The sequence below is a fragment of the Eschscholzia californica genome, unplaced genomic scaffold, assembly GCF_041429995.1.
Source record: "Eschscholzia californica isolate CP2 unplaced genomic scaffold, dmEscCali1.0.p SCAF_5, whole genome shotgun sequence".
Lineage (NCBI taxonomy): Eukaryota > Viridiplantae > Streptophyta > Magnoliopsida > Ranunculales > Papaveraceae > Eschscholzia > Eschscholzia californica.
In genome coordinates this window covers 42,903,585-42,975,326 of record NW_028238472.1, presented here as the reverse complement: position 1 = coordinate 42,975,326, position 71,742 = coordinate 42,903,585, and the positions used below count along the sequence as shown (strand labels likewise).

Sequence of the window (71,742 nt, the reverse complement as noted above, 5' to 3'; positions counted from 1 at the left end):
TGAAGATATGGCTCGGACTTTGGTCTACAAGCTAGTGCCACACCCAACCCAGGCCGGCGGGACTTCGTCGTCCATCTAGTTGAAAATCTTTGATATGTTCGACATTCTTAATGTGTAACCTGTCTTAACTGAGTCACCTTAAGCCGGGAATCAGATGATTTGCCTCGACGATAGTTTGAGTCTAGTCACACACTTCATTCACTAACACGACTGAACTTGATGATCGTAGTTTGTTTCTTACTAAACATTGAATTCACTAAACGACTGAATATGTTGATCTAATGTAAATGACCCTTCATACTATTTCATACTTTAAACATTTGTCCCTTAATGTGTTTTCTTTTTCTAAACTAGTGTGTTTAGTTTGCGATCCTTAAATTAGTCTATATTTTAGTGTTGGTTCCGTGGAGTAGTTTGTTTTTAGGACTCTTACGCGTAGTTGTATATCCCAATTTAAGTAGAGGTCAATAAATTAACCGTACTTGACTTACAACATATGCCAGACTCCACATGTTTCAATTTTTTGTACACTATCTACATTGTCATTCTTGATCTTGATTTAGGTAGAGGTTTATATAACCATCAAGACAAGTTCTCTACTAATACTACAAACTTTAAAAGTTTCCAGATTTATCAAAATGGCATCAAAGAAGAAGATGTTAAGATATAGCGCTGACTTCCCAATTTGCTTGAATAGTTTCGATAACAAATCCGAAGATGAAGATGAAAATAGAGAGACAAAGTCAAAGCAAATAGAAAAAAGAGATTGAAATATGAAATTCTTCCACAAAGCAAAACACGTTTCAGGAAGATTGTATATTTCAATGGTTGAGTGCAAAACTCTCCAAACATCGCCTGAATTGCCGAGCTGGTGTATAGTTCGCTTGAATCAAATTGTAATATACTTTGACTTACGACATTACTCAAAAGATCTTATTCTAATACTAACAAAATCTGTAATCCACTTAATTTTAAAATGAAAATAATTTTCAAGATTAATAGATCCTTTTTTGGATCTAGGGGAGGATGAATATTCTTTCCTCTCCAACTCCTTTTTAACCTAATTTTTGCTTAATCAATCTCTGTGCTAAATTACCTGCTCATTATAACCTAAACACACTCATACGACTAACACTCATACTACTACTAATTGAATAAAAATAACGGCTGTTACCCACGAAAAGTTGCACTATATATTGTGTTCGATTGTGATATGATTCTTACTTCTTAAGGATGTTTGGGTGCTTTTTCCAGAACTCGTTCCCAGTGACATCGCAGTGATCTATAATCGCCTTTTCGTGGAATCCATTGACAAACTCTTTGCCTTCCTTGTACTCCATTACGTCTTCCACCTGGAGCTAATAAATAGAATAATTACAACCAGAGAATGGAAACCATAAACGTTTTGGAACCCACAAGCAAGTTATGTCGTTGGGACTTCGGACTGGCTTGGTCGGGCCCGAGTCAACCAAGTGACTCAAGAGGCACGAGGCAAAATATTTGACTAACCAAGTGAAAGATAGCTTGGTTGGTTTTGGAGTGGTTCCTTTTTGTCTCACTTGTGATGTCTTACTCATATGAATGGCTGATTTGGGTTGATTTTAGGTCTATTTCAGTCAGACGAGTCAGATTCAGAGAACGAGAAAAAACAAACACCACCTTAATGTCTTGACCTGGCTACTGGAGGCTTTGCCTGGTTGTCAACTCCACGACGCCAGGATAAGTGAAATCATGAAATGGAGAAATGAGAAGAAAAGTTAACCTTTTCACTGAAAACACAGGACCCTTTGCGAAACATGGCAGGTAGCGTATTGTAGTTGATATTGAACTCCTTGAAAAGCAGTTCATTTTTGTCCTTTTCTAGAGTGCCCTGCAAAAAGTAGACTTAAATAAGAATTAAGGTGTACAATATTCTACGAGGAGAGCAATTTTGAACAACAAATAAAATTACAAGCAGTAAACTAAAATGCCTAATATTCTCTATGGAGTAATCCAAGAGATAAACAGAAATGAGAAAATATGTTTACAAGTGAAATTCGTTTTCTTTGGGGTATGAATTAAACCGTAATATGAGTGAAGATGAGTCCTAATTTATCGGATTGCCCAAGCATGTGGACTTGGAGGTTTTCTCTTTACTTTTTGTTAAAGGCACAAAACCAAGAGTTGCAGTCATATCGTTTGTCAAATTGATCGATGAGAAACATAGTTATTTGGGGCTTTATTTGAATTATTGGATTCAGTTCAATCGTTAGGAGATCTTGTTTCTAGGATGATTCTGACTAGTTTACATCATGTTCAATAGTTAGATTCTTCTAACCAAAACGATCTAAAATAGGACTTTCATGCATTGGGGACAGTGGGCATCACAAAGAAGCAACTGTCTCGTCATCCTGATATCCTCGTAAATCCATCAGTCTTCGCTTTTCATAATCTTATTTCAGTAAAAGTTACATGAGTATATGAATATTGCAAAATTCAAACTGAGATGATCATAGTATTGAACCTTCAATTTGTTTTCTGCTTCCTCTTTTGTCTTTCCAAGCTTGATAAGCATCCAGTAGCACGTGTTGTATTGATTGCTCATATGACCTGAAAAGTGAAAAGAATGCAATGACAGGTTATTAGGCTGTTGAGAGTTGAAAAAACAGGACCTCCTCAGATAAATATCACATATATGCCACACGGTATAATGAGTTCAGCCAAGTGATTCAATTGCTCACAATCTTCTTGTCTCCATGCCAAATAATCTCGAATCATCTTAGTTGAGGGAAAACAAAAAGTGCATTCATCAAAAGAAGGTAGTGTTCGTAACTCTTTCTCTGAAAAAAAATCTCCCCATTTCTTGGCATATGTAGATTGGAAGAACGAAACAGGTGTGGACCCTGTTTGGCTGCAAAATAAATTCAGGAGTAAGAAAATACCATGTAAAGTTTGAAAAACATCTAAATAACAATGCATGGGGGGCTTGCGCGAATATGAAAGGAAATACTTCAATGCAGTAAACTTGAAGCATATAATAGTTTGCTCTAAAAGAATTTGTAGATTGTTAGCAATTTCTCTTTTAAGTGCTTAAAATAATAAGATCATAGATTTAATGGATTTCTAGGGCAGGATACTGCCACCTTGCCTCACGCCATGTATTTTTGCGTCGCGAAGAGGAGTCTAGTTGCACCTGTCGAGCATTTACTAATCTAAGATCTGGTTTACGACACGGGAACCCATTTTACCCTACCCGGAACTTTGTACTCGTTGTATATTGATTCAGATTTTGACCCAAATCACTACTTATGCTGTCGATGTTACCCTAATTGATGTTTATGGACAGTATTTGGTAAAGAGAATGTACTGTCGTTTTTTAGAGGAAGCAGCAGGTTAAGGTAGCAAGTGGTTTCCAAAATTCCTCTTCAGAGAAGCTCGTAACTGGTATCTTTGTTTTCATACATGATATATCATCTTGCCATTTCCGACTTCAGGTAAGCCACACATCCGAACCACATACTATTCTGTGTCAACAGTGTGTGTGGTTATTTCAAAGTTTCCTCTGGTCTTTTGTGCTTGACCCCAACAAAAGTAACAAAATCCTTCTTGTCACTGAATCCAGACTAGTCCACCTAAAAGTTCAAGGCATCAATATGCTTAAGTAAGTAAAAGAGGAAAGAGATTAGAAAGGAACCTAACACGCTTTTGATAGAACTGAGATGTCTTTTTGAATATGAAGCTGCACATTGTATCATAAAAATATTGTAAGAAGCTTCAGAGCTAAAAAAACATTACAAAAAGGGTTGAGCATATCAAATCATGTAAATAGAACAATACCTGTACTCGTCACTGAACCCATAGGAGAGGACAATATCTGGAAACTCCTCTAACATGGCTGCCGCACAAGAATTCATTAGAGTCAAGGCTTGCTCATCATTTGGTTTGTCAAATTCATGCTCTTCAGAAAACCTAACCAACCCCATATTAAGCAAAATTTTGAGCAATGAAAATAGTGGATTATACCAAAATTACGAAGTCACTTTTCTGTTGCTTTATTATTTCCTTTACCCCTTGCAACTTACAAGTACCAGAGTTCGACCAACCAAATGATTATTTGGGACATGAAAATGACTAAATGACTCTTCTTGACCTTTCAAAAATGCACAATATAATGATTAAAAATTATTCACATTCATGGTAGAGCTCCATTAAAACAGTGGTTACCCCTAGAGCAATGAACCCATCAATAAATGTTAAATCCTCACAGAACCCACAAAAAACCTACCATAGAAAACCATTCCACCATCTGAAGGGCCACAAATCTTAACGTCCCAAGAAAAACTAGGATATCATAATCATAGCAGATGACCCAGGCATTTGTACTCTACTTTCACATAACGTGCTCGAAGGTAGAAGTCAAGCAAAAAAAGAAGAGGATCCTATTGTTTTTAAAGGTCAGCATACTCTAAGGGATATGACTCTAAGACTCTTTGTCTCAAACCCGAGGCCTAGAGGGTGGAAACCAACTTGGTGACCACTCCAACCAAGGATTGTTGGCAGGTATAAGATCATATCAAATAGAGGTTTAAGTATCACAAATCCATCTATTAGCAGAACAACTTACTTGTGAAAATGGCGGCCGTCTATTCGAATAACAACCCATGTTGATGGCATTAACTTCTGTTCCATCTCGTACAAATACAGATACTGATATTTTCTGTTTCTCGTGAGGCCCATAAACTTGTGTTTTTGGTCCAATGGATTATTCAAGTCAGAAGCACATTGTATGTTGTGTCTCACCAGTGATGATTCTTGTCCATCAAGGATGGTGGGGTGCTGTTTCCAGAACTCTTCCCCGATAATATCACAGTGGTCAATAGTCACCTCGCTGACTCTCCTAATAGGTTCTCCACCTCCATTGCAGTTCAAAGTCTCTTTAACCTTAATGTTAAAAAAGGAATTTATTATATTGAAAGAACATAAATAAGAATTGTTGCTCCTACAAAGTATAAACACATCAAAAAGAATTTCTAAGAAAAGCGGGTTATATAACCATGTTTAGAGCTGCTAAGATACCCTATAGAAGAGCTTGAACTACTCCACTGAAATTACCAACCTCATAATAAAATATCTGTAAGAACTGTTGGGATTAAAACCCAGATTTTTATTGAGTGGGCAGGGGTTGTTTTTGCCAGGTTATATGCAACAAAGAGTTCGATTGAGTGAACTCTGTCAATGAGAAAATAAATATCTGCATGTCGTCTAAATTATATTAGCAGATAGATTAAATAAACAGCCACTAGAATTGAGTAGTTCCTGGCTCAACACCAGAAATTGGCATTCACAAAGGATCGGTAATTCACTACACTATATAAATGGATATCTATGTCTAGAAAATTTTCTGGAAGTGATAGGATATTAACCTTGTTCCTGAAAACACAGGATCCTTTGCGAAACATAGCTGGTAGCACGTTGTAGTTGATACCGAACTCTTTTAGAAGCAGTTCATTTTTCTCTTCTGTTTGAGTACCCTATAAAGACGCATACATAAGTTTGTGTCAATATACATCTCATGGAACTGCTGAGAACTTGAAGAGCATGCAGAAGAGAACAAGTAGAAATAATTATACAATGTTCAGAAAAGAATGTAAATTTGGGACACCGTGAATGAATGTAACATAAATATGGATGTTGTATTTTTGCCAGGAACTCCAAAGTACAAGTTTAAGACGAAGTCCAGTGTGGTTAAAGGTGGCTTAAGCACTTAAGTGACATATGCTCAATGTGCAAGGCATAGGCCAAAGCGCAAACAAAGTGAATGAAGGGGCAAAAATTGTAATAACCAAGAAATGCATGATATGCAGATAGGAAATTTTAAATAACAAAGAATCTTTAGAAGAATATATAACCCCAGATCTCTGATACTTCCTGTTCTAGTGAGTTTTACCCTTCCTTTTTATATACTTATATTTATTAATATACTGAATCTATTTAGATATAGCATTTTAACCTTCAATCTCTTTTGAGCTTCTTGTTCAGATTTTCCGGACTTAACCAGCATCCAGAAACAGGTATTGTATTGATTGTTTATGTGGCCTGCATACAGAAAAATGCAATTGATAAGTAATAGCGCATAGAGATAATCAGATAAATATCCCTAGTGAGATGATTAAGTTAATATGGCACATAAAGAGGGTATCGAACCAAGGATTCAATTACTCACAATCTACTTGCCTCCAAGCCAAGTAATCTCGAATAACCTTAGATGATGGATAGAACACCGCACGTCCATCAAAACAAGGTATAGACCTCAACTCCTTCTCAAGGAAAAAGTATCCCCATTTCGTAACATATACAAATGAAAAGAATGAAACGATGTCGTACGCAATTTGGCTGCAAAATAAATAAAAGAAAAGGTAAACATAAATAAGAAAGAATATAGTCGGAAGAAACAGTTCTGTCCATTTAAAAAAGACTTGCGTCGAAGGTAAAAGAGAAGATGTTGAAAAGAAACCTCACACCTGATACATAATTCAGATGTCTTCTTCAGAACAAAGCTGGAAATGTGCCAAAAAAGCAATGTAAGAAGATTCAAAAGTAACCATAAAATCAATGTCGCATTCACATACTACAACTCTTGCCAGTAGAAGTTTACCTATATTCATCACTGGCTCCGTATGAGAAGACAATATCTGGAAATTTCTCTAAAGCGGCAGCAGCTGAAGCATTCATCAGATTCAAAGCTCGCTCGTCATTTGGTTTCTCAAATTCATACTCTTTAGAGAATCTAGACAAATACAATGAAAGCAACATCTTAAAGTTTGCTGTGCAACTTTGAGGGGCGATAGAGTAACAAAACTGTTAGCGTCTCTTGAAAGTTAGAGAGATCACTTTTCTTCAGTTTATTTGTTCCTGTTTCCTAGAGATAACTTAGTATTTAGTGGCAATGTATTCTCAATAAAAGGAGCTAGACTTTCTAATATGCGATTTTCCCCGAACCCCATGAATAACTCATTACTAAGAGTTCTTGTTTCCCGTCAGCTTAGTTACTCTACACAGACAAGTAAACGAACTGTATAAAGTTTAAACTGGAATAAGTTCATTAATGGCATACTTGTGAAAATGGCGGCCGTCTATTCGAACAACAATCCATGGGGACTTGTCCTCAATTACGAAAGGCTTCACAAACTGCATCTCAAATGACTCGAATTCGCCTTTTCCTGTCTTAATATCGCAATGGTGCACGGTCACCTTGTTTCGCAACCTTTTAACAGGTTCTCCATCTTTGTACTTCACAATCTCTTCTTCCTGAAAGTTAAATACATAATGTTAGAACCACTTTCAGCTTCACAAGAAAGATAAGTTTCAATGCTAACACAACATGATATCCCTGCATTTTTTTTATGGGTTTTATGTCACTGATTTTGGAGAAGACAACCAGCAATTTTTTACAGTAATTGATTAACAGTAAACCAAATGGTGAGTTTACGAATGTGAGGTGATGGAATGATATTTCTAAAGTAGAACCAGGAACACACGAACGCAAATTGGCTCACTAAGTTGCTCGCTGCACTGCCACGAAAACATATAGAGTACTTAACAAGGAACACCAGAGAAGTAAGCACCGTTATGGCCTCATATGTTTAGTTATAATCGATTATTGTTTTGCTCAGAATCACCTGTGTTTTTTGTATCATCACGCTATTATTCTTTTCTTGTTTTGAGGGAATGAAAGACTAAAGAATTTATTAGAAAATCCTACAGGCACAGAATAGTATTATCCTTGTAGACCTCCATCATACACTGAAGCATGTCTAGTCATGACCAAATTGGTATAGTAGGATCTTACTTATCTTAGTACCTCATTTTCAAAAACAGGAGAATCTGGAATGCAAACCCAACAAGGTCTCCAGAGCAAGAGGTCCAAAGATATACTGTCATTTTACTGACTACAATGACGACTTCTAGCCTGTTCTCTGTTTCTTCAATAAATATTTAAGTGATGAGGTACATTGGAAAAACTAATCCAACATGGAATTATAAAGAATTTAAGAGAAGCAAAAGATACTAAATATTCTTGATCTTAATTCGTATAATTGCTACACATAAATGCACTGAGGTTCAATAGTAGAAAGATGCTCTAAAGTGAGAAGAAATTTAACCTTTTCTCTGTAAACACAGAATCCTTTCTGAAGCATGGCTGATGGCGTGTAAGAGTCGACATCTCCTCTGAAGATGAGTTCACTTTTCTCTTCTACTTGGTTAACCTACCAAATGAAAACAAATTTAGCTTAGTTAAAAATGACACGTTTTACTGCTGACTGAAGGGCATGATGTCTTTGAAGTAATGATTGAAATCTGAAGCTGTAAATCCGAAATCCTAAATAAGTTTATCTCAAGTGGTGTCAGGTGTGGAAAGGTTGAAGTAGTATAATCCAAATAAAAGATTTCAAGATTGATTGAAACCATATATTCCCTTGGTACTTTCACGACACTTCAATCAACCTTCAGTAACATATCTATAACCATCCTGTCTTCGAACTCTACATACGGTTGAGTATATGAGTACCTTAACGCCAAATGCTAACACACAGAAAAATTATGTTATACTACAATGTTTTCAAATCGTAAATCATATGTCAAAGCATTTTATGTATTCCAAAATTCAAGCGTGAATCGTAAAATTCAGTTCCTTCTAGCATAGAAGATAAATTATAAAATACACATATTACATTAGGCTACTTATTTTCATTTTCTTAATGGTAATTCTGCTGAACATGTTGGATGATTTACTTTGGGTGGAAATATCAAGTTCAAAGCCTGCATCGGTTTTAAAAGGCAAACCCTCTATGCCTCTCTTATCCCTAGTAATCTCTTCATAAAAACCAATTCTCTCTTACTCTTCATCTCTATTTCTCTCTGATTTTTTACAGTTATCAACACATAGTTAAATCCTAAGGTTTGGCAAAACTCGTACAATTTACAATTGTTTTTGTACGATTTACTAAGTTCACAATTTTGCAAGCGATTCAGACCGATTTCCTTACAATCTGATTCAATTCATGCGATTTTAATTGTGAATCTAACGATTTTGACATTCACTGAGTTTTAGATCGATCCAAAGGGCTAATTAATGATTTTCTTTCAACTACCACAGTTGCATTCTTTCAATGTAAATGGATATAGTTCTAATCGCATATAAAATAAAATATAAACAGTTTGGAGCACGTTTAACTTTTACTAGACAATTTGCGGTCCTACCGTGGGCAAAAATTGGAGGGGTGGAGCAAAAGGGACAAAACTGACCTAACAATAGACCAAGTGTTAGAACTGACACCATCTACTCAACTAAGAAAACATGAATTATAATACAACAGTAAGAATAGATAAAACATAATTCTAACCTTCAATTTGTCTCCTGCTTCTCTTTTAGGCTTTCTAGACTTGACCAACATCCATAAAATATTACTTTGATTGTTGATATAACCTATAAACAAAAACAAGACTAGCGAGTTATAGCCCTTGAGATATTTAAATACTTCACAAATGAAGATCAAAGCCCTATGCAACTCAGATTAGTCAGTTTCAATTGGAACTGATTACATTACTCACAGTCTACTTGCCTCCACGCCAAATAATCTCGAATTATCTTATTTGACGGAAATAGAATGGTTCGCACAGCAAAAGATGGTATAGACCTTAACTCTTTGTCGGGGAAAAAGTCTCTCCATTTCATTGCATAGGTAGATGAGAAAAACGAAAGCACGATGGAACCAATTTTGCTGCAAAAGTAAATTTATGAAAAAATTGAACAGCAGTAAGAGAATCTATCTGGATAAAAAGCGCGCGTATATTAAGGTAACGAAATAAAGATTGTAAGAAACCTGACACGCCTTTCATAGAATTGAGTTGTTTTTCTGAAAATGAAGCTAGAAAGAACATCCCAAATTTCAATATAAGATACTCGAATAGTTTTATCAAGAGGGCAAGAGTACGTGGACACATAAAAAACATATTAAGGGAGTTACACCTGTATTCATCACTGCCCCCGTATGAGAAGACTATATCTGGGAAGTGTTTTAGCATGGTCAATGCACAAGCTGTTGTCAAACTCGAAGCTTTCTCAATATTTGGTTTGTCAAATTCATGTTCTTCCAAAAACCTACAGAGAACCCATAAGAGAACTTTAACATCAGCTATGCATATTCGCAGGCCCAATTCGTTTTATACAGTCGAAACAATCATATTGCTTTATTTTGCTAATTCCACTATAAGTTATGGTTGTACAAGTGTACAACGTATAACTACATCGAGTAAGATGATAACTAAAATGTGAATTGGAGCCTAAGCATTAAAAATCGGCGCCTAGGGGAGCCTAGGCGCCGATTTCATCCAAATTGCCGATCCACTAGGCGCTACGCCCCGACTAAGTCGGTTCGGGTTCCACAACTCTAATTTTTTTTTCTCAAAATCAACTTTATCTTAGATCTAGGGTTTCTTACCTCTCACACTCAACCATACTTCCCTCTTTACTCCTTTTTCACTTACTTTCTTCAAGAATTGAAGGTTTCAACCTCCATTACCACTTGAAATTTTTTCTCACTTAACTCGTTCTCTCTCTCTCTCTATTCTAGTGGTTAATAACATATTTTTTTATGTCTCGCTCTTATGGTTTGATTTCTTTGTTATTCTTCTCCATCACTTTTTTTCCTTCAAATTCCTGACTTTAAGGCTTAAAAACTCAAATTTCTTTTTTTTGGATAAATTTGATTTTATTAAATCAAGTACGTCAATAATTACTAATATATACCATTATAAATTATATATATAAATCGATGACATCATGTCTGGTAGCTAGTCCCCAGTTGGCCACCTAGGTCTTTTTTCGTGATTTTTCGAGCATTGATTGGAGCATCTCCATTTCTTGTCAAATACTTCGTGCAAGTGAATACCGCAAACGAGGAAGTACTACTCAGCTGGGATGTCAAGATATGACACTTGGACAGATGTTGATTACAACAGTTGTGTTATTGTTTAAGTCATTTGTACATGTTAGCCTCGAGCTAAAGTATAGATTAGTCAGCATGTCCTACAGACCATCTAAGCAACTTAATGCAATCAAGTCCATATAAAGTAATAAAACCCACTTCTCTAACATTTTTTTTTAAAATACCCACTTCTCTAACATAAACCATCAAATGTAAGATTTATCTACTAAAATGTCATCCATGTACCAAGAATACGAGACTATGAGCCCACACTCACACAAGAGTACACAACGATGGAAATGAAAATTACAACATGACCAGGTATTGTATGTAGTCTCGTATATGATTATATTATGACATCCCAACTCCTTGATTTATCTGTAAAACATGGAAACCGGTATTGCTTCTGGTACTCATAGAAATAAGCTAATACAAAGATACAACCACACCCATTTTTTTGCTAATCCTTATGGACCTTACCTTGGTCATGAGGTAATCCTTTATTTGTTACTCGAATCATACAAAATAAACCTAGAGTTATACTTATGTTCATACGATGATTTTGTGCAAGTAGACACAAAATATACAAACATATCTTCCATTATGTCCATTTAGTAAGCAGAAGAAATACTGAAAAAGAGTATTCATGCTCCATAACGATTAATTCATATTAAATAGCTAAATTACAAAACATATCCATATCAAAGGCGAGTCCCACTCAGTTCTGCATTGCCACACCTCGCCTAACCCACCAATTTTACACTATTAAAACCTAACATGTTCTCCCTCTGGACAACCTCTGTTTAGGCACTATCTATCAATTTAGGTGTTCTTATACATCACCCGTATAATCAACATATCAAACCATAACTATTGATAGTATCTTAATATAATAATCAAGTAGCTCACCGACAAAACATATAAAAACAAGTATAATCAATAGCTAATATCAAACAGGAAGCAGTCCATTCATAAGCAGGTTGGCGGCAGAACTTACTGATGAAAATGGAGGATGTCAATACGAATTACAATCCATGTGGATGGCATAAACTTCACGTACTTCTCAACCTCCCTTACATACTCATATTTGCTGTTCGCCATTTTGATTCAAACTTCACTGACGTGGGAGCAGATTAGCTTCTACAAAAATTATGGTTATAGATTACAAAAATCAGCATTAGCTAATAATCAAATTTTTCAAAATGTTACACAGAACCAGTACTGTTGTTTGTTTCCATTAATTTTGAGTGCATGATTTTGCTAAATCTAAAAGAAGTGTCCGCAATCACCAATCGTGGTAACAAGGGAAATTCACCTCTAAATGAAACAACACCTTAAAAACCTGTCGCTTCGAGCGCCTAGGCGACGCCTTCGACAACATAGTTGTCATGTATGTTTTATCGGCTGGTACAACAATATCTTCTATATATGTAGACCTAAGCAATTTGACTACTAAAACTATATGGATGGATGAGAGCAATAAGTGGTTGGTCTAAGTCTAACCCAAATGAAGAAGAATGTTTGATTTTTTTTTTCTGTTTTGAAATTAAAGTTGAGAATTATTAGAAGGAAACGAATCAACGTCTCGTATCACCATCCCTTGATTGATCAATACTAATAATACACCAACAGACATATCATCAGAAAGACCAATTTGAGAGGAAACCATGAAAGAAAACTACAACTGTTAGTCCATCACAGCAAAATAAGTAAAATATTTTTCCAACGATATCTTTGGTTGATAGAGTTTTCATGATTTTTTTTCGTATTTATAAACTAACAATCATACTATGTCAATTAATGCCTTCTTTTTCAATGAATGAGAAATAAATGAAGAAGTTTTAGACGATGGAGCTCAATCGACACTATTCATCCAAAAGTGATACAATCATTTCAAACAGAATCTATAACACTTGTTGGAGAAGAAGAGAATACCTGTTGAATAAACCCACCGAGCTGCTTGGTTCGAACTTGTTACAGAAACTGAGAACCCTAAGTTGGATTCGTACTTTGGATGAAAACCCTAAGTTCGAACTCGATGAAAACCCTAAGTTGATTTAGGAATGATTGCTCCTACCAAGCAATTAGAGGGATTTGTAGATAGAGAGAACCTGCTGCAAAAATGGAGTTGTTCTTCTGCTCTTGGTGAAGAAGTCGTATGAAGAAGTCCAAACCCTGAGGCTAGGGCTGGAAAACGGCCCGAGAGCCCGCAGCCCGGACGTTCAAACCCGTACCTAATGTAATTTATGGGCGCCCCCGGATCAGGCAAGCCCGGCCGGTTATATCGGGCATTCATAGGCGGGGGACGGGCAGACTCTCGCACCTGTCACCCGGTCCGATATACCCGAACATCACCCGCCCGAGTAGAAACCCGTCAAAGTTCAAAAAATATTTTAGGGTTTCCTGTTTGCATCATTTTCATCTATCTCTTTCTTCTTAAGCCATGAGTTGCGATTGATCTCTTCAATCGATGGATCTCTTTATCCGGAAGAGCTTTATTTGTTTTACATCATCTTCTTCCTCTGTCAATTCAAGTTTCCAACTGAAGATAATCTTTATCATTTTATTTCTCTTAATTTTTGTATTTTTCAGTGATAGTTTAAATCATGTTTATTCCAAACGATTTGACTTGGTTACAAAGATTAAGGTGTCCTTTAACCATTTTTTTTGTTTTTCTAGGTATTCATCTTAACCCTAATTATGAAGGCTTAGGTTTTCTCTTTTAACCCTAAATCATAAAATTTTGATATGATTTTGTGTTGATTAGTTTTATCATTGTGAGATTTTGATATGGTTTTGTGTTGATTTGTTTTTATATATGATTTGATATGATTTTGTATTGGTTTGTCTGATCATTGTGAAATTTTGTTGGTTTTGTGTTGATTTGTTTTGGTATGGTTGTGTTGATGAGTATTGGTTAAATGAAGAATGAGATTTCCATGGATGGTTGGTGGTGAGATTTCGATGAGAATGTAGGAGCTGCCCGGCACCCGAAGCCCACGAAGCCCGAATAGACTTGTGTTTATAGGTCGGGGGGTGGGGGGGCCAGTGTGCACCACTTTCTTGTAATAAACCCGACCCGATGAATCCGATGTGTGTTGGTGTACTCTTAGTTTGAGAGCTCGGCCGGCTCGACCCGCGAGACCGAACGTTTGTGCCCGATTATCACCTCTACCTGCGGCCATGTTTGGCGCGCGGGAATGGCGTGTGAACAGCGTGATTTTTGGAAATCATAATCTTGGCTATTAGTTGGCTCGCGAGAATGAAGTGGGTTCGTGATTTTCATTTCTGGGAACGCTTTGTTTCAATATTTATGGACCAAATTATCCTTAATAAAATATTAGATTGTATAGTATTAGAATCGTCCTCCACGTAATATCGCAACTAAAAAAATTAAAAATTTAGGGTTAGCCATCACCATACTTTTTCGCTCAAACGTAACTCTCTTTCCTTCGCTCTAGTTTTTTTCTTCTCTCTAGTTTTTTTTATTTATCTCCAGTTTTCTATTTCTCTTATTCTCTTATCATTCTGATCGGTTTCATAACGTTTAAAACAAAAAAATTAGTCGAGACCTTCATTTATTTTTAAATAAATTTTTAAATCCTACATAAATTGGTGTATCACGTTATTTTCTCATATCCACTAATCCACATATTTGAATAGATAGCTCTGATTAAAATATAGAACAAAGTTGATGTTTTATTTAGAGAGCAAAATTCTAAGGCCCAAAATTCGGGTGAAAATACCAAACCAAGTCCAATCCGGAATAATAACTCAAAAAAAAACCAAAAGATGAAAATACCATGTTACCCTCTTTACACAAATGACATCCATTTATATCACTCAAACAAATCTCAGTCACTTTTTTCTTTCCCTCTTTTCACAAAAAACGAGACAAGCCAACCACCCACCCATCAAATCGTAAAAAGCTGACCCGGTTATTAAGACAAAAATTAGACTTTCTCTCTCTTAATGTTCACAAAAAGCTGGCCCGGTTATTAAGGAAAAAGTCATAGAAAATCAGAACTTTTTTCTACATTAATGAAAATTTGTTTGCACATTCTGAATTGCTCTAAATTAGGTTATATATGTTGTGAACATTTTTCAAAATGTTTAGACTAATCTCGTTGGATGCATTTTTGTGAATGGTATTAATTCTTGTAGAGATGTTGTCAAACATTTTGAGACATTTACAGTTATGTTGAAAACATTTTAAGTTCTTTTTTAAACTTTTGTGGTTTTGTTCAGGACGTTCTGAAGAATGTCAACTACAATGTTGGACATGTTCATAACATTTTAGGATTAAGATAACAAAAATCATTTTTAGTTCTTCAAAATATATGAGATGAAGAGACAATAAACAGTTTGTCTCAAGAACTAAACAAAATATGAAGAAACAATCAATAATGTTATGTACATTCTTAAGGTGCGTTTTTACATTGTTGACACTCTTTTGGATAAGTTAGTCATGTAATGATCCATTCACTAAACAACATGAATTAGAATGTTTGGAACAATATACAATATTCATAGACAAAAGAAGAGTTTCTAAGACAAATAAGCAACATTTTAATTAATGTTGGAGACATATGGAAGAATGACAACTACAATTGGGCTCGACATGATTCACAAACTAGCTTCTTATCATTATTTTGAGAAGTAGCAGGTGCTCTATCCGGTTCCATAGATGAAAATTCTGCAAGTGGAATGAACAAATGATTATATGCAGTAGGAATATAGGAAAATGCTCGAGACATTAAAACGAATGTTATCAACATTTCTAAAAATGTTTAGAAGTAGTGGAAATTGCCAAAGACATTCTCATTCAGAATGAATCCCGAATATGAAGAGCAAAAGTATACATTTAACAATTGATAAGTATGCTTCTAACAAAAGAGAAAGTGTTCTCATTATTGAAGAAGCGTCGGTATTTTGAACAAATGCTTCTTGCATTTTATATAATGTTTCAGCAACTAATTAAAATGTTTACACAACAATAGAGTATTCGGAACAAAACGAGTAGTTCTAGGAATAATTTTCAAAATATGTACGGAGAATACAAAATGTTGCAGAAACAAAGGATTTTGTTTAAAACAATTCAAGTAATGTTCACGTAAACATGATTGTGTATGTATAACACCAAAAAACTATAGCATTGTTAAATGGAAAATCTGGAATGTAAATGTGTGAACATTTTTTAAAATGTCGTTTGCATTATTATTTAGGAGTTTCTATATTTTAAGTATCTTTAATATTTAGGAATCCTAGTTTGAGTCTATCTAGGAAAGTCTATTATCCTATAAAAGGAGGTCTAGTGTATTTTGATATTCATGTTGAAGAGAAAATCCCCTTGAGTTTAATAAAGTTTTCAGTTTTAGAGTGATTTAATCTTTCTGTCATCGTTCTTCGCTTTACTTTTATTGTTTACTTTTAATTCCGCTGCGACTACATCAGTCTCATCCCGTATTCTTGCAACAGCAAAAGTATTGGACGTTATAACATCGTCACAAAATAGATATAAAGTTCTTGTCGAATTCGAATGCACAACAACAAAAAGATCCATTCGTATTCCAATTTCCAGCATAATCACATACTCCAATACACATAAAACTCTTTCACTGAAATGCGCTTGAAAAACTCAAGAAATTAACTAATCGTGAAGCAATTGAATCTCTACCAGACATTTTATCAAAAACCTTCCTTGCACTATCAACAACACCACAAGCACAATATAGATGAATCAAAGTATTACCAACATGGATATCAGATTCAAACCCAGTTTTAAAACATTTGTATAGATACGTTTACTTCCTCATTTCCATAAAACCGAGAACTATTTTAACATTTTCATCACATATAAGACATTTAGGGCAAAATCATACCTATTTCAACATGTTCATAACACTTAAAACATATATCAAACCTATTACACAATAATTAGGACAAATTCGATCAATTTCATCATAAAAAACATTTAGAGCACAAATTAGGGCAAAATCAGAACTATTTCAGAAATTTACAGAACAAGACAATCAAACATTGAAACTTTCAAATGACATAAGACATAGAATTCACCTCGGTTTGTAGAGAGATAAAGAAAGTCGACCGAAGCCTCCTATCGAGAAGAGAAGATGAAACCCTAGGTGATTTCCCGCCAAAATCTTTCTCTGGACGACTTGATTGTTGGACTGTAAGATAGAACCCTAGCTTTGGGCGAGAAAGGGGAAGTGAGATCGAGTTTGTCGAGAAAGAAAGCTGGGTTGTCTCAAGGTTTTATCGAAGTCCTTGTCGGTAATTACATAAAATATGAGGGACTACTTTCAGATTCTATCTAAGATCAAGTAAAATAGACCCACCTCGTCATCAGCTATGCCCGGCTGGCGAGCCAACTCACCCGGCCAGGATTCGACGGGGAAATCAGTCGGGGGTAGCATCATTGTTGTTAACTTTATATGGTCTAGAGACTCACCAGAAATTAATTTTTCTATTCCATCAATGTGGCACACCCTAAAGCTTTTAAGGTTATGAGCATAAGTAAGCCATGTAATGGTTGCCAATAAGTGGACAAACAAATTTCTTATATGGACATAAATTGCTTTGGGTGCAAATATAATCTTTTAAGTTAAGGGGACAACTCTAGATCTCTTTCTCTCTCTAAATTTCTTATGCTTCAACATTGCCGTGAGAGAATGGGGAGCTTTCACCCTATGCAAAATCACTCATTCCATCAACATCTAACTACTAGACTACCCATTTTCTTGTCCTTCCCACTCATATGAAACATTATACGGAGTAAATTATAGGTTTATGGGGTTTTAGGGTTTGGGTACTTTGGTGTTTTTCTTCCCAATAAATGTGGTATCTAGGGTTTGCAACTGAGATCAAACATATTAAGTCTGGGTAGTTTCTCTCTCTAGACTATATCATAATTTATTCTTTCAATGGTTTTATTAATCAAGAAACCAATAAATAAGTAGAAAACTTAGATGAATGATAAGTTGTAATTTTTATTTAAGATTTTTAAATTTTTTTATTCATCAAATCATAGGAATAAACAATTAAGATACTTAGAGTTTGTGCGGTTGGACAGTCTTGATTCATCAAGAGAAACACCATCAATTGGAGAATGTGGTGGTTGTTGGTGAGAGATGTGGTGATGGTTGGTGGGAGAAGGAGGTGAAGAGTTTATGTGGAGAATTTTACAGAGAATAAATTGTCCCCCATTAAAAATAATAAGTTATATTTACACCCCAAATAGTTGTCCAAATAAGAAGTTTAGTTGTCCGTCTATTGGCTACCCATGTAATGTTCTTTATTGATTGGCACTTATAAATTCTCACATGTTGAAGGTTTGAAAGAAACAACTGCTCTTTAAGTTGATCAGCCGGCAAAACCAGTTGCTTATTATCCCACACAATCTCTAACTTTGGTAACCTAATCAGATTTAGACACTCCAAGGTCTCCATCCCGCAAGGGCTTATTCTCAACTCTTCTAACTTTTCACAATCTTGAATTTCAAGTGTTCTTAAATTCTTCAAGTTAGAAAGACTTAAAGATGATGACGATTTTGACAGTGAGACAGAGTTCATACCTTCACAATGTATGATAGATAGCCTTCTTGTGCTGAGTTGAAATTTGGAGGTGCTTACCAACTTTTGAAGAGCTACAAGATTGCCTATTCTGATCCCAAGATCATCCAAGTGTTTCAAGCTTTCCAATTCTGTTAGACTTGGACATCCCTCCATTTCCCAGTCCTTGAAACCGGAATCATATAGGTCCAACACTCGCAATTGCGTAAGACATGGTATCACACCACTAGGCACTTTAGTAGTGATTCCTCCGAGACGTAAGAACATCAACTTCACCAAAAACTTTAACTCATTTGGAAAAAAATCCAACCTTGTACCTCTTAAATTGAAGTATCGTAATTCAGATAATTGAGCAATATTTGCTTGAAGCATAGAACATCCAAATATGCTTAGAACTCTAAGTTTAGGAATATTTTCACAAGTCAGACTACCACATACTGCATTTCGTGGATTCCCCTTTAAAAGAATCAAGGTTGACAAATTAAGGCAATTTGAAAGATTTATACTCTGACAAGAATCATTCATCACTGATATCTTTTCAGCCTTCTCCCACTCACCGTGTTTAGGTTCTAAACCTACCTCAACCAAATATTTTCCCTTGTTTCTTCCATAGTCAGAGACTATCCAAATCGCCAAATCTCGAACTACATCATGCATTTTAACAAACTTGATATCAATGAGGACATCATCTTCCTCTAGTAAACACACACTCTTCAGATATCCCATGATGTCATGACCTTGGTCGCGAGCTTCGTCTATGTTCTCAAAATCGTCTATGAATTCTTCAGCTATCCAATAGTCGATAAGTTCTTCTCTATTAATACAATGATCTTCAGGGAACAATGAACAATATAGGAAGCAAGATTTGATTTTTTCGCTCCGTAAATTGTCATAGCTAAACTTTAAAATTGGTAAAACTTCATCATCCATACCTGGAAACTCTGAGGCTGACTTACGTAATACTTTTATCGCGTGCCTCCATTCATGTACCGTTTTCTTGCTAGCCATAGTTCGACCAATAGTGTTGAGTGCTAGAGGTAGACCAAGACATTCCTTTGCAACGTCTTTCGCAAGTGTAGGTATTTGTGGGTGACCATTTATCACTTCTTTTCCTACTTTCTCTTGGAACAAACTCCAAGAGTCGCTCCAATTTAAGCAATTTACTTTGATATTTTCATCGGCTTCCATTTGCCCGCAGACAACGGCAGATCTAGTAGTGAAAACGACAATAGACTTGTTAGTTACATGAGTGGTCAAGTCACAAGAAGGAACTCCTATACTTTGTAAATCAACGCGTTGCCAAATATCGTCCAAAAGCAACACAAAGTTGTTCTTTGTCAACACCCTGAATATTTCTCTTGCTGTTATATTCAAATCTGGTTCTCCTGGCAGAGTCAACCGAAGTGAATCTGTAATTTGTTTCTGAACGTTTTTTAAGTTCATATCTTTAGAAACCACAACCCAAATCACCAAATCAAAGTTATGGCTCCTTTTGGGGAACTCATTGTTAAGTTTCTTCAAGAGTGTAGTCTTTCCAACTCCACCCATCCCATATATACCCAATATTCTAACTTTATCATCTTCATTAACAAACTTCCACAACTCTTCAAGCTTTAGTTCCATACCAACAACCATAGCTGCTGTTGGCACCTCTTGAATCTGTTTTTGTGGACATCTGTCAGCAACAACACTGAATTCTCCTTCACTAATCAATTCCTTAACTGTTGATAGCTTTTCAATCACTAAGTTTCTTAGCTTGTAATCAGTCCAAAAATTATTTGACCGACGAGGACAAAGACAACAACAACAACAACCAGTGAGTAAACTACCACCAGAACTGATCAGTCGAGTATTAACTATTTGTTGTAATATTTCATCAACTTCTTGCTCTATAGCTTCGACCATTCTGAGCCAATTCTTAACTTCATCAGTGCGTTCTTTTGGTTCAACTGGGTCCGATTCGGCGAGATGAATCCTCTTCATGATGTCGCTTCTTTTACTCTTCAATTTGTTGAGTGAAGTTGTCAAAGAAACGATATTTGTTTTGAGGTTGCAGAAGCTGGTAATATGAGAAGAGCAACAAACCCATAGACGAGATATGAGGTCGATGACAGGAGTCACAATATCCATTTGATCGAGGTTTGTGTTTCAAATAATGGTAGATATAGCTTGGTTTGTAAATTTGGTGATGGAGAAGAACTAGATAGTCTGGTTTGTAAATTTGGTGATGGTAGAAATGCTACCAAATACTATATTATATAAATATCAAGTTGCAGTTTAATATTGTTGGTCATAATAGGTTAATTCATACCTTTGTGCGGAAGCGGTTGATCGTCCAATTGCCGCTAATCTGCCCACGATCGTCGCCGACTTGCTACAATCTATGTGTCCGAATCACTACTAGAGCAATCGGAATATCCACCCCTTAAATCCTTGTCTATCGATGGTTAGACCATGTAATACTAGAGTATGTTGAATGAGATTATTTGTGTAGTTTTTGTGTGTCTCTCAAGAACACAAATGAGACCTATTTATATAGTTTCTCATAGCTACAATTAATCACAAAGATTAATAGCCAATAATTAATCTATTGTAACCGCTATACTAAATAGCGAGTTAATTACGACCGTTTCATTCCCATGAATGTGGCCGTTACAAAACGGTTTCATTCTCATGAATGTGACCGTTACAACATGATTAATAACTCCCACTCGGCCACACAGGCCATACACATTAACTCGATCACAAAGAACGTACTCATCCATGGTCATACAGACCGTACTCATTCAATCTATACAAGAACGTATCACATATTTCATACAGGAAATAAGACGTGCGACCACAAAGTAACAAGCAATGTTACGTTAAGCAACCATCTAACTAACATAACACTTTCATGCTTTTTGATACCCCGAATTATCCGACCATCACCGATTGCATACACAGTCCCTATACGCAATATTGTTTCATTTAGTTATACACATAGTATAACCCCTGGCCAGGTCATGGTGGTGATATAGGAATCATTCTCCCTTAGACACTCATGTTAATCCATCTTAGCTTGACTGCTTTCCTAACATGTGCCGTTGGATCGACACTTCGTAACCCTTTGGAAACATGTTAAAGTAGCATCATCGAACCTTAACTTCAAAACATAGTTCTAAGTCAACGGGCATCGTCCAATATAGGTTTCACACAGTGACAAAGTAGGGATTCTTTTGTTACTCCCTATTGGTCGTCATAAAGCACATACAGTATGATATGTATGCCATAACATAGCTCCCACTTAGATGGGCATGTCACTCTTCTATGTTATGCGAATATTAAGTCTAGATACTACACAAGTGTCTAACCTGAGCCACTCGATCTACATAAACAATGTACGATCTGACACTCAATTATTCGGCTTTAAGGTTTAATGTGAAAGCGGGAAATTTCACATTCGACTCCCACTGAGTCTCATCTTAGACATACTAAGGCGACTATCAATTCTACAACACATGTATGATGGTAGTCCATATTGCACACACACAATGCCAATACGACTAAGTCTCATCCTGCACACTACACAAGTGTCAGGGCGATCACCTGTGTGAATAGGTCGATCATAAAACCTGGTGACATTTTCAAGTGCCTAATTAAACAATTGAACATTTCCAAGAAACAAACAAATTTATTTCATTGATGCTCAATACATGTCCATTACAAATATATTCCCTTAATAAACAACGACTACAACCTACGCAATCCTAAGTTCTTCACATGGGCTACAAAAACACTCTTAGGAATTGGCTTAGTCAAGGGATCCGCAACCATCATGCTAGTGGGTATATAATTAATGACAACATCTTTTTTTCTGATAGCCTCTCTAACAAAATGAAAGCGTCTCCTAATATGTTTGGATTTTTTATGAAACTTTGGATCTTTAGCGAACTGTATAGCAGCAGTATTATCACAGTGCATGTCTACAGGTTCATCAACCTTAGGAGTGACGTTGAGATCATGTAGAAAACTCTTCAACCAAATAGCTTCTTGCACAGCTAAGCAACATGCAACGTATTCTGCTTCCATTGTAGATAAAGCAACACAATCTTGCTTCTTACTACACCAGGATATAGCACCTCCACCAAGGATAAAAGCATACCCGGAAGTCGATTTAGACTCATCCAAATCGCCGCTGAAATCCGCATCTGAGTATCCTTGTAACCTCATATTTCCACCTTGGAAACATAAAACAAGATCACTTGTACCACGAAGATAACGCAAGATTCTCTTGACTGCTTGCCAATGAGCAGGTCCTGGGTTACTTTGGTAACGACTTACCAAGCCAACCGCAAAACAAATATCTGGCCTTGTACATAACATGGCATACATTAAGCTCCCTATTGCACTAGCATAAGGAACTTTGCTCATTTCTTTTCTTTCTACATCTGTTTTCGGACACTGATCAAGACTCAAAATTAGACCCTTCTCGACAGGAGTATCAACAGGTTTGGAGTTATGCATTCGAAATCGTTCCAAGACATTCCCAATGTAAGACTTTTGAGATAACCCAAGAAGTCTCTTAGAACGGTTTCTTATAATTTCCACGCCAAGGACATACCTTGCTTCACCCAAGTCCTTCATCTCAAAGACAGAGGACAACCACTCTTTAGTGGTGTTGATCATCTCCATGTTATTTCCAGCCAACAGTATGTCATCAACATACAAAGAAAGAAAAGTGATTCCTTCTGATGTTTTCTGAACATACACACAATGATCTTCATTAATCATCGTGAAACCAAAAGAAGTAATGGCTTCATGGAATCTGAAGTACCATTGCCTGGATGACTGCTTAAGACCATATATAGATCGTTTAAGTCGACACACTTTGTCTTCCTGACCTTTCGAGACAAACCCAATAGGTTGATCCATATATATTTCTTCCTCAAGTGTACCATTAAGGAAAGCAGTTTTTACGTCCATTTGGACCAACTCTAAGTCCAAATGAGCAACCAAAGCTAGAAGCAGACGAATAGAGGCAAATCTCACCACAGGAGAAAATGTCTCATCAAAGTCTATACCAGCAATCTGGGTAAAACCTTTCGCCACTAATCGAGCCTTAAACTTATCAACTGACCCATCAGCTTTTCTCTTGATCTTGTAAATCCACTTGCTTCCAATAGATTTACGATGAGTAGGGAGTTGAACTAGTTCCCAGACATGGTTCTTTTCCATCGAGGTCATTTCTTCTCTCATGGCATCCATCCATTCTTTATGATTTGGCGAATCTAAAGCCTCAGTAAAAGAAGTGGGCTCCTCAACATCCAAAGGAGTGCAAACGAATGCTCCCTCTTCGATCTGAAAATATCGACGAGGTACTTTTCCACGCTCACTTCTTCGTACTATAGGATCTTGACTGACTATCTGACTGCTGGACTAATCTCTCCCACTATCACTAAGATTAGTAGATTCAGAAACTTGAGGACACACCTCTTGTTCTACCTGAGATACGGGGACTACCTCGATCTCTGGTTGATCACCTAAAGCAGACAGACGTCCCTCATCCGAAATTATAGGACTACTCCTAATATTTCGGTCATTTGGTGGAACATCACTATCCTTGGTGCCTTGGTTAGAACCTAATTTCTCCCACTCACCAAGAGATAGTTCCAAGTCATTTTGTAACTCATACAACTCAAGATCCTTTTTAATTTCACCAATACTTGGGAACTCATCCTCAAGAAAATCAACGTTGCGGGTGTCAACTTCTGTCAAGCCACTGTTTGGTTGTTCACCGAACATTACATAACCTTTGGAATGCTCAGGATACCTTATGAACAGCATCTTAGTCGCTCTTGGACCAAGTTTACCAAACTTGTGGTTTTGGTTGTGCACATAGCCAGCCGAACCCCAAGGTCGTAAATGATCCAAGGAAGGCACTCTTCCATTCCATAACTCATATGGAGTGGTAGACACACTCTTACTTGGCACACGGTTAAGAATATAAGTTGATGTAAGCAAAGCATCTCCCCAAAACCTGATAGGAAGATTGGCTTGCGCCATCATTGACCTAACCATATCCAGTAACGTACGATTTCTCCTCTCCGCTACACCGTTTTGTTGCGGAGTATAAGGAATCGTGAGTTGTCTTTGAATACCTTTTTCCTCACAAAACCCTTTAAACATATCAGAAAGGTATTCACGACCACGATCAGTTCGAAGTGTCTTTACTTTTCGATCTAATTTGGTCTCTACTTCCGCTACAAAACGCTTAAACATATTAAGGGCTTCGTGGCGATGCGATAATAGGTACACATACCCATATCGTGAGTAGTCATCTATAAAAGTGAGAAAATAAACAGCGCCATGACGTGCCTTAACATTAACAGGCCCACAAATATCAGAATGAATTAATTCAAGAGGAACCGACACCCTCATTGCCTTGCCAAAAGGTTTCTTAGTAGCTTTACCAGCTAAGCAAGGCTCACACCTAAGTAGCTCAACCTTAGTGAGCTGATCTAAGAGACCACCTTTTGCAAGTCTACTCATCCTATCTTGCCCAATATGACCAAGTCTAGCATGCCATTTAACAGATTCAGAATGAATATCAAAGTTAGAAGCAACCGCAAGCATAAAATTATTATCAGAATCATAATCCAAATCAAGTACAAAGAAACTTTCTTTCATGCACCCACGGCCGAACAAATCGCCATGATACATAATATCCAAAATGTTTAGTTGAAAATAAAAGGAAAAACCAAGTTTTAACAAAGCAACAACAGAAACTAAGCAACATTGCACCCCAGGTGCGTAGAGAGTATCATGAAGAAGTAACGTTTTGCCTCCTCGTAACTTGAGCTTGTATGTACCAATACCAAGAACATCTTCTTTGGTTCCGTTGCCCAACATAACAGTCTGTGAACCCACGGGCACACGGTGGTATTCCACAAACCCAGCTCGATCATGAACTACATGCTTGCTGACTCCCGTATCTACAATCCAATTAGGAAGGTGATTAGCAACTAATGCGTGGGAACAAACATAAGTTTCATGAGTAACAATATGGTAAGGTACCTTTTTCGGCTCCGAGCAGTCTCGAGCGAAATGACCTTTATTTCCACAGTTGAAGCACTTCACAAGTGCAATTTTAACCTCTTTACGGCCTTTTGCCTTTGGTTGCTTAGCCACACCACCTTCAGGTCCATGGTTTTGAGAAAAACGAGCCTTCTTAGATCGCTTAGATCGATGTTTCGCCTTTTTCGACTCGCGTCCATGAGCTACAAAAGCAACATGTGAAGGCGCAATTGCCTTCTGACGCTCCACCTCCATCTCAAGGTGTCTAGCAATCTCAGAAAATGTCTTGACATGCTCACTATGAGCCATGAGGAGTTTAAAATTAGCCCAGCTAACAGGTTCATCAGGAAGTGAACGGATCACATTGAGAACCTGCTCCTCATCGTCAACTTCTCGCCCAGCAGCTTTCAGGTCACGAATCATAGCACTCATGATTCGAAGATGTTCAGCCACACTATGAATTGTATCCATAGTGTATCTCATCCATTTCAAAGTCAAGGCACGAAGCCTGGTAGCAGATGTTTGACCGAACTTGACCTTAAGCTTATCCCACATGTCCTTAGCCGTGAGACAATTCTCAAATTCCCCAATCAGATCGTTGTGCATGCAGTACAACATAGTATAGCGCGCCGAACGATCCTTTTTTTGGACCATTCTTGGTATGCTGTTAATTCTTGGTTATACCGATCACTTTCGGTATCCTTAGGTTCAACCATAACAATGGATAAGTTGTCTAGAACCTCGCGTTCATTAAGGAGATATTGAATCTTCCTATGCCAGATGTCATAGTTAGTACCATCTAGTTTTTCATTCGTGGACAAGTCTCCAATCATACTCTTAGTTGTCATCTACAATTATGCACAATGTAATGGATATAAATTAGGCACTATTTTTATTTCTAACTAAATTATCGAGATTTCATCATTTGTATCAATCACTCGAAAATTTCGCTAAGCTCATTATCATCATTCATGATATAAACTAGAAATTCCATAATTTAATTACTTCATAGAACACATCTATGGGACCCTTTGATTTCACAAATCATATTCGTAAAAAATTAATTTATAAATTATATATAGGTCACACAGACATATATAAATCATATAGACATGAACTCTCATAGTTATATCATGATTAAATATGCTACACATGCATATTAAACAAATACACACATGTATTAACTCATTTGAAATAATAACATCCCATCCAATCCAAAACAAATTCGGAAACGAGTTACAACAGGATCACATAGATCTTGGTCGTTTGTTATTATTTGGGTTGGGTTACTCTTTAAAAAAAATTGCCTATAGTAACCTAATCCCAGTAGCCAAAATTTAATTTGGTTACCCAAATTGAATTATTTGATATGTCAACCAAAAAACAAATGTGTCCATACACAATAATAGGTCCTAACAGTAGAGACCCTTAATTTCATATCTTCTGTATTCATGTATGGGGATGGAAATAAGAGAGACATAGTTGATTATGGACTCTACGAATAATTTTTTTCTTTGAGTCCCAATCAAATCATATTATTATCTGGCTAATGACAATACCCGATAGATTTAATCATAAGTTTACATTCACATTTCAAGTGATTTCCAATTTCAATTTTTCTTTATATAAATAAAATGAAATTGTAATTGGAAACTCCATTATCGACAAACAAGAGGCAGGAGCGAACAATTTCGGCTCTGATACCACTGTTGGTCATAATAGGTTAATTCATACCTTTGTGCGGAAGCGGTTGATCGTCCAATTGCCGCTAATCTGCCCACGATCGTCGCCGACTTGCTACAATCTATGTGTCCGAATCACTACTAGAGCAATCGGAATATCCACCCCTTAAATCCTTGTCTATCGATGGTTAGACCATGTAATACTAGAGTATGTTGAATGAGATTATTTGTGTAGTTTTTGTGTGTCTCTCAAGAACACAAATGAGACCTATTTATATAGTTTCTCATAGCTACAATTAATCACAAAGATTAATAGCCAATAATTAATCTATTGTAACCGCTATACTAAATAGCGAGTTAATTACGACCGTTTCATTCCCATGAATGTGGCCGTTACAAAACGGTTTCATTCTCATGAATGTGACCGTTACAACATGATTAATAAATATTACAAATGCCAAACGAAATATTACAAGTGTCCTTCTGATGAATTTCAAAAAAAAAAAAAAGTGTCCTTCTGATGAAACTAAACAACGAATCTGAAACAAAAAAGTTTAGTATTATATTGAAACCATTGCGATATTATATTGCAAGTGATGATATGATAAAGTTGCGACCAATAAAACAAATTTAATCTGCAACAATTTTTTTTTTTTTTTTTTTTTTAATATGAAAAGATGACCTCTATGATTTATAAAGATGGATAAAAAATGAGGGCAGTTGATTGACGTTGACGAGACACAGGCTAACAAAGTATATCAGTTTTTCAACGCCCAATTAGATTTTTTTTTTGAGAATTCGACTACGATCTACGTTAGTCGTTACAAGGCATTGATGTATCATGAAGATGTAATAAGCACGATAACCGCCTAATTTTAAACCAAGAATGAAAGAGGCCTAAAGCCTAACAACAAAGAGGCCTAAACAGTAAACCCCGACAAATTTTTACATTATTTATAACCTAAATTACATAGGATAAATCTTAATGGCAACTGCTTCCACCGAGACTCGATCCCACGACCTCATGAGCTTAAAAGAGGTGCCCAATTAGGTTATTGTTAGTAGATGTCCTTAATTCAAAAAAGGGAGATTTTGACAATCACCCCCACTTTAATATCGATATTAGGACTACACCCCCCGTTTTTCTAAAACTTTGATATATACCCCACGTGGACGGAAAACGTTACATCTAGTTATGTGCGAATCACACACGTGAATCAGGACAAAAATGTCCTTATCTATGATTTTGACATTGACCCCCACTTTTGTATAGATATTAGGACTACACCTCCGTTTTTTAAAACTTACGATTTGTACTCCCACGTGGACAGAAAACGTTAACTTCTAGGTAAATGTCAGTTGTGGGAATCACACATGTGAATCGGGACAAAAATGCCTTTATTTACATTTTAATTTCCATCTCAATTATTTTTTTTTCTTTCATTAATCAATTTTATCAACCACATACAACTATTCCCTTCATCGACTGTCACCACTCACCACCATCATGATCATTATCGTCTTCATCATCTCCGACCTACGCAACCATCGCCATTCTCTTAATCTGCACAAACTGTTTGAACTAAGTTTTTTGATAATGAATCTTATAATCTTCATCATCTCCAAATCCATCATTATCAGCACTACCCAAACAGTGATTTTGCGAAATTTTGTGAAAAAAGGTATCAAGAACTTATACATCCTAAAATGGAATAGTCTCATTTCAAAAACACGGACCTACGTATCAAAAACTTATACATCTCAAAATGGAGTCATCTATTTTCAAAAACATGGACCAGAGTGATCTTGTCTTGAAATCATGGGGATTTTCGGCTATTGCCACCACCACCATCATCATCATCATCACCACCTTCTAGTCAATTTTGAAATTTGGTTTCTTCTATGAGCTGACCTCTAACTCAATTAGCTCTAATTAACCAAAAAGACATACAACTTTGATCAATGACTAAAACCCTTAAGGTTGATGATGGTTGTGATGGTGGTTTATGAAGATAAAGCCTGTGCTGGAGGGCGTGTAGGGGTGGTGGGAGTCGATGAAAGGGAATGGTTGTCTGTGGTTGATGAAGTTGATTAATAGAATAATAAGAAGAAGGTATTGAGAAGAAAATTAAAATGTAAATAGGAGTATTTTGTCCTGATTCACATGTGTGATTCGTACAACTGAAATTAAACTAGGAACTAACCTTTTTCCGTCCACGTGGGTGTATATATAAATCAAATGTTCTAAAAATGGGGGTGTAGTCTTAATATCGATATAAAAGTGGGTTCAAAGTCGAAATCATACATAAGGGCGTTTTTGTCATGATTCACATGTGTGATGCACACAACTGACATTTAACTAGAAGTTAACGTTTTCCGTCGTTGGGTTGTAAATCAATAGTTTAAAAAAAACGGAGGTGTAGTCTTAATATTGATATAAAAGTTGGAGTCAATGTCACAATCACCATTCAAAAACAAATTTGTGCTCTAAACTCATCACTTGGGAACTTTCCTATGCCCATTTCACAAGAAATTTCGATTTTTTTTTCAGAAACCGTTTTTTTCTAGAAACTGTTTTTTTTTCCTCCATAAATCCTTTTTTTTTTTAAAACAGTTACTTCCAGAAACCGTTTTAGTGAAAAAACGATTTTCTGTGACAAAATGTTTTTCGTGGAAAAATTATTTTCATGATCATGATGAAAACTGTTCTCGTGACAAAATAAATGGTTTCGGAAAAAGAAACAATTTTTGTGGAAAGAAATGGTTTGCGTGAAAAAGCGCTTTTCTTTTTCATGAAAAAAAAATTATCGTGAGGAACCGAAAACTGTTCTCGTGAAAAATATGGTTTCAGGAAAAGAAACAATTTTCGTGGAAAAAAGATGTCCGTGAAAAAAATGATTTTCGTGAGAAAAACAGTTCTCGTAAGTGGAAAAAGGGTTCTGGAAAAGAAATAAAGTTCGAGAAAACGATTTTCGGCTAGAAAAAATGTTTCCGAACAAACGAATTTTGAGAAAAAAACAAAAGTGTCGAAAAGACGTTTTTATCAAAAAGGTAATAATTTTAAGTATGCGTTTAAAAAGAACTTGAGTTATTTGATGCAGGTTGTTGCAGAAGCGTAAAAGTAGTGGAATCCACCATTAAAACTATGATCAACTAATTAAATAAACCGATAAAATAATAATAAACGACGAAACGATAAACTTAATAATAAACTTGATTGGTTATTCGTCAAAGATCTAAATAACAAAGACAGAATAGACTTCCTTTTAAAGGAACTTAGACGCTTCTAGATAGACTCAAACTAGAATTCCTAAATATCAGAGATACTCAAACAGAGAAACTTCTAAACCTAAACTTAGTAGGAAATACTAAAACATAGAAACTCTCAAATCTAACCCTAATGGACTTGGCCGTGGGGCCCAATGGCTTGATCGTGAGGCCCATGATGATGGTCTTCATCATTATTAATCTTAAGATTCTTACTAGTTACCAAGCAAACCAAAGAAAATCATTTGGACTCATAAATTCGTGGAATCATAATCTGAAAGACTATTGAATCCACAGATTCATGATTCCTTCGTTCAAACAGAGTATAAATTATTTTCCTACATTATGTTCTTCTAAGGATGTTTCTTTCCACAGGAGTTAATATCTTCCTCATATCTCATTCAGATTCCTTTCCAATATACTTAATTAAATACCTTGGGAGATTCACATGTGAATAACAAGTTAGCAGACAAAGTTGCCTGCATTGAAGCCAGAAGTGAAGCCCAAAAAATATGAAAATGTAGGGAGAAGTTTCTACTAAGTAACCAAAAAATTCTAAAACTTTGCAACAGAACCCCAAAACTTTCCAAGCAGTAAAGTTTTACCCTCTAAAAACCCTAAAAACTTTTTAATGAAATATGTATCCTTGTCAGAGTTCATATGGTCTTGAGAGAAGTAAGAAAACTAGAATTGAAATAAGTGGCACCAAAAGAAGGTGAATTGATGGAGTTACTAGTGAAGAGTGAGATCCATATGTGGTGCCTGCAGTTGTTGGGCCTAATCCTGGTGTGTATCCTCCAATTCCACCACCATAAATCGGTATACCTGTCGATGGAGGCGTCATCGGTGTGTTTGAGTTGTTTATAATTGTGGATGATGGTGTCCCCGGTGTAAGCGTTCCTCCACCACCTCCTCCAATTCCTCCTCCAGCTCCACCACCACCACCTCCAATGTTTCCTCCTGCTCCTCCAATGCCACCTCCCATGGCGCCTCCTGCACCTCCCCCAATGGCACCTCCTGCAGTGCTGCCGTACAAATTGGATAACGAAAAAGATTCAACATCAGTATAAGAGTTGTAACCACGTATGAGATAATAAAATGTAGTGCTAAAGAATTAGTAGAGCCTATCTTATTATAAATCTACTTTTATACTATACTTGTAGTTATTTTTGTCGAACTTGCTTAACGAACTCAAGTTTATCTTCTATCCTTAATTTTATTCAATTAAATTTAAGGGTTATTTCCCTAATGGCCCCCTACTTTGTGACCAGCTTCCCGCCTGGCCCCCTACTTTATGAAAAATACCCATATGGCCCCCTTCCGTTATAACACCGTCACTCTCTCTCCTCCATCATGTTTTCTCTCTCTCCCAACTCACGCCACCTCATCACCATCTCCGGCAGAGGTCGCCGGCCGGCCTCCGGCCGGCGACCTTCAAACTAAAAAAAAAAAAAGTTTTTTTTTTCTCTCTTCCTCTCTCTCTCTCTAAAATTACTCCGGCGAAGGGAGACCTTCGCCGGAGTGGTCTGTTCTTCAAGAACAGATCTCGGTCTGTTCATTGAAGAACAGATCTCGGTCTGTTCATTGAAGAACAGATCTCGGTCTGTTCATTGAAGAACAGATCTCGGTCTGTTCATTGAAGAACAGATCTCGGTCTGTTCATTGAAGAACAGATCTCGGTCTGTTCATTGAAGAACAGACCGAGATCTGTTCTTCAAGAACAGACCACTCCGGCGAAGGTCTCCCTTCGCCGGAGTAATTTTAGAGAGAGAGAGAGAGGAAGAGAGAAAAAAAAAAAAAAAATTTTTTTTTTTTTTTAGTTTGAAGGTCGCCGGCCGGAAATTTGGCCGGCCGGCGACCTCTGTCGGAGATGGTGATGAGGTGGCGTAACAGATGATGTGGCGTGAGTTGGGAGAGAGAGAAAACATGATGGAGGAGAGAGAGTGACGGTGTTATAACGGAAGGGGGCCATATGGGTATTTTTCATAAAGTAGGGGGCCAGGCGGGAAGCTGGTCACAAAGTAGGGGGCCATTAGGGAAATAACCCTAAATTTAAAGTTTATGAGCTCAAAAGTATAATATAATCCCGAAACTCAATTGATATAAGATCTATCCGAGTCTTTCCCCGTTAAATAACAGCTTTATGATTTATTTAAACTCTATGATATATAGAACTCCAAATATAATTTATAATATTACGCTGAATAATTTAATATTCATGTTAAATTAGTTCACAACACCAAATTTTGTGGATCACGAGCCAAGCGATCCGACTCTTAGCATTTTAAACCCTAGAACTTTTGCATTATGTCTTTCTAAACTTTTTACAAGGTTAAATTTAGAATGACTTAATCACTTTTTGTATCTAAACCCATTTTTAGCCAAACCCATTTTTAGCCAACAAAACATCTCTTTAGTTTTTGGAGACAATTTTAAAGATAAAAACAAATCAATATTACTTGCACTTCAAGTAACATAATGCATTCTCCCTCAGTTACTATTTCCTAGATGCCTAGGTTGTCTGACTCCTAAATACCTAGGTTCCCATTCCTAGAGATTTGCATTCTGAGCAAATCTCAAGGAATACCTTTTAGTGGAATAGACCTAGGGGTTCAAAGTACTACATTTTGTCAGTGTTGACTCTTGGGATGACAAAATAGTACATATGAAATGAAAATAGAGAAGAAACAAAACAAGAAAATGTAAATTGCAGGTTTACTCTTTTACATGCAATTAGACACTTGGAATCAAAACAAAAGGAAACAAACAAAAAACCCATACACAAACAAGACTCAAAGCTAGAGAGAGAAAACAAGTTAATCTCTTGTTCTTCTATTTTAAGAAAAATAATACTATATTTAACAATTCAAAATTTATTATTCCAAAATGGGTGAAAATTTAAATTTAAAGATCAAAAAGAGGATTTCTACATGCATAGACTACATGAGAGGTTGACGGGCCGGGTTGATAATCCATCAACCCTCCCTCTTATATGATGGGTATTGTAATAGGATAATGCTAAGTTTTTTGTCGAAATGATGTAACAAGTTTCTTTTGAAATTTTGAAGGAATATGATCATTCAACTTTTAACAGTCTAAATTTGGTCAAAGTTTCAAAACATACTTGCCACGGTCATTCTGGCGGTGTATATATGTACATACTTGGTTCCACAAGTATCAAGAAAGTTCACAATTTATGCAAAAATCTATTTAGTTTATGGCATAATTTTGTTTTCTTTTCCAACTCAAAAGTGTATAGGATGGGGTGATGAGAGAGAAAAAGGATAGGAATATACTCAAATCAAATACTTATTAGATGTATTCATTATAGTTCAACAAAAAAAGAGATGTATTCATTATGTTCAATTCAAATTCTGCACTCTGACAAAAAGAACTGAAAAAAGTACTAATTCAGAACAAGTTATGATCTTAAGACTTTTCCTATAAACATGAGAAATAATTTCTTTTACCTAAAGACAATAGATATTGTTTGCTGCCAAGGGGTATTATTGATTGGACTTGACCAAACTAGCTAGTTTTCAAGCATGCCCATATCTTCAAAAATTTCAACTTATTCTGCTATATTGATTTCTTTAACCATAAAAATTTCATCAACTTTGGCAAATTTAAATTACTACTAATCAAACCCAATAACTCAAATAATTCAAAAAAATTATAAAACACAAGAAACAGAGATAAAAGTGGGATCATACCTTGTTGATGATGGATACACACAAGATCCATAACCTATGTGTATAACAAAAACCAAAAATCAGAATGGAAAAATAGATAATACTCAAGAGATAATTGAATAGAAATAAGGAATTAAGTTTTGAAATCCAAAACAAAATATTTTCATTTATGTCCGGAGCCGAAATTTAATTAAGTTTCTTTTAACAATGTCTTATCAAGAAAATAAATTTGGAAATACTTTTCTTGAAATGACAGAAATAGAGAGATCTACAGAGAAAGAGAGTGTAACTGGGATCAGTCATGGCAATGGTAGCAGTGCCAGAAAATTCACAAGAACCAGGAGCTAAAGATCTTTTTTGATAGTAACTATTAAAAGCATAAGAAGCATGAGCTTGAAGTGTATTAGGGAGAAAACAAAAACCCATAGATTGAATAGGTTCACAATCTGCCCCAGCTGCACATGCATAATCTAATGCTGTTTGTAATGCTTGTTCACTTGCATTACTTCTTGCTACACACCAATTTCCTCCTTCAACTAATCCTTCCATACCCATCATCACTACTGTCATTACTACACATACTCTTATCATCATATTTCTCCATCTTATGTTTAGTTTTGTTCTTCTTAATGCCATAGCCAAGAAAGAGCTTCTTCTACTATCAAGTTTAGTAAAGCTAGAGAGAGAGAGAGAGAGTGAGTGAGAGAGAGAGAGAGAGAGAGAGAGAGAGTAGAAAGGAATAAAGAGAGGAGTGTTGTTTGTTCTCTTTCCTTTTCTTTTCTCTTCTTTTCGAATTTGTTTTCTTTTTGCACTTTTTCATTACTCTGATTTTGCTCCTACTTGTGTTTAGTCTTTGTCCCTGTATCCAGGTTTGTTTGTGTTTGCCCCTAAAACCAGATTTGATACCATCTGAAAGGAAGGGAGAGTGGAATAGGGACGTTGGTGGACGCAACAGTATGTGTAAGAAAAGAGAATTGTATTGATTTGACTTGATATTCCTAACTATTACATAAGATCTTTATAAAGAATTGTACAAGAGAGAAGTTTTAACAATTGCACAATGTGAGACTATATAACTATTCTAATGTTCCCCCTCAAACGAACGACTTTTGCTAGTAAAAAATTCACGAGTTTGCTAAAAACAAATTGTAGATTCTGACTTGTTATTGATATAGAGACATCATTGTGAGGTTGCTATGTTGTTGTTGATGTTGTTGCTATGTTTTTGTTGATGTTGTTGTTTGTTTGTTAATACCATTGCCTAGGTTTATTGTTGTTGTTGTTGTTTGTTGTTGTCTTTTCTTTATTTGAAGGAAAGTCGACACCATTGCCTAGGTATGTTGTTGTTGTTGTTGTTGTTGTTGTTCTTTGTTATCTTTTCCTTATTTGAAGAAAAGTTGGCACCATTGCCTAGGTATGTTCTCTATTGAAAGAGAATTGTGTTCTCTGTTTAAAGAGAAGTTGTGTTCTCTGTTTAAAGAGAAATTGTGTTCTTTATTTAAAGAGAAATTTGACAATTATAAACCATTGTCAAAGTTTTGTTTGGAGTTCTGATGCAGGGGCACCCGGCGTGGACGCTTTTGCCGTGGCCTAACAGCCACGTAGGCCGTCCGGCCATGAGGAGTAGTTTTTAGGAAGTCCCAATTTTAGTATGATTCTTAGAGAATCCAGGTTTAGGAAATTATGTTATTTAGTATTTCCAATAATTGGAAAGGTCCAGATTTGAGTCTAGCTATTTAGGAAGTTGCAGTCTTTTAATTATTTAGGAAAGTCTAATTCAAGTCTATCTAGGAAAGTCCAAAATCCTATAAAAGCATATCTAGTTTGTCCATTATCCTCAGTTTGAAGAGAAAACCCCTTTGAAGTTTAATAAAGTTTAGTATTTTCGAGTTATTTCATCTTTATTTTATCATTCTTGTTAAGTTTATTCGTCTTCTTTAATTCCGCTGCGTTTCTACATCATGTGGTATTCAGAGCCACTAAAGTTTTTGGCTAATGATTCTGGAATTTTTTTTCTAGCCCAGTTAAATCAGTATCAATCGTATTCTATTCGTCAAGAAGATTATATTCAACCAAATTATACTCATCAAGAGATAACGAATTGATGCTCATGTTCATCATGTTTATATGCGAATAAAGACTCGTATAATTATCATTGGAATCCAGGAGAGACCGTACGAGAAACCCCACCATCACCACCTCCGTACTCTAATTACACACCACAATCTTATCCTTATCAATACCAACCGTCACCACCACCACCAACAATACCTCCATCTTATTATTATCAGACACCATACTCATCACCACCACCTCAGTACTCTTATTATACACCACAACAGTATTCACCACCTCTTAGACAACCGTATTCACCGCCACCACAACCAATTTCTTCCGAAACGGTTCAATCGCTAATATCTAATTTAGCTAAGATTCAACATATGTGTGATGACCTCACAAAAATAATATGTCAACCATCTTCCTCGCCTACGTTGTCATACCATCAAAAAAAAGAAAAAGAAGAGTATGAAGACGTTGAAGAAGATGCTCATGACAACGTTAAAGTTGCAGCAGAAGAAGAACAAGATGAAAAAGAAGCGTATGAAGAAGTTGTGATTAGTGATTCGATCGATACGACTACTAGGACGGACGATATGAATCGATGTGCTAGTGTATTAACTGAAGTAGAGGAAAAGGAGGAGTTCAACGGTATTAATGTTGATAAATCGGATTCCGACAACTTCAAAGACGAACACGATAAAAATTACGTAAAGACGGAGGAAGAAAAAGTAAGTAATCAAGACCCTAACTTCTTTAATACTACTGTTGGTGTAAGGATTCAAAGAGTTGTTGCTGAGGAAGTTGCTGCTTTCTTTGATGCTGATGAAGATGACGTATTGATGACGAATGAAGTAAATACTACAGATGACTCTTCCACTAATGAAGTAAATTCTAGTGTTGTTTCCTCTAAAAATTATTCAATGAGCAGGTTGCTAGCTTCTTCTAACACAGGAGCTCAACGAATTGGTGTAAATTATGGTATGCTAGGTGATAATCTTCCATCCCATGACAAAGTAGTATCTCTAATCAAATCAGGAAACATTCAACGAACTCATATATTTGATCCAAATTCGGATGCCTTCACATCTTTGAAAAGTTCTGGAATCGAAGTCATCGTCAGAACATTTAATAACGATCTTCCACAACTTGCACGGGACGAATCATTCGCCAAATCATGGGTTGCAACTCACATTGTTCCCTATGCGAATACCGTTTCATTCAGATGCATATCACATGGTAACGAAGTGATTCCTTCTGAGTTAGCCGACCACATTCCTAAGGCTATTATCAACCTCGATGCGGCTGCCACAAATTTGGGGCTTAAAATTCCAGTGAGCACCTCCATTTCCATGGCAGGTTTAGAGAAATCATGTCCACCTTCTGCTGGTCAATTTACTAAGGAGATTGCTAACAATTTGAGTCCAATAGTAACGTTTTTGTCAACCTCAAAATACCCATTATTAGTCAATGTTTACCCTTCCTTTGCCTATGCTAGTAACCCCAAACAAATAAGTTTACACCATGCATTCTTTGGGTCTGGTAGAGTTGTTAATGATGGTAGATTAAGGTATACAAACTTGTTTGATGCCATGGTTGAAGCAGTGCATGGGCCTGTTGGTTTATTTGACATAGATGGACAGAAGAAGAGCGATCATATTAAAGACGAAGTTCCCAATAAATACAAAACTCTTTCACGGTCGGAGAAAGCAAAAGAGAGTTATTTGGCGAACGCTATCTAGCGAGGGATTATAAAAAACTATGTTAGTGGAATCCTTGGTGAATGCAAAATCGAAACTAGGCTCCCATACACGGATTTGTCAACTTTGGTTCGTCGACAGTGTGATGCATTAACCCAGAGATTTCATAGGCTGCCATATTGCGATAGATTTATATTCTATAACGTTCATGAAGATGAACGGGGGAAGGTAGATTTTGGGTGTCATATCAACACTATACGTTTCAACCCCGAAAACTTCATTGACATTGGTTACGTTTATACTTTGGCTCTTCATGACGAATTTTGGGAAGATGGCGAGGCGAATGTTCTTGATTCCCTAAAGTTATTTTTGCGAGAGTCCAGGGCATATGAGATTGGGAATGAAGTTGACAATTTCTTGCAAATTCGTATCCTTCACTGCCAATGCATCCTTCATTCAAAGTGGAAGTTACGAATCGCCTTGGTGGTATTCATGGTATGCGGGTACATCAAATTAATTTCTTCGTCAAAACGGTTCGGGACGAACCTCGTGGGAGAAGGGGAAGCTGATGCAGGGGCACCCGGCGTGGACGCTTTTGCCGTGGCTTAACAGCCACGTAGGCCGTCCGACCATGAGGAGTAGTTTTTAGGAAGTCCCAATTTTAGTATGATTCTTAGAGAATCCAGGTTTAGGAAATTATGTTATTTAGTATTTCCAATAATTGGAAAGGTCCAGATTTGAGTCTAGCTATTTAGGAAGTTGCAGTCTTTTAATTATTTAGGCTAGTCTAATTCAAGTCTATCTAGGAAAGTCCAAAATCCTATAAAAGCATATCTAGTTTGTCCATTATCCTCAGATTGAAGAGAAAACCCCTTTGAAGTTTAATAAAGTTTAGTATTTTCGGGTTATTTCATCTTTATTTTATCATTCTTGTTAAGTTTATTCGTCTTCTTTAATTCCGCTGCGTTTCTACATCAAGTTCTTCCTCCATGATTTTTAATAGCTCTCACACATGATTATTACTCCATCATCAATGCTATAAAATGCAAAGCCTTGATCGTATTGATTTTATCCTTTTTCAAGCAATAGCAATCACCATTCTTGATCTTTCCCACTTCAATTCTTCTTTATATTATTTTCTCTTATATCATCTTCATTTGATCTTATGGAAACTAAAGAACAATATTTTGATAGTTCTCAACTTGGATATAAGAAGTATGAGCAAATCAACTAAGAGAATGAACCTCTTTTGTCATTAACGAACCCGCAAATATGTTTATAGAAAACATCAAAAGAAAACCCTCTTTGGGAATAAACATAATTTCTTTGACACATTCTATCGAGCACTTGGTGTGCATCATTTAGCAAATCAAATCTTGGAAAACTATAAATCTAGTTTCAAGATAAACATGGGGTATATAACTACTCTAACAAAAAAAAACCATGAATTCTTTCCCCCTCTCTAATAGCTTCCAATTTCTCTTGATTTGGACATCTCAAATAGAGTTTCATTTAAATGACCATTGATGCACACCACATAGGATTTATATGGTGGAGAGCTTGAGGCGTTTGAAATGCTTGAGATCATTTAAGAGCTTATCTTTTGATTTCTTCAACAAATTACTCTTGTTTTGATCTTTCTTCTTCTTGTTAATCTACATCATTATCAAATACTATTGAGAAAAGTATTAAATAATGACTAGATTTGAATAATAGAATAGAACTACTCTTATTGAAAAAAATAAATAAAAATATAAGCTAAATCTCTGTGAAAGTCCGGCGGACGGTAGTCATTAGTGGGACTACCGCCAGCTTAGCGGAAGACTATGATTGACTAATTATTCCCAAGAAAGAAAACCTAAACTCTTATACCATGTAAGAAAAGAGAATTGTATTGATTTCACTCGATATTCCTAGTTATTACATAAGATCTTTATAAAGAATTGTACAAGAGAGAAGTTTTAACAATTGCACAATATGATACTACATAATGATACTATATAACTGTTCCAATAGTATGGGCTTCAATGTGAGAAATGATGGTATGCTCGAACGGAATCCTAGCCAAATATTTTGAAGGACTATACTTGAAGTTCCACTCAAAGCCACTTCGGAATGCACTACACATAAGACGCTATATTCGGTTGGCGCGCCACCTCACCCACAGCTGAAAAGAACAATGTTTGTGGAAAAAAAAATTGTTCCCGAGATAAAAGAAAAAGTTTTTGGGAAAAACAGTTTTAGAGGAAAGAAACAGTTTCAGAGGGAAAAAAATCGTTTCTTGAAAAAAGTTTTTCAAAAACAAAGACAGACGATTTTTCAGAAAAAAGGTTTTAGAAGAAAATTTTAAAGATGTCTTTAAAAATAAGTTATTTAACTGTAAATCTTAAAATTCTTACTAGTTACCAAACAAACCAAAAAAAATAATTTGGACTCATGAATCTGTGGAATCATGAGTGTGAAAACTCATGAATCCACGGATTCATAATTCCATTATCCAAACACACCATTAATGTAATCTGTGTCTTTAGATTTAATTTGGCGTTTCAGACTAATGATTCCACTGATTCATTATTCCATTAACTAAGCATACCATTAATGTAAATAGTGTCGTTCAATTTAAGCTGACGGCTAAGATTAGATTAAGGCAAGACAACCTCTTTCAACAACCCTTAACCTCTCCTTTAACAAACCCTGCCCACAAGAACAGAGAGAACCAGAGACAGTGGAGAGAGATGTACGTTATATTGATTTACTTAACGTAGAACAGTAGAAAGGATTTTCCTTGAAAATATATTAAAGTTGTAATGAAAACAACAAAAAAAAAACAAATTGAAAACTTAAGGTTAAAAAAGTTAACATTATCGAACGGTCATCCAATTTCGGACAAGGGATACGGTCCGCATTGATGAGAAGGTCTGTGCTCTGTGGTAGACTTTAGATCCTTAACAATTGACTTCAGATACAAGAAAACAAATTCATCAGTACTTATGCATTGGCATAAGTCGTCCATTTTCATCAACTTGAGCATGCAAGTATTTAGAATGGCTCAACCATGGGGTCTGGACCCACGACACTATTAATACTACTAGGTAAGACCGAGTGAGTATACGGAACTTTTAAAATCCATCCCCCAATTTTATAGGTATTTTGATAATTTAGGAAAGCTATTGTGCCTTGAGAAGGAAGTTTGTTTTTAAGCAACTTCCTATAGAATTTATTCTCTCTATATATACCACACATAGTTCTCTATTTCTTGTTAATTAATAAGAAGAAGAACACAAAAAGGGTAGCAAATATGTCAAAATTACACGACGATATCGTAGCGGATATTCTCTTATGGGTTCCTGCAAAATCAATCGCACGACTCAAGTACGTATGCAAATCTTGGTACAAGTTGTTGACTCATACTTGTTTCGTTCAGAGTCATATTGAACACCCAAGTCGAAGAAACAAGTTTCATCTCATGTTTAAGACTAATTACCCCGGACACCTCTACTCTCCAAACAATAATAATACAACATTATCGGCATCAATGCCATTACCATCAGATATTGATGTTGTTGAGATCGATTACCCATTAAAATCTAATACTCTTGATATTCTTGGATCTTGTAATGGTTTGATTTGTTTCCAATCTTCTGGGAATATAATCTGCATTTGGAATCCATCTACGGGAGAATTCATAAAAGTACCTCCGCCCCCGACTCCACAATTGGAACAGGAAGATCCTGTGTTTGCATTTTCATATGGGTTTGGTTATGATAGTAAGATTGAAGATTACAAATTTGTAAGAATTGTGTATTACCAAGATCAAACTATTCGATCCAAAGTTCAAGTCTATACTTTAGGGTTAAATTCATGGAAAAGCATCGAAACCCTTCCTTATTTTTGGTCTCTACATTCCGCCATATTTGTTAATGGAGCTCTTCACTGGACATGCTTAGTATATGGACAAGAAGATGAAGGCTACAGAGACGTTATTGTTTCTTTCGACCTTGGTGACGAGACATTCTATGAACTCTCATTCCCCAACTATGGACATAAGACGGGATTTACTTTGGGTGCATTGGAAGGGGATCTTTGCCTACTTTTTTATGATGATGCGATGGTTGAGATATGGGCGATGAAAGAGCACGGAGTAAGCGAGTCTTGGAGTAGACTTTCAACCATTTCTACACGACATGTTTTTGATGTTGGATACTCAGTGGCACCGATAGAGTATCTTCCGAACGGTGAAATCCTATTTTGGCCTGATTTGTTAGTGAAAGGAGATAAATCGAATACTTTATTTTCATATCACATGAACAAAGAAAAAGCAAATATTATAAAAATCCATGGCAACTTCAAAAGATTAAGACCAGCAATAATATATGTGGAAAGCCCAATTTCACTTAAATTGAAAACTTATTAGGTCAAGAAAACCAAGTGGAAGGAATAGAGCAAAAGATAAAGGAACGAAGAAGGCAAAGGAGTAAGTAAAATAAATTGAAAGGAGGAAACCTCCTTGGATATTAGATAAAGTTTTCTATTAAGTAATTTCTCTCCGTTCTTTTTACTTAAAATTGAATAAGAATCAAGACTGATAGATGGCTAAGACATTCACCTTTTTTATGTTTATGCTCTTTAGTGTCAAACTGGTTTGACATTAATTTTTTTAGTTTATGCTCGTAAGTGTCAAACTGGTTTGACAAAAAGTATCCAAATATCTTCCACGATATAAAATACTAAAACAGTTAGAAAATACTAAAGATTAGTAAGAGAAAAAAAGTGCTCAAATTTCAGATAAATTGAAGAAAAAACAAAGATAACCCAAGGGAGATTTTCATGAGATATTTCAAATATCTTGGATATCTTAAAATCTAGTTATTTCAGTAGTATAATATTTTTTTTAGTAAAGAATTGTTAGTTTTGACAATTTTTTATCTTAGGAAACCTTCTGGGTTTTAGATTCTAGTATTTTATTTGGGCATTTAGAAGTTGTTATTAAAACTTGATTAGGTTTAAGAAACTGGTTGTTATTTGAGTTTGATTAGGTTAAGTAAACCCTAAGGTTGTGTTTGATAGGCACTTTTTCCGGAGAAAGTAGAATTTTTTTCACAAAATATCATATTTTCCTTGTGTTTGGTAGTCAATTTAGAGAAAGGGAAATTTAGTGTCACGTGACTTTTTTTTCTAAAATTTCCCCAAAAGAGGTGGAATTATTTACCCTTCTCCAACGGAAGAAAAACTTTCTCCTTCGAGCAACAACCTCTCTACTCTTTTTCTCTCTAGATAAGGTAGAGAGAGAGAGAGAGAAACAACAACCGAAGAGCTGCTTCAAATTTCGCACTTGAAGCCTCATCTTCATTTCTTTTTTAAAACAAAGAGATTAAAGACAATTTTTTGCATCATCTAAATCTGATTTAGTTTCAATTTTACTCTTTTATCTGATCCATCAAGAAATGGAACTCTCTTGGCTTGAAGGAGGCAAAAGATTAATTCAAAAAAGTAGTTGAACTTCGTTTAGATCAAAAAAATGCTTTTCGGGAAGAGATTTACCGTCTAAAAGAAGAAATAAATTAATTGATCAAGTTGAGTCTGTTGGCTTTGAACTAGATTCCTTCGAGTTGTATGTGAAGAACTTGAAAAATGAACCCTCGATATTGAGAGAGACCAGAATGAGAGAGATGAAATATATTCTCTTCCACAAAAACTCGAACACATGGAGAAGCTTTTACAAACTAAGTGGACTTCATGGTTTTCATCCCATTTCCTAATCTTTTCAGCAAGAAATAAAACCTTTTTAATCAATTTTGAAAGAGAAGACAGAAGATGTTAGAGCTATACAGTAGGTTCTCACTAAATTGACTAGTTCATTTGCCCCAGATATTGTTGTCCTCAATTGTAGCCATCACTTTCTTAGGATTGATATCTTCCACTATTGGTCCAATGTCAAGAGGAAAAGTAACCAGGTATGGAGAATTTGAATGCTATTGTTGTTAAATTTGTATGCTATTGTTGTTGAAACTTGTTGACATTAAAACCCAAATATGATGATTTTTGCGTTAAACTAGCTGGATTTTTTTTCGTTACTAAACCGAATATTACAAAACGAAAAAAATTAGGAAGCAATATATAATTTTTCTTCATCAACCAAAAATGGAGAGTTTGAAAATTCCAAATTGTTTCTCTTAGCGAACCAAACATTAGAAATGTGGAAAATATTTTTGGAGAAAATGTTTCATTGTGAAAATAATTCTCGAAGAAAATTTTACTCTATTATTTTTCCATTTCCCGACTTGCTATCAAACACAACCTAAGTCTATATAAGGGGGACCTATGTGTTGTTTTATTCATCGAGTTTAGTATTTCTCAAATAGCCCCCAACTTTATGACCAGCTTCCTGCTAGCCCCCTAATTTATTGAAAATACCCAGACGACACCCTTTTTCAGTTACCATTATATGTCCGTTAACTACTCATCACCTCTCTTTGCCACCTCCTCGTCTCGCCACCTCATCATCTTCACCGGTGAAGGTCGTCGGCCGACCAATTTTCCGACTGGCGACCTTCAAACATAAACAAAAACAAAAAAAATTCTCTCTCCTCATCTTCTTCCTCTCTCTAAAAAGTTAGGGTTTTGATGTTGATCGCCTGATAGTGTGAAACACCAAACCCATTTTTCATAGTTCCCTGATCAATACTGTGATGAACCAGCTGAATCAGACGCATAAGATGCGCAGATGTTGACCCTCTCTGTTGTTGCAGCTGAAATTAATGGATTTTCAGTTGAAAAGTTTGATTATGAGAAACTAACCTAGGATCAACCATACGAAACCCTAAATTGTTACGTTTCCCTTTATCAAGATTGCTAGAATCATGCGAGTCAGGAGTAGCTGTTTCAAAATTCTGATTTGATGACCCACCAGTACTCACAATTAGTCGCCCCCAAATCAGTCGAAGCATTTTCAACAACAGCCATGATGAAATCTCTTTTCCTTTCTCTAGAAATGAAGGGTTTTCTTTCTCTCTCTCTTCTCTCTTCTCTCCTCACTATAAAATTGATGAAGTAGAATCAACATCCAAACGATAAAGGATAATGTGCTTCATGTGCTAATTCAGAAGTTTAAAGTGTAATCGAAAATTTGAAGCTAAAATACCTCAGGAGCAACATATTTGGGTGTTCCACATGTTGTGTCAAGTAACCCACTTCCTGAAACGAAATGCTTTCATTTGAATGTTTCTCGAAGTTTAAATAAGAAATAGTTCTCCAATAAATTCTTGAAAGGTATGTATCAGATTAAGGCCAAGGACTCCAGGATGAGCAGGTTATGGGTATCACGTCAAATCTCTTTTATTTTCCATGATAGAAAGAAAGAAATATAGGCTTTCAATATCTGTTCGAGATGGGGGATTTCAAAAGAGAGAGAACAGGAGAGAGAAAAAAAGTTTTTTTTTCATTTTGAAGGTTGCCGGCCGAAAAGTTGGTCGGCCGACAACCTTCACCGGTGAAAACGATGAGGTGGCGAGAGGACGAGGTGGCATAGAGAGGTGATGAGATGAGACGAGAGAGGTGATGACTAGTTAACGGACATATAACGGTAATTGAAAAAGGGAGTCATCTGGGTATTTTCGATAAAGTAGGGGGCTAGGAAGGAAGCTGGTCATAAAGTTGGGGTCTATTTGGAAAATAACCCTTGTTTTATTCATCAAGTTTAATCAATAAAGTTTAGTATTTTAGTTTAAATCTTCTTAGTTTTGGTTCTACAAGTCTTTAGACGAAGATTTAAGACTTTTTCTGAGTTTCATTAGACGAAGATCTAATTCTTTTCGGAAGTTCCCCTGCGCCAGTTGGCATCAAGAGCGAGATTTCTCCTGGCTTAATGGCAGAAGATGAGGCTAGAAACACAACCCTCGATGGTGAACGAGGTAACAATGTTATATGGGCAAAAATTGACGGTTTGAGTCATCAACTAGTTCAAGTGGTGGAGATGATCAACAACCTGGATGTCAATACAAACCCTAAGAAACCTATTAACAGAGAACGTGTTGACGGATTCGCCCACAATCAAGTTGTTAATGGAAACGAAGGCAGAACACAGCCACTTCAACAATATGTTGTCAACCAAGAAAACGCAGTAACTATTATCCTAATCACATATACTGGCGTAGAGATTATGATGAATACAAAATCAAGACAGATATACCACTCTTCAATGGTTATTTTGAAGGAGTTGAAGGAGATGTCCTTCGACCAAGGTGACAATGCGAACAATTTGTCGGATAGGATAATTGATGTGGAAGATCATCAAGTCCGATTGATTTAGGGATCGTAGAGTTGTAGGGATTTATACCCTTATACTAGTGTTTATAGCGGAAATAAGACATCTAATGTCTACACTAGTATCCCCAGGATCACATGCAAAACTAGTAATTAATCTAATGGAGATAGTAGATTACCTTAATCGCTTTTCCCTCGAACTAGTTGAATTGATTGAAGAAGACCAAGAGCTTCAAGTGTAGCTCCTCTACTTGGGACACGAGCAACCAATTTGATCTCCCACCTTGTTGTATAGCTAGCACACCAATGGTGGTTGGAAAGAAGAACACCTTCTTCTTTGACTAGATTGATAGTTATGGGAATTAGCTCACTTTCTCCTCTCTACTTGATGTGGTAGAGTAAGAAAGCTTAGAGAGAAATTCCACACCTTATTCTCTGCCCTAAGAGTGTTTATATAGAACCCTAATAAGAATCCACCTCCTTTTAGGTTTCCCAAAACACCCTTTAGAATAAGATTTAGGGAAATAGTCGAAAATAGCAACTATTGGTATTTTCTCAATTCTCTAAGGAGATGACGTCCAAACCCAGCCAAAATTGGCAGACTTAATGTTCATAACATAAGGAAACGTCCCTCCAAAAATCAGCCCAATCCGAGCCCTAAAAGTGCCCGAATCGGCCTAGGCCCAAAAACCCTGTTTTTGGCCTTTTTGTACTATCTTTGCCTAATTCCTTTTTAGGCCTATGAGATATGTTTATGGGACACTCCCATGATTATATCTCACTCCCACTAGTCATATCCTAGATCAATTTGTCACTCTTATGTGTAACCCGTTGTAGGATCCGATCGAAGTTAGCCGCGAATTACTTCGTAATTCGACGATCGTAGTTGGTCTCTAGCTACAACTCTACGATCCCTAAATCAATCGGACTTGATGATCTTCCACATCAATTATCCTATCCGACAAATTGTTCGCATTGTCACCTTGGTCGAAGGACATCTCCTTCAACTCCTTCAAGAGTTGTAGCTAGAGACCAACTACGATCGTCGAATTACGAAGTAATTCGCGGCTAACTTCGATCGGATCCTACAACGGGTTACACATAAGAGTGACAAATTGATCTAGGATATGACTACTGGGAGTGAGATATAATCATGGGAGTGTCCCATAAACATATCTCATAGGCCTAAAAAGGAATTAGGCAAAGATAGTACAAAAAGGCCAAAAACAGGGTTTTTGGGCCTTAGCCGATTCGGGCACTTCTAGGGCTCGGATTGGGCTGATTTTTGGAGGGACGTTTCCTTATGTTATGAACATTAAATATGCCAATTTTGGCTGGGTTTGGACGTCATCTCCTTAGGGAATTGAGAAAATATCAATAGTTGCTATTTTCGACTATTTCCCTAAATCTTATTCTAAAGGGTGTTTTGGGAAACCTAAAAGGAGGTGGATTCTTATTAGGGTTCTATATAAACACTCTTAGGGCAGAGAATAAGGTGTGGAATTTCTCTCTAAGCTTTCTTACTCTACCACACCAATAGAGAGGAGAAAGTGAGCTAATTCCCATTAACTATATATCTAGTCAAAGAAGAAGGTGTTCGCATTAACTATATATCTAGTCAAAGAAGAAGGTGTTCGCATTAACTATATATCTAGTCAAAGAAGAAGGTGTTCTTCTTTCCAACCACCATTGGTGTGCTAGCTATACAACAATGTGAGAGATCAAATTGATTGCTCGTGTCCCAAGTAGAGGAGCTACACTTGAAGCTCTTGGTCTTCTTCAATCAATTCAACTAGTTCGAGGGAAAAGCGATTAAGGTAATCTACTATCTCCATTAGATTAATTACTAGTTTTGCATGTGATCCTGGGGATACTAGTGTAGACATTAGATGTCTTATTTCCGCTATAAACACTAGTATAAGGGTATAAATCCTAACAGTGGCGTCAGAGCCTCTTGCAATGAACTAGTTTTTGCTAAGAATCGAACTAGTTCATATTAGATATGATTAATAAGTTTGATAAATTGAATTTATAAAAGTATTTTAAAAGTGTTTTAAAATTATTTAAACTCACAATTTGATATTATTGAATGGGACTCAATAAATTTCAAATTGAGAATCAAATTGATGATTAAAAGTCTTTTAAAAGTCTCAATTTGATTGAATTTCAAACTAATCCATGCTTGATTAAATTGATAGTTATGTTTAAAAAGATTTTAAACATAAAATTTGATTAATTTTGAATTGGATTCAAAGATTTTTCAAAATTGATTTCAAAATTGTTCTTTGAAAAATTTCAAAAACCTAGACTTTGATCCAAAATTGGTTTGATTGAGAGTTGTTTTTAAGTTTTGGAAACTTTTGAAAAACAAAAATTTGGAATTTTAGAAGTGTTCTAAAAGAAGTGTTTTGAGTTTTAGGAAACTCTCAAAACAAAATTTGGAAATTTTAAAAGTTTCTACAAGTTTTGTAAAATTTTAGAAGTGTTCTAAAAGATTTCAAAATTTAGAAAGTGTTATAAAATTGGAAGTTAGCAAATAAGATTTGCACAACAAAAAAAAAAAAATTTGGAAACTAGGGTTTTAGAAACCCTAGTGTCCGGCCAGGAAGCTTCCTGGCCGGACAGAAGCTGCTGGTCGCGTCCACTGGACGCGTCCAGAGCAGCTGCTGAGACACGTCCAGGAGACGCGTCCAGCAGCTGCAACCAGATTGCCACTGGTCGCGTCTAGGACGCGTCCAGAGCAGTTGGGACGCGTCTTGGAGACGCGTCCAGGTCGAGTCTAGGACTCGACCACCAGCTGTAATGGAAGCATCTGAACGCGTCTTGGAGATGCGTCCAGAGCAGCTCGGAAGCGTCTAGGACGCGACCAGAAGCTGCACTGGTAGCTTCCTGGACGCGTCTGAGACGCGTCCAGAGCTCTCGACCAGACGCGTCTTGGAGACGCGTCTGGGAGGTTCTGGGTGTCTCGGACTAGTCCGAGACACCTAGTCCTGGTCCGGTCCAGCACCAGACACGTCTAGGACGCGTCTGGTACATGGACTAGCATCCTGGCTCCGGCCAGGACGAGACCAGGCCTTGAAAGGCCTCGGCCAGGACATGCCGGCCCCATGGGCCGTGCTATGTCCGGACCCTGTCCGAGCCCTTTTGTGGGCTTGGGCCGGGACTTGTCTAGGACTTGTCCCGGGCTTTTCCGAGGCTTTTCGGACCACAAAAAGGGACCATCATTCGAGTGGGAGTTTTTGCCAAAATTTCTTCCGATTCCAACCAAATAATTCCAAAATCAATCCGGGCCATCCAAGGGCCCAAAACGGATTTCTTTTTAAATTGATTTATGAAATCATTAAGAATCGAACCAATATTTTTTTTCCGAAATTGACCCGGGCTTTCTCGAGCCCAAAACGGAGTTTTTCTTAAAAGTTGATTTTAGAAATCATAAAAGATAAAACCTGAACGCACCATTAGTTGAATTCTTCGAATTTAGACTTAAGGTCCGTAATGTGACGTGTGATGTCAACAAAAGTATCTCCCAAGATAATCATGCATATATAATTCTTAGCCTTGATATATTATATGATTGCATGTGATGAGAATGCGGGAAACTAGTATGACCATAGATTTATTTCTTTATTCTTGTTTTAAGCACGGATGGGTGGATGCTTTGTAATTAATTTTAATTTCAAGTTTATACGATCTGCGAATCGTTAGAGTCTTGTAATTAGAGTTTAAGGGTCTATAAGTCCATTGAAGAAACTCGAGGATGAAATTCAAAGTCGAGTGGGAGAAATCAATGGAGGTTCAAAGATGGCGATCTAAGACGAACCAAAAGGCGAAACAAGAAGAAAACCAAAGGAGATTAGATCTTCTAGGTTAGGGGCCATACTAGGATCCATATCTGCCTGATTTACTTTCTCGCGCGCATTTACTTACTTTTTACGCTTTATGTCGTGGGTGTTAGTTAGGCTAAATAGTTCACTATAACAAACGCCAGACTAGCGTAAAAGTCCCCAAAACGTAATCTTGAGTAATCGCCTATCCAGATTAAGACACTCGTTGCGCCCTTGTTCGAGGAAGGTGGGTCGGCCTTCGCAGAGTACCTCCTCTACCTTGGGACAATGCGGGTAGGTCTATAGAAGAGGCCTACACGTCTAAATGGTTCTACTCAACGAGATCAGCAAGAGAGTCTTGGATACTCGAGGCAAAAGGATAGATTAGTCATTCATTAATGAAATCTATCAACCAAGAGTCATAAGGTATGATCAGTGAAGTAGTTCACTCACCCGGAACGACGGAGTCAAAGGGTAGGGCCTTCGTCCGCTTTACTCCGAAGAACTGGGGTCTTGGAATCACTTATTCAATCGGGGACGATTTTTATTGAATAATGTGGGAAAACTAAGTTTTTCAAAAACGATAACGAGTTTTAAAACTTTGCCATTTCTTTATGTAGTTTTAAGATGACACAAACGATTTCAACATTGAATCACACCTAAGGGAGGTGCTGATCCACTTCCTAGAATGGAAGAATGAATCCGAGAATAGTTCTCAGATTCAAAAGGAAGGTCACTAGAATACCCAATCCAAATGTTGACTCATACAAGAGAAGGTCAAAAGCCATTTGCAAGCAATCGTATAACATTCTCTTTGGAAGAGTAATGAATGCTAGCATAACCATTAAGACAAACTAAGGAAGAAATTCCTACAGAAGTCATAAATGGAGAGGTACGAGACCTCCAAGGCAATCTGAAAGTCATCCTAAGGGAAGACAACAGAATACATCTATCACCCAATTCAATATCGATTGAACAAAGATTGATAAGACCTTAGATGAGTCACTCAGGTTGTTACGGACAAACTGAGCAGAACATATGGGAATATCCAGTCTAAGAAAGGTTCTTGAGATTTGGTACAAAGAATCTAAGAAAGAGATATTGAGATTCAAAAGGGCAAAAGGATCAGTCAAGTGAGACAAACATTTGATCAAAGAAAAGCAGTTGCCGAGTACATGATCAAGAGTATTCCTCATTACTGTGAATGTTTCTAAAACAATGGCTATACCATTTAAAAGGAAACTACCTTTAGCACCTGGAGGACAAAAGGAATGGAATTATGAATTCCGGTTCCGTATCCTTGCTAACAAAGTTAAAAACAAGTATCGTAAAATTCCTTCATCAGGTATTTAAGACCAGATGAGCGGCTCAGTGGGAGCTTAAGGGAATTACATACTTGACTAAAAGAAGTAAAGATCCAAGAGGGAGCAGAAGCAGTAATGCTAGGGATGCTGAAAGGGATCAAAGTCTTCTTTTAGACACTGATCTAGCTTAGAACTTAATAGTGATTATTTTGTTCTTCTAGAAACATATGATGTTTTAAACCAGTGGTAAAATTAACTGAAGGTTAACATTGATAATGGCTAAAATCAAGAGATTCAAACTCATTAAACTTCAGCATTGTCAATTAGGTCTTAAGGACTGAATTGACAAAGTCACCCTTTTCAAAAGGCATAGAGACTGGTAATCTATTAGGACTCATACAGTGTTATGCAGACCTATAAGTTTACTTGCAGAAGCTAACGAGAGAAACTTCAAATACGTACTCTGACAACTTCATGAAGTATGGAAACGTACAAATCATAAAGTATAAGTCGGAATGTTTGAAAGGTTCAAACAAAGTACAAACCGAAGTAAAAGAATCATTTTGACAAGAGAGTTTAAGTCATCCGATTAGATTGGAGTGATAAAAACTTGAGTCAAATACTAAATAACCATCAAAGGAGTTGAGAAAACGTTTCCCAACTCGCTCCATGGAACACATCTGAGGGATGGTGGATTCAGTGGGAGTAATCGAACATTGCTATGCATAATTCGATCAAAGATGGGTTTAAGCCAGTCTTCCGAATATTTTGGGACATATTCTATAAACGATTGTTTTCACACTTACCAAAGTCCGTCTAACAGCTAAGCTTGTAAAAGCATTACAAAATTAGCTAAAGTCTGACGCAATTTCTTTAGAAGAAATTTGGGCTTTTTCCACAAGCAATCAAGAGAACAAAGTGTTTGTTGCTCATGATAGTATTCTCCTAATAATTAGCACACCTAGTAGTCTGGGAGAAAAGCACTAATTATTACAAGAATAAGTGGGAGAAAAGTACAAGTCGATTTAATTCGATCATGAGAAAAATCATGGAGGGTCATGAAGAACAATCATGAAACTTGTACAAGACGATTAAATTCGACCAAGAGCAACAAACCGCGGCTCCTCGGAAAAGGAAAGGTTAAAGATATAATCTAATAAACCCACCGCACAAAAGCGAATGTCATTCGCCGGAGAACTCTCAAAACAAGTGAAAGTGTCTCTAAAGGAATATCTCAAAGTAGTTGAGAAAATTCCAAATTGTTGTTCAAAAGCCCTGAAAGGTCAAATCTCAAAGACTCAGAAAATAAAGGTTATTTCTGAAGAGATCAAAGACCTGCGCAGAAACGGAAACTGACTCTAGATTTTGGCTAGAAGCCAAAATCATCGTGGAATCCATATCTCGTCAAGACATGAAGCTTGATAATTTAAGTCAACAGAAGACATAAATTGGTTTTCCAAAATAGAAAACTGAGAAGGATGGAAACATTCATGTTTCCCGAAACTAGACAAGAAGAATAAGATTCTTCCAATCAAGTTATGTCCATAAGCATGCTTCAGAAATCCACCGACGGATTAAAAGCACGCAAGAGTTAGAATCTTCGATTCAAAAGGCAATCAGAGAAATTTGATTCCTGGAGAATGAAGAAAAATCTTGAATCGCGAGTTTCAAGAAGGTAAGTGGGAGAAACAAACCTTCCGGGTCCGTATGCTGAGTACATACAAAAGATTGAGTACGACATAAGATGTTGTGTAACAGTGAACACACTGACTCAATAAAAGGACCGCACACAAGGATGAAATGCCATTTTGGGCATCTAAAGATCTATAAGCATTGATCAAAAGGATGATAGGATTAGAGAGACTCAGTACGCTGAGATGTTTGAGATCCGAAACAGAAAATCTAAGACTCGGAAAGTCTAAAAGATTTTCGACCCAAAAACTCATGATAGAGGGCGTTGCAAAACTCGGAGTCTGAAAAGACACCGATGAGCTAGCACGCATGAGAGAGACATTTATGTTCGAAAACATAAAGTCAATCATGTTGGACATGAATAGCATTTAGATATCCAAATTCGGATTAGAAAACCGAAGACACTACTTTGAATATCCTAGAAGGCTTAAGGATAAAGTAGTACAAAAGTTGAACATGTCATCGTAGCAAACTTCCAGACATGGAAGGAAAGTAGGCTAAAAGTGTTTTAAGCCGGGAACTGTTGCAAATACTACATAAAGAATTAAAAGCCTTAACTCTAGTAAAAGTTACTAGATATTATCAAGGTTGAAGTTAGCAAACTTCAAATTAATTGATAATAAGCAAAGTTTAAAACCGACTACCACGGTAGTCAAACTAAACTGTCACCTAAGACATAGTATGAGATTCATACACAGTCTAAGGCATGAGGTATAAATTTAAACCTCGACAAGTAAAATTGAGTGGGTAAAAGGAGTTTTACGGAAGAAGCTCAGATTTACAACTCTCGTTATCAGAAATAATAGAGTTATTTCACCAGTCGTCTAAATTTGGTTTAGTATTTAAACGACAGTCCATCGATAATAAAACGTTCCGAATAGGTTTGTCAGATACGTGATCTGATGAATGAAACCCTATTAAGTGAACTTGGAATATTTATTATCAAAAACCCTGGTCCAGGTCATTGCATGGACAACAATGACTCATGAAGACTAGCACGGGAGTCGATGGGATAGCGCAGTTTCATGGGCTATAGGAATAGTATATTCTATTCGACTACGTGGGTGTGTAAAAGGTTTATACACTGGATAACCCTCAAATGAGAAGTACATCACTCGTGATGAACGTCAATACTTCTCATAAAGACAATTGGAGAGATTCCTCAAAACATGAGTGCTCCACTCATCTTATGAAAGGAATGTCCGACTTTGGTTCCGTCAAACGCCGCGCCGTAAAAGGAGGTTATAAAGACGGATACTGGGAAGGACAGGATAGACATGAAGTTAAGTGGGAGCGCAAGAATGGATTGTGTCACCCTAATCACATTAGGTACAAAGTGTCTCAAGGCCACTTGATGAGTAGCAACTGAAAATGCGTGGCCGCGCTCAAACGGATTAAAAGTTAATCGTTTGTCTTTTACAGTTGTAATCGGATATCAAGAAAGTCTGAATGACGTGATGTATCAGATGGGATACTAAATTGACACGGGAATCGAGGCATTGCACTTGTTCTAAGTCCAAGTGGGAGTCTGAAGGAGTTGAAGGAGATGTCCTTCGACCAAGGTGACAATGCGAACAATTTTTCGGATAGGATAATTGATGTGGAAGATCATCAAGTCCGATTGATTTAGGGATCGTAGAGTTGTAGCTAGAGACCAACTACGATCGTCGAATTACGAAGTAATTCGCGGCTAACTTCGATCGGATCCTACAACGGGTTACACATAAGAGTGACAAATTGATCTAGGATATGACTACTGGGAGTGAGATATGATCATGGGAGTGTCCCATAAACATATCTCATAGGCCTAAAAAGGAATTAGGCAAAGATAGTACAAAAAGGCCAAAAACAGGGTTTTTGGGCCTTAGCCGATTCGGGCACTTCTAGGGCTCGGATTGGGCTGATTTTTGGAGGGACGTTTCCTTATGTTATGAACATTAAATATGCCAATTTTGGCTGGGTTTGGACGTCATCTCCTTAGGGAATTGAGAAAATATCAATAGTTGCTATTTTCGACTATTTCCCTAAATCTTATTCTAAAGGGTGTTTTGGGAAACCTAAAAGGAGGTGGATTCTTATTAGGGTTCTATATAAACACTCTTAGGGCAGAGAATAAGGTGTGGAATTTCTCTCTAAGCTTTCTTACTCTACCACACCAAGTAGAGAGGAGAAAGTGAGCTAATTCCCATTAACTATCTATCTAGTCAAAGAAGAAGGTGTTCTTCTTTCCAACCACCATTGGTGTGCTAGCTATACAACAAGGTGGGAGATCAAATTGATTGCTCGTGTCCCAAGTAGAGGAGCTACACTTGAAGCTCTTGGTCTTCTTCAATCAATTCAACTAGTTCGAGGGAAAAGCGATTAAGGTAATCTACTATCTCCATTAGATTAATTACTAGTTTTGCATGTGATCCTGGGGATACTAGTGTAGACATTAGATGTCTTATTTCCGCTATAAACACTAGTATAAGGGTATAAATCCTAACATATTTGCCAATCGAAAGTTTCTTGATTGGCTACCTGAGGTCGAGCGACAAGTCAATATGTCTACTACGATTCTCAATGAGAAGATAGTTAAAATTATTTCTTGTAGACTTGAAGGGAGTGTCGCAGATTGGTGGGATCAATTACAACATATAAGAATGAGACAAAGAAAGACACCCATCCAGAGTTGGTCATCTATGAAAGAGAACCTGAGAGAGAGGTTTTTACCTCTTAATTATCAACAACACTTGTTCAAGATATACCAGAATTGTAGACAAGGATCGCGTTCAGTGGGTGAGTACTATGAAGAGGTTTTCAAGATTGGTTCAAAGAAACAATATGGAAAACATTACAGAATATGAAGATGTTGTAGCACAACGATTTCTAAGCGGACTAAAATTTAGTCTGCGAGAAAAGGTTGGGACAATTACAGTATGGAATATTCAAGACGCGTATAACTTGGCCCTAAAAATTGAAGCTCAGGAGCGAGAATATAGGAACTTTAAATTTCGAAGGGAAGAACAACCTGGCGTAAATATAAAAAAGGTAAAAACAACTCCTTTAGAGAATGTTGAACCACCACAAATTGCAACCATAGACAATCCGAATAATATTATTCATGAAGCAAAATCCGACGTAATTGTTTTCACAGAAAAGTCTCATAATATCAATTTACACGATGAGGGATTTGTTTCTAAAGAAGTTGTTCAAAAAGTTGAAGTGGTTCAGAAAGTTGAGTGAAAGGAAGTTGAATCAAAAGGTGAGAAACTTAGCAAGTTAGACATTAGTCCAATTGAAGTTCCTTAATACGAAGATTCATTTTCAGTATTTTGTGAGTCTTAAATTGTTTCACATGGAGTGGTTTGGAATTTCATCGGAAGCTCTTCACCAAAGTTGGTAATTTTCAATCTTCATATTCAAGACCTTCACAAGTTTATTTTTCGGGTGAAAAGGGAGTTTGAATCGCATCACAATTATAGTCAGAAATTTTCCTGTGACTTAATAAAGTCTTCGGTCCAATCTGATAGTTTGGTGATTCCCATGCACAATTCAGGACAAAGTATTCTCAGGAGTGTACCATTCAAGATAACCTTCCAATCAATCAGTAAACTCGAGCGAGTTTCTTTGAAGTGTAGGAGACTGATGCAGGGAGATTTTCATGAGATATTCCAAGTATCTTGGATATCTTAAAATCTAGTTATTTTAGTAGTAATATTTTTTTAGTAGAGAATTGTTAGTTTTGGCAGTTTTTTATCTTTAGAAAACCTTCTAGGTTTTAGATTATAGTATTTTATTTATTTAGAAGTTGTTATTAGAATTTGATTAGGTGTAAGAAACTAGTATTTTAATTATTAGAAGTTTCATAAGTTTTAGACGAAGATCTAATTCTTTCGAAATTTCCGCTGCGTCACAAGTCAATTAGAAAAACTTTCACAAGCCAAGAAAGTCTTCCATTTAAGTTCCATGGTTTCTTAAAAACATTTGAAGAGGTAGGATTGAATTCCACCTTCGGATTCTACAAACTATGAAGGCCCTTGTCAGCATCAATGAAATAGTCTCAAGGGTCGGTATATTTTGCAGGCTAGGCCAGTGGCCTTCATTGAGCCTGCCCAAGACAGTCTAGGCCGCACTGCCCTTGCCCGACTAAGACTACTATTAGTAACCAATAACACTCACTATTAAGTGTCCAAATGTTCCTGACATCTTCAAGATTACTTCACCTGCAACTCCTCCAACTGAAGTCCAAAAATCAAATTGATCGCCATGTCTTAATATAGGTTGAGTTTTCTTACGATTTAGCTTTGGTATGCCAAACTTCAACAATTGAATTTCTATCCCCAACAGACTCCTCCCCTATGTTCCATCTGAAGCCAAGCCTCCATTTACGTTAGTCTATAATTGCCGAGTTTTTTTAGCTTTCTTAAGCTAAATTTCTCTTCATCCTGTGTGCTAAAAACGAAAAAAAAAAGGTTTCTGCATTATTAAGCAGCTATAAAACTACACATTAAACTTACACGCACCCCATATTTTGACACAATCTTTGCATCAAAATAAGCTACTTTCATGAATTTTTATCTATAAATCATGATACAAGTGCATTGGAAATGACTCAGTATAGCACATTGTGAAGATCATGTAACGTTATTTCTTCAAGATTACTGAAAGGAAAACAATCTATATATAATCGTGTACGTTGCGTATTCTTGGTGTTTATTATCTTAAGTTTGACTGTAACAACCCATATTTAAGGGGGGTGCCTTTAGAATTTCATCATAATAGGAAACCCTAGAAAAAGGAAACCCTCTTAAGTCCTTATAACCTAAAATCCTCCACTTTCTTCCTTCCCTTATTATTTTTCAGCAACAAAGAGGCAAACTTAGAGAGAGAAAGTGAAGGAGAAGAAGAGAATAGAGAGAGAAAGTGGAGAAGAAGAAGGAACATCAAATATGCATCTTTGGTGGTTAAGTTTCTCCTTGTTTGTGCTACAAATCAGGTAGATTTGTATTTTCCCATGACTTTAATAGCCTTTTTAATAGAAGAATTAAGGGATTAGATGGTATTCATGAACCCAAAACTCCTCATAATCCAAATTAGAGTTAGCGTTTATGACATAGATATCCGATGGGTCAAATTCAATTAGATATCTTATAAAATCAGGAAGTATGATCACTTTGAACCACAATTTGATGTCTATTCAGGGTAGAATTTTGTCTTCATAGTTAAGATGTTAAACACCCAAACTTTAGTGATAGTTGTTATGCATTATATACACCTAGACTTGTATTTACACGGTATGTAACTATTTTTCAGCAACTATATACAATTGATAATAGTGACATAAATAACCTTCTTATTATGTTTAATGGTTACGACTTTCATAACTAGACTCCATCTTGCTAGTTAACATGATTAGGGTAGAAATACATATAATTTAGTGATTAAATTCAGCAATAACATGAAGATTATGCGTTGATATTGTGGTTACAATATTGATGAGTTATTTGCCAATTTTTGTTATATTTGATGAACTCATTATATGCTATTGTTGACCATGAAAGTATTGTGTATGATATGATTATTGATTTGCGTTTGTGATGTTGTGTTATGATGAGTTGGTGCGAAATTGATGAGATTGGTGATTGGTTCGGCCCTCTCTATCGAATGTTTGGTGCGATGACCGACGGGTCTGCATGGTAAGGCGTACTGAGGTATGACCTGGGTATGGAGCATATGTGGTCGATGCTAACACAACGGTAACCTTGTGTTTCCCACTGTCATGCAACGTGGGTTATTGAAGTGTTCGGGTGAAGGATCTGATTTCCCTGGATGGACACCAACTTACCATAACACTTGTGTTTGTTTGTTAACTGTTACTTGCCTATGCATCTAATTATCACGATTCTTTATGTACATGGAGAAATCTAGTTGACTTGATAGATGTTGAGATTGACTATTAAGGTTCCAGGAATTTGAAAATCTACTTGCGGGGTTCCGACCCATCCTATTACTTTTCAGGTCAAGGAAATCAGGAAGTGCCACCTGCTTGAGTCGTAGTTAGCCTAGGAGCAGCTTTTGTAGTGATTTTATTTTTTTTCTTAGGTAGTTACTTGGAGTTACATCTCCTAAGTAGTAATTTCTTTTATTCGTTTATTTTCGATCACGTGTCGATGGTTTAGAGACTTCTATCTAGTTTTGTTAAACTCAATAAAATTTTTTTAAATGATTTATTGTTTCTTATGAGCTTCATATGTGATGTTATTTGTCTTATTGATGAATATATCGAATATGTTTACTGTTCTGCGGAGAAATGCTTTGAGTTTAGGTTTTTATGGCGGCCACCGTGAAAATCTAGACTCGGGGCGTTACATTCAGGGGCGGATCCATGGGGGTGCGAGGGGGTGCGGCCGCACCCCATGGATCCTCCCGAAAAAATAATATAGTAGTAGTAGTAGTTTTTCTTTTTAATATGTATATAGTTACATCTGATATATAAGAGCTGATGTAATAAAATTGACACAAGCTAGGCTTTGGCTTAGTGGTGAAGGTGTTGCGTTTGGAACGTGAGGTTGTGACTTCGAAACCGTGTATAAGCATTTGAGTGTTTTTGTACATTTATGTGTTTACACCCTATATATGCCCGATTGTGTGTATTGATGACATGAAATAGTACTTGGCTCAATGGTTAAGTTGTTATATTTTGGGTCGTGGGAGCACGAGGTGCTAGTTTCGAATCCCACTAGTTGAAATATTATTAACTTTTAATATTTCAACTATCCTAACTTCTAAAATTCTTCAACTACCTTAATAACATCAATTCATCTACCATAAACTCCTACGAGAGACAAAGCATATCATTCAGTTTATTTGATTATCACTTTAGCACTCACTTTGCCTGTTGCAACTGCCTCCGTTGAAAGAACTATTTCAGCTATGAAGCTAGTTAAAACACGTTTAAGAAACAAGATGAGTCTTCCGTGGCTGAATGATAGTTTAGTGGTTTTTATTGAAAAAAAGTTTTTAGTGAAATTGACAATGAGTCGATTATGGAACGTTTCAAAATATGAACTCTCGTAGAGTCAATTGCGTTTGGAGTCGTTAATGTATTAATATAATTAATGAATATTAATAGTTTGTTAACTACTGTGTTTAAAAAAATTTAAGTATATAAATTCGCACCCCCTAAATGAAAATCCTGGATCCGTCCCTGGTTACATTGACATAGTACTTTAAACTTAAGATCGAGGTACCATTCCAGTTTTTTATGTCATTCTTAACTTCATAACACATAAAATTTCATTATGTTAATTTCAATGACAAATTTTTTTGATATGTCACTATTGTTAATTCGTTATGGTCAAAGCTCTAAATCTAAATGGTAAAATGCAGATACAAAGTATGACCTAAGTCTCTTTCGTTGTGGTACTTTGAATTTCTCTTTCTTTGTGATACTTTGAATTTCTCTCATAACATGTGATCGTTGTACAATAGAGCATATATTTGGTTTGTTGCTTAACTTTAACCATGTGATCATTGCTCCTATAACAGAGAGAAGTGGAGGTTAGAAAATGATATCCACACGTAAAGGTTTGAGTTTGTACCGAATCTTAATCTTACTAATAGAATGATGGTTGAAATTTCAACCACATTTCGCCCATTTTCAAAATTGAAGGAGGCTCCATTGATTGACTTGAGATAAGAAGAAAACAAATTTATCAGTACTTATGCATGGGGATGTCAAAAAACTAAACATTGTCGATAAGTTATCCATTTTCCAACAAGGGATTCGGCTTGAGTGAGAAGTTTTTTAGTTGTCTTTAGATCCTCAAAGAAGAAAGTTTTTGGGCTAACATATAAATATACCTCCTAAGTCAATATTGATTGACTAACTCTTTCTGTTGCAAAGATTTTCCTTCATGCCTCAAAATCGCGGCCCTTCATTATCTATTATTCATCAATGTTTGGATTGGTCAAGAAAATCCAACAATGTCTTTTTTTTTTTTTTTTTTTGAACGAAATCCAACAATTTCTTGAGTATATGAAACTTTTAAAATACCCCAATTATGGGTATTTTAATAATTTAGGAAAGCTATGACTTGAGAAGGAAGTTTGCTTTTAAGCAACTTCCTATCAAATTTATTCTCTCTCTATATATATTAGACATAGTTCCTTATTTTCCTTCACTCATCAACCATCAATATAATTCATCCTAGAATCCAATAGCCATCTTTATTCCATCTTTCTTGTTTTTTTTTTTTGTTGAAATCCATCTTTCTTGTTAATAAGAAGAAGAATACGAAAAAGGGCAGCATAGATGTCGAAAATACATGATGATATAATAACTGATATTCTTTTATGGGTACCCGCAAAATCAATCGCACTATTCAAGTACGTATGCAAATCTTGGTACAAGTTGTTAACTGATACTTCTTTTGTTCAGAGTCATATTAAACACCCAAGTCGAATAAACAAATTTAATCTCATGTTTTACACTAATTACCCATGCCGCCTCTACTCTACAAACAATAATAATACAACAACATTATCAGCATCAATGCCATTACCATCAGATATTAATGCTTTCGAGATCGATTACCCATTCAAATCTGATACCGATAAAGTTTATATTTTTGGTTCTTGTAATGGTTTGATTTGTTTCGAACGTTCTCGTAATATAATCTGCATTTGGAATCCATCTACGGGAGAATTCATAAAAGTACCTCCGCCACCGATTCCACAATTGGAACAGGAAGATACTATGTTTGAATTTTCATATGGGTTTGGTTATGATAGTAAGATTGAAGATTACAAATTGGTAAATATTGCATATTACGGAGATAAAAATACTAAACGATCCAAAGTGCAAGTCTATACTTTAGGGTTAAATTCATGGAAAAGCATCGAAACCGTTCCTTATATTTTGTTTACGTATTTATATTCTGCGACATTTGTTAGTGGAGCTCTTCACTGGACAGGCTATGTATATAGAGAAGAAGATGAAAAGTACAGAGACGTTATTCTTTCTTTCGACCTTGGTGACGAGACATTCCATGAACTTTTATTCCCCAACCAAAGAATTATGATGGAATTAACGGAATTATCTTTGGGTGCATTGGAAGGGGATCTTTGCCTACTTTTTTATGATGAAGAGATGGTTGAGATATGGGTGACGAAGGAGCACGGAGTAAGCAGGTCTTGGAGTAGATTTTTAAGCATTTCTAAACGACATGTTTTTGGTATTGAATATTTGGTGGCACCGATAGAGTATCTTCCGAACGGTGAAATCCTATTTGGGCCTGATTTGTTAGTGAACGGAGATGAACGGAATACTTTAGTTTCATATCACATGAAGAAAGAAAGAGCAAATATAATAAAAGTCCATGACAATTCCAGAGAATTAAGAAGGGCAATAATGTACGTGGAAAGCCCAATTTCACTTAAATTGGAAACTTATTTAGGTCAAGAAAACAAGTGGAAGAAATGGAGCAAAAGAAAATTAAGGTACGAAGAAAGCAATGGAGTAAGTACTTCATTTACATTCTTCTTTTTATTAAAATTGAAAGCTTAGGAAAACAATAAATGGAGCAAGACATTCATCATTTTTAGTTTATGTTCGTAGATGTCAAACTGCTTTCTCTAAAAGTGTCCAAATATACGACATAAAATACTAGGAAGCTTAGGAAAACAATAAAGATTGGTAAGAGAAGAAAAGGGTTCAAATTTCAGAGAAATTGAAGAAAAACAAAGATAATCCAAGTCAAGTACAAGAACTTTCACATTCAAAGAAAGTCTTCCATATAAATTCTAATTTCATTGCCGAACTTTTTTAGTTTGTTTGTCCTTGCACAAAACTGTATCAGGTCCACCAAAATTTTGTGTAAATGTAACTCAAAATCGTTACTTCAATAGGTGGGAAAATTTGAAAACCTAGTAGCTAAGCACAGGGTCGCCCCGAACATGTGGGAGGCAGCAGAATTAAAATATGGGATCCTATATAGTATTTGTTAGAAAAAAATAAAGATGCTTAGAGATGGATCCGATCTCTTGACCTCTCGTACAAAATCTAAGCTCTTAAACCACTAAGCTATAACCTAATTTATATCATAGATCTATTTAAAAAACAATAATTGTTCTAAACATAGCATACATATCTGCATATATAAGCCCATAGACTACGTCAGGGCCCGAAGCGACCGCTTTGGTTACTTTGGGCTCGGACAGCCCCTGGCTAAGCAAGAAAGTGTAGTTCACTAGTGCCCGTCCCCGTTTGGAATTTTTAGGTCTTATATTCAAGAGTTATTTTCTTTCTGGCTCCTACATTGTGACCAGCTTCCTTATAGCCCCCTTTTTTTTTACGTAAATTCAAATATACTTCCTTTTTTTATTTAATTTTCTTAACTACCCTTCCTAAAAATATATGTTTAAAATAAAAATAATAAAAAGCATCTCTCCACATCACCTCTCTCCACCTCACCTCTCTTTGTCTCTGTCTCTTAAAGTTCAAATAATGCTTTTCAGAAATAAAACTTCTACAAATCAAGAAACTTATTTACGTTGAGAAATATTAAGAAAGTAAATTATGGGCAAATTTTTTCCTAATCAAATTACTTGAATTTCTCATATTACTTTGCGTACAATAATATCCTTTAGCTCGTTCAGTAGTTTCGACAGAATTTGCCACCGTATCCCTATATTGTTACCACGACCTTTGTATTGCTGATGCACGATATCATGTTAAGTCATTTAATATCACGAGAAATTTGATCTAACCTCTCAGACTCAAACTTTCGTTGGTGAAAAATGATTCATGTCTTTCTTTTTTTCTCTTCAACTCTTTCTAGGGTTTGCAAATTGTTATAGTCGGGTTGTATTAGAGTGACGATGGGTTTGCATTAAATTGTGCCAGGTTTCAAAAATTCGATGGTAAGAGTTCTTGTTATTCAGTTTATGTTTGATTGATACAAAACATACCAAGACCAAGGAAATAAATACAGAATTAGGAATGCAAATTATAGAAGGTTGCTAAACATAGAGACTAAATGAAAAGGAATGATATAGAAGGTTGCTAAACATAGAGACTAAATAAAAAGGAATGATATAGAGGGAATTGTGCAGAGAATATCTTCTGTGCAGAGAATATCTTGTTTCCAATATTCCCCCTCAAGGTGGAGCGTGTAAGTCTTTAACGCCCAGCTTGTCAAGTAGTGATCTGAGTTGTTGTGTCCCCAATCCTTTGGTGAGAAGATCGGCTATCTGTAGTTTTGTACTAATGGCCATCGGTTGAACTTCCTTGGACTCTACTCGTTCTCGAACAAAATAACAATCCATTTCGACGTGTTTCGTTCTTTCATGAAAGACGGGATTGTTAGCAATGTGTCTAGCCGCCTGATTGTCACAGAAAAGGGGAGTTGGTCCGTTAGATGTAATATCCAATTCACTTAGGAGCCATCTTAACCACAAGACTTCACTGACTGTAGCTGCCATAGAACGGTATTCTGCTTCTGCGGAAGAGCGTGAGACCACAGACTGTTTCTTGGTTTTCCAGGAAATTGGTGCACCTCCAAGAAGGACTAGGTACCCTGTTCGTGACTTTCTAGTGAAAGGACATCCAAGCCAGTCTGAGTCACTGTAGGCCGTGAGATTATATCCTCCTTCACGAGGGAGAAGAATGCCTTGTCCCGGTGTCCCCTTTAAGTACCTCAAGACGCGATATGCAGCGTCCAGGTGGTTTTGTCTCGGATCAGCAACAAATTGACTTAGGACATTTACAGAGTAAGCGATGTCAGGTCTCGTAGCTTGCAAGTACAATAATCTTCCCACTATGCGACGATAACGGCTGGCATCCACTTTACGTTCGACACTATCCTTTTCCAACTTCAGATTCTGTTCCATTGGGAAGGCACTCGGTCTGCATCCTTGAAGGCCACAATCTTCCAGTATGTCTAAGGTATATTTTCTTTGACTTAGAACAATACCTTCAGATGTGCGAGCAACCTCAATGCCGAGGAAGTATTTTAGATTCCCCAAATCCTTAATACTGAACTCTTTATTGAGTTTGTCTTTGGTATCACTGATTTTTTGAGGGTCATTGCCTGCTACAATAACATCATCCACATATATCAAGGCAGCCATGAAGCTGTTCCCTTCTTTAAACGTGAAGAGTGAGTGGTCGGCCTTGGATTGTTTGAATCCGAGAGCAAGAAGAAAACTAGTGAATCTTTGGTACCAATTTCGGGAGGCTTGCTTCAACCCGTAGAGGGACTTTCTCAATCTACAGACCCTTGTTTCTCCTTCCCTTGAAAAACCCTGTGGTATCTTCATATAGACCTCTTCATGTCGATCTCCATGAAGAAAGGCGTTATTGACGTCGAGTTGGTGGATCATCCAATTTCTTTTGACTGCAACAGCAAGGAGTGTTCTAACCGTGACAATCTTGGCAACTGGGGCAAAAGTGTCATGGTAGTCTACTCCTTCCATTTGGGTAAAACCTTTGGCCACGAGACGCGCCTTGTATCGTTCAACTTCTCCACTTGGCTTATACTTAACTTTATAAACCTATTTCGAATCAATGACCCGTTTTCCTTCCGGTAAGTTTTCAAGGGTCCACGTACCATTCTTTTCAAGAGCTTGGATTTCTTTTATCATGGCTTCCTTCCATCTGTTATCCTGTACAGCTTGTCTAAAATTTCTTGGCTCATCATTGGAGTCGATGGCCGCCAAGAAAGCTTTGTGAGTATTAGAAAATTTTGAATAAGAAACAAAGTTGGACAAGGGGTGTACCGTTGAGGATTCTTGAGTTGATGCGGGGTTGGTATGGTCTACCGATGGAGGGAGGTTGACATTGTAATCACTGAGACGAGCTGGCTGTGATCGGTTCCTTTTGGGCCTAGACAGTTCAGGCCTAGACTGATCAGGCGGTGGGGCTTCATGTTGGGCCTCAACACTCGGCTCAATGGAGGCCTGAGTATTTTGATCAATGACAGCGGGCTCAACCTGCAAAACTGGGTCCGGTTCATCATGTGGGCTTTCGTCTTCATTTGGCCCAATGTCTTCTTCATTTTTATTTTCTTCATATGGACCCCTTTGATTTTCTGAACAGTAAGGTTTGTATGGCCATTCAAAGACATCTACCTCATCCTTTTCCTTTTCAAACTCACTAAAAGGGAATTTGTCTTCATAAAACTTTACATCTCTAGAGACAATAATTTTTCCTGTTTTGATGTCAAGAACTTTGTATCCCTTCGTACCATGTGGATATCCTAGAAGCACGCCGGGCTTCCCCCTCAATTCGAGCTTGTCCCCTTTCGTATCGGTGTTCCAATAGTATGTGAGACAACCAAAAACTCTCATAAGATCATAGTCGGGTTTTTGATTGTATAGAAGCTCATAGGGGGTTTTGTTGTTGGTTACTCTAGAGGGAAGCCGGTTTATAATGTACGCGGTTGTCAGCACGCACTCACCCCAGAATCTTTTGGGAAGACAGGCTTCAAACCTTAATGCTCGAGCGATTTCGAGTAAGTGTCTGTGCTTCCGCTCCACCACCCCATTTTGTTGAGGGGTGTGGGGGCAAGTTGTTTCAAGTAATATCCCTTGTTCCTTGTAAAAGAAAGACATGTCATTGGATGTGAACTCACCCCCGTTGTCACTTCTAATCCGCTTGATCGTTTTCCCAAATTGTGTTTTAACCATATTACAGAAAGATTTTAAACTATCACTTGCTTGATATTTGTGCTTTAAAAGGAACACCCAAACACTTCTACTATAATCATCAACCAAAGTTAAAAAATAACGTGCTCCTGTAAAAGAAGGTGTGCGATACCTTCCCCAAATGTCGCAATGCAATAATTCAAAACATTCATTGGTCTTTGAAACACTAGTTGGAAAAGGACATCTAGTAAGTTTTGCCTTAGAACAAGAGTCACAAAATTCATTAAAGGAAATACGCTCAATAAAATCAATCCCATTGAGTTTTTCAGCAGAGGCATGACCCAACCTTTTATGCCAAACGTCTCCAGTTATCATCATAGCTCGTCTTTTATTGTCAACCATCTCCATTCGGTATAGACCCTCTATCCGCTTACCCGCACCAATCAAGTCCCTCGTGTTGAGCTTCTGCATGATACAAAAACCAGGGAAAAAGGTCACAAAGCACTGAAGATTGTCGGTTAACCGTCCAACCGAAAGAAGATTACAATTGAAATTAGGAACATAAAGAACATCTTTTATTTTAACCCCATCTTGTCAGGTGCAATCGCTCTTTCCCTTTACGGGTACGGCATCCCCATTGGGAATATAGACAGGTTGCTCTTTTCTACTAATTGTTTTGTTTTCAAGTATTTCAATTTTATGGGTAATGTGTTCGGTGGCTCCCGAGTCCACTACCCATTCGTCGTTCTGATAAAACTTACCTGCCATATTGGCTATGTGAGGGGCGTTGTCTTTAGTGCCATCTCCATCATCAGAAAAATGGTTCAAAAGAATCTGGTATTGATTGTTTGTCAGACCTGGTATGGGGTTGGAATCGGTCACGACGCATGATGCCTTCGGTTTAGCTTCTTCTCGTTTCCCTTTAATACCTGGCCACCAATCTGGGTACCCAATCTTCTTGAAGCATCCATTCTTGTTGTGCCCATCTTTATTACAGAAATCACAGTGCTCAACAACTTCTCCATGTTTCGGTTCCTTAAAGGCAGCCTTATCCTTCCGATTCGTGTCGCGCCGGTTGGGTGTGTAGGCCTTGAGAGCAATGGTCTCAGGTGTCGCTCTCTTTTCTGCGGATATGATTCTTTGTCGCTCATCCTCGGCAACAAGGTGGTAGGCACTTCCCAGATTCGGTGTGGGTTTTAGGGCAAGGATTTGGGTTTTTATGACAGAAAATTCACTGTCTAACCCTATCAGAAACTGATACAGCTTTTCCTTCTCAAAATGTTCACTTAATTTCTTCCCAACTTCACACGTACAACCGTTGCAGGTGCACCGAGGAATAGGTAACACAGATTGTATTTCATCCCATAGGCTACGGAGTCGTGTGTAGTATGAGGAGACAGAGGAACCGTCTTGTTTCACACCGGTAAGCGTTTGTTTCAATTCATATGCCCTAGGGGCACTTTCTTTTCCAAATCTCTCAAGAAGGTCATTCCAAATCTCAGCACTGGTATTAGCATACTTCACACTGCTTCTGATATCTTTTTCCATGGCTGTGGTTAACCAGCCCTTCACCATGGCGTCTGCTCGCATCCAGGCCATGTAGTTTGGGGCTGTCTTGTCGGGTTTCTTCAGGGTACCGTCAATGAGTCCTACTTTGTTTTTGGCAAAGAGGAAGTTGAGCATCTCTTGGGACCAATCAACGTAGTTGCTGTCGGTGAGGTTGTCATTGACATGAAGTTGTTTTGGGTAGTCAGACGGATGGATGTATAGAGGCGAACTCACATCCAAACCGACTTCTGTTTTTGGGTTAGCTTCATTCTTGTCTCCTGCCATTGCGAGGAGGTGCTGGTCAGGATCGGTTTAGTACTGCTCTGATGCCATCAAGAATTCGATGGTAAGAGTTCTTGTTATTCAGTTTATGTTTGATTGATACAAAACATACCAAGACCAAGGAAATAAATACAGAATTGGGAATGCAAAATATAGAAGGTTGCTAAACATAGAGACTAAATGAAAAGGAATGATATAGAAGGTTGCTAAACATAGAGACTAAATAAAAAGGAATGATATAGAGGGAATTGTGCAGAGAATATCTTCTGTGTAGAGAATATCTTGTTTCCAATAAGGTTTGCATTGGGTTATAGTGAAAATGCTAAGTGAACGGTCCCAATCAAAATCAAACTCTAAAAAACTTTGATCAACTTTTGTCTTTTAACGAAAATGAGTTATTAAGTCAAGAATTTTGTCAAGGACTTTGTACATGTAGCACTCCCGTTGTCGGGGCTGAAGAATAATTTACTACGAAAAGGAGAAAGGTATACAAAACTAAATAAGGCAACAAAACACTAAATACCACTAAGTCAGATAACTTCAAAAACTAAAGGTTTCATCAATTTAATTTTGGGTCTGATTTGTTAAGACCGAGTGAGTATATGGAACTTTTTTAATCCCCCACTTTAATTTTGATAATTTAGGAAAGATATGTCTTGAGAGAAGGAAAGTTTGCTTTTAAGCAACTTTCTATCTCTCTATCTATAAGAGACGTAGTTCCTTAATTTCCTTCATTCATCAACAATCTAGTACTATTATTCACCCTCCTCGTTCCGAGAATCCAATAGCCTTTTTCTACTTCATCTTTCTTGTCGATAAGAAAAGGCAGCATAAATGTCGAAAATACACGATGATATATTAACGGATATTCTTCTATGGGTACCCGCGAAATCAATTGCACGATTCAAGTACGTATGCAAATCTTGGTACAAGTTGTTGACAGGTACTTTTTTCGTTCAGAGTCATATTGAGCACCAAAGTCGAAGAAACAAATTTCATCTAATGTTTATTCCATGGAACTTAGACGTCCTCTACTCTACAAACAATAATACTAATACAACATTATCATCATCAATGCCATTACCATCAGATATTGATATTTTTGAGATCGATTATCCATTCAAATATGATGGTGGTAAGTTTTATATTCTTGGATCTTGTAACGGTTTGATTTGTTTTGAACCTTATGAGAATACTATTTGCCTTTGGAATCCATGCTCCGGGGAATTCAGAAAAATACCTCATCCCCCGGCTCTAGAAATTGACAAGGAAGATATTATATATTATGGGTTTGGTTATGATAGTAAGATTGAAGATTACAAATTGGTGAGAATTGTCCAATTCAAATATTATAAAACTAATCCATCCATAGTGCAAGTCTATACTTTAGGATTAAATTCATGGAAAAGCATCCAAACCTACTTTCCTTATCTTTTGTTTATGGGTACCAACGATATTGCGATATTTGTTAAGGGAGCTCTTCACTGGATAGCATACAAATCCCATGGACAAGAAGTTATTGTTTCTTTCGACCTTGGTGACGAAACATTCCATGAACATTCATTGCACAACGATGGCGATAGGGTGGTTTGTACTTTGGGTGCATTTGAAGGGGATCTTTGCCTAGCTCTAAAGTTTGTTGATGAAGGGATGGTTGAGATATGGGTGATGAAGGGAGTAAGCAAGTCTTGGAGTAGACTTTCAACCATTTCACATGTTTTTGATATTGAATACTCGATGGAACCGATGATTTTTCTTCCAAACGGTGAGATCCTAATTGAGACTTATTTGGTAGAGAAAGGTAAATGGGATACTTTAATTTCATATCACATGAAGCAAGGAAGAGCAAATACTATAAAAATCCATGGCAATTCCGAAAGATTAGCAGCAGCAATAAAATATGTGGAAAGTCCAATTTCACTTATTTAAGGCAAGAAAACGAAGTCGAAGGAATAGAGCAAACGAGAAAGAAGATTAAGAGATAAAGAAAGCTCTAGAGTAACTAAAATAAGTTGAAAGTTTGGTAAGGGCCCGTTATTCGTTAAGATCTTTTTACTAGAAACTTAAAGTCCGGATCTTCGAAGATCTCAAAAGTTTCGGGACAAAAATTTATTAAAATTTTGAAGGTCCAGGAACTTTTAAGTAGTGAAAAAATTTTATAACATTTTTATCTGGGACATTAAAATTCCTGGATCATTAAGTTCTGGAACATTTTTATTAGAACTTTAAGTTCTTAGACCTATTTTGTTAGAATTTTGGAGGATCAATTTTAAATCTAAGTCTTTCAAACAAATGGTTAACATTAAAACAAAAGATATTATTCGATATACTTATTTCTTTCTCATTATTGTTACGCAAAACGAAATGTAATAGAAAAAAATGAAATATTTTGAGTTTTTTGTGTCCGTAAAACGTGATAATAACTACTAAGTTGAAGTGTTCTGATGTTTTATTACCATTACACTTTTGATTTAGAGCTGAAATAATTACTTGGTCATAGTACGTCTTTGAAAGTGCACCATCTTTTCCGTATTTACCGCTATTCATGGTTTCAACAATAAGTTGAAGTAACACTTCATTTTCAGTTGGAGTCCATTTCATATACTTTTTTGTTGTCTGTGAACTCATCTAACAAAAATAAATAATAATTTAAACTAAATTATCTTACTCAACGAAATACTAGATAATACTACAATTCAAATAATGATTTACATATTTTTTTTTAACTTATTTTTTCAACCAAATCTCAGGATGATCTATACTTGAAGTTTCCATGATTAAATCTTACTTTTTCCTTGGGTTCTGATTTATTTAACTATGCTAGTCTAGTAGTTTTATTTTGGCACAAAAATCTAGCCTAATAGTTTTTTTGTTGAGGAAGCCTAATAGTTACCAACCTAAACTGTTGAATCTGTTGAGGAAGCCTAGTAGTTTTTTGTTTTGGCACAAAAAAAAATATTAATTGATTAAGTATACATGAAGAAAGTACATGCAGTGAAGAGACTTACTACATTAAAGATAACCATCATAATTTTCTAACCCTACAAGCCTAACAACAATAGTCTTATAAAAAAATCCATAAAACCATAGTTAGTAGCTGATGACATCATCGATACATGATTCATCTTTGCTCAAATCAATTCCCTATAACCCTATTATGAAAGAAATAGGGATGATAGTATACTCAGTG

At 36.5% G+C, this 71,742-nt stretch overlaps 6 protein-coding genes across 9 annotated transcripts; 3 read left to right on the top strand and 3 right to left on the bottom strand.

Annotated features, from left to right (window-relative positions):
* Positions 1-801: 801 nt before the first annotated feature.
* Positions 802-13,142, bottom strand: LOC147539409 (tRNA(His) guanylyltransferase 2-like). Of its 4 annotated transcripts, none has more exons than XM_086641128.1 (20): positions 12,903-13,142; positions 11,965-12,107; positions 10,010-10,141; positions 9,864-9,908; positions 9,592-9,761; positions 9,384-9,466; positions 8,142-8,246; positions 7,094-7,287; positions 6,635-6,766; positions 6,501-6,536; positions 6,203-6,372; positions 5,990-6,075; positions 5,403-5,510; positions 4,604-4,920; positions 3,817-3,948; positions 3,674-3,718; positions 2,721-2,890; positions 2,504-2,589; positions 1,763-1,870; positions 802-1,352 (listed from the first exon to the last, which is right to left on the bottom strand). In XM_086641128.1, exons 2-20 carry the CDS (start codon positions 12,066-12,068, stop codon positions 1,221-1,223), a joined length of 2,355 nt encoding a protein of 784 aa, XP_086497254.1. In that variant the 5' UTR covers positions 12,069-12,107; positions 12,903-13,142; the 3' UTR covers positions 802-1,220. The 4 variants fall into 4 exon arrangements, with proteins under 4 accessions (XP_086497254.1, XP_086497252.1, XP_086497251.1 ...); XM_086641126.1 differs by having other exon boundaries at positions 802-1,358; positions 12,903-13,124; XM_086641125.1 differs by having other exon boundaries at positions 802-1,358; positions 11,965-12,148; positions 12,920-13,019.
* A 5,048-nt stretch (positions 13,143-18,190) lies between these two features.
* LOC147539408 (disease resistance protein SUMM2-like) lies at positions 18,191-20,686 on the bottom strand. Its single transcript, XM_086643122.1, has 2 exons — positions 19,489-20,686; positions 18,191-19,386 (listed from the first exon to the last, which is right to left on the bottom strand). The coding sequence occupies exons 1-2, from the start codon at positions 20,684-20,686 to the stop codon at positions 18,191-18,193; spliced, it is 2,394 nt and encodes a 797-aa protein (XP_086499248.1).
* Positions 20,687-31,144: 10,458 nt separating this feature from the next.
* On the bottom strand, positions 31,145-35,011 carry LOC147539407 (uncharacterized). Its single transcript, XM_086642064.1, has 3 exons — positions 34,544-35,011; positions 34,275-34,308; positions 31,145-31,586 (listed from the first exon to the last, which is right to left on the bottom strand). Exons 1-3 carry the CDS (start codon positions 34,887-34,889, stop codon positions 31,211-31,213), a joined length of 756 nt encoding a protein of 251 aa, XP_086498190.1. The 5' UTR covers positions 34,890-35,011; the 3' UTR covers positions 31,145-31,210.
* Positions 35,012-41,309: 6,298 nt separating this feature from the next.
* On the top strand, positions 41,310-60,647 carry LOC147539406 (F-box protein CPR1-like). Its single transcript, XM_086643120.1, has 3 exons — positions 41,310-42,246; positions 45,805-46,211; positions 60,624-60,647. The coding sequence occupies exons 1-3, from the start codon at positions 41,310-41,312 to the stop codon at positions 60,645-60,647; spliced, it is 1,368 nt and encodes a 455-aa protein (XP_086499246.1).
* Positions 60,648-61,389: 742 nt separating this feature from the next.
* Positions 61,390-62,643, top strand: LOC147539405 (F-box protein CPR1-like). Its single transcript, XM_086643119.1, has one exon. The coding sequence runs from the start codon at positions 61,390-61,392 to the stop codon at positions 62,641-62,643; it is 1,254 nt and encodes a 417-aa protein (XP_086499245.1).
* Positions 62,644-69,386: 6,743 nt separating this feature from the next.
* On the top strand, positions 69,387-70,481 carry LOC147539404 (F-box protein CPR1-like). The gene has a single exon (XM_086643118.1). The coding sequence runs from the start codon at positions 69,387-69,389 to the stop codon at positions 70,479-70,481; it is 1,095 nt and encodes a 364-aa protein (XP_086499244.1).
* Positions 70,482-71,742: the final 1,261 nt, after the last annotated feature.

Excerpts from the sequence above, each read along its gene's own strand:
- LOC147539406 (XM_086643120.1), top strand. The coding sequence starts at position 41,310 with ATGTCAAAATTACACGACGATATCGTAGCGGATATTCTCTTATGGGTT. Across the intron at positions 42,247-45,804 it reads GATAGAGTATCTTCCGAACG|ACGAAGATCTAATTCTTTTC; the intron begins GTGAAATCCTAT and ends GAGTTTCATTAG. Across the intron at positions 46,212-60,623 it reads AGATATACCACTCTTCAATG|AGAGAAGTGGAGGTTAGAAA; the intron begins GTTATTTTGAAG and ends CTCCTATAACAG.
- LOC147539405 (XM_086643119.1), top strand. The coding sequence starts at position 61,390 with ATGTCGAAAATACATGATGATATAATAACTGATATTCTTTTATGGGTA.
- LOC147539407 (XM_086642064.1), bottom strand. The coding sequence starts at position 34,889 with ATGGCATTAAGAAGAACAAAACTAAACATAAGATGGAGAAATATGATG. Across the intron at positions 34,309-34,543 it reads CATTGCCATGACTGATCCCA|GTTATGGATCTTGTGTGTAT; the intron begins GTTACACTCTCT and ends TTATACACATAG. Across the intron at positions 31,587-34,274 it reads GTGTATCCATCATCAACAAG|CACTGCAGGAGGTGCCATTG; the intron begins GTATGATCCCAC and ends TTTGTACGGCAG.
- LOC147539409 (XM_086641126.1), bottom strand. The coding sequence starts at position 12,068 with ATGGCGAACAGCAAATATGAGTATGTAAGGGAGGTTGAGAAGTACGTG. Across the intron at positions 6,373-6,500 it reads ACATCTGAATTATGTATCAG|CCAAATTGCGTACGACATCG; the intron begins GTGTGAGGTTTC and ends TTTATTTTGCAG. Across the intron at positions 1,359-1,762 it reads CCTGTGTTTTCAGTGAAAAG|CTCCAGGTGGAAGACGTAAT; the intron begins GTTAACTTTTCT and ends TCTATTTATTAG.
- LOC147539404 (XM_086643118.1), top strand. The coding sequence starts at position 69,387 with ATGTCGAAAATACACGATGATATATTAACGGATATTCTTCTATGGGTA.
- LOC147539408 (XM_086643122.1), bottom strand. The coding sequence starts at position 20,686 with ATGGATATTGTGACTCCTGTCATCGACCTCATATCTCGTCTATGGGTT. Across the intron at positions 19,387-19,488 it reads GTCAGCCTCAGAGTTTCCAG|ATCATTGTATTAATAGAGAA; the intron begins GTATGGATGATG and ends TGTTCCCTGAAG.